The sequence below is a fragment of the Crotalus tigris genome, unplaced genomic scaffold (genome assembly GCF_016545835.1).
Source record: "Crotalus tigris isolate CLP2741 ecotype Arizona unplaced genomic scaffold, ASM1654583v1 scf7180000017753.6788120, whole genome shotgun sequence".
Classification (NCBI taxonomy): domain Eukaryota; kingdom Metazoa; phylum Chordata; class Lepidosauria; order Squamata; family Viperidae; genus Crotalus; species Crotalus tigris.
The window spans coordinates 6,039,298-6,111,386 of record NW_024096615.1 but is presented as its reverse complement, the minus strand read 5'-3'; the positions used below and the strand labels follow the sequence as shown (position 1 = coordinate 6,111,386).

The 72,089-nt window shown below is 41.2% G+C and overlaps 1 protein-coding gene across 1 annotated transcript; it reads right to left on the bottom strand.

The window, feature by feature from the left end:
• Positions 1-20,971: 20,971 nt before the first annotated feature.
• Positions 20,972-71,807, bottom strand: KCNMA1 (potassium calcium-activated channel subfamily M alpha 1). Its single transcript, XM_039340576.1, has 3 exons — positions 70,835-71,807; positions 21,736-21,857; positions 20,972-21,011 (listed from the first exon to the last, which is right to left on the bottom strand). Exons 1-3 carry the CDS (start codon positions 71,168-71,170, stop codon positions 20,972-20,974), a joined length of 498 nt encoding a protein of 165 aa, XP_039196510.1. The 5' UTR covers positions 71,171-71,807.
• Positions 71,808-72,089: the final 282 nt, after the last annotated feature.

Below are 72,089 nucleotides of genomic sequence, written 5' to 3'. Positions count from 1 at the left end.
GAGCTATGAGGCAGTATAAGATCTCAGAGTAATTTGCTGAATATTCAGATCTAACCACTGACACATCTCTAGGATCAGGACTGTCAGAAACATGACCTGGAACAACTAGAAGAAGCTACTAAAACAGTTGACTGCTGCTATCACCCAAAGAGAAAGAAAAGAGTTTTCAGCCGTGTGCGCCAGCAGTCAAAAAAGCTAATACAATCCTTGGTTGTATAAACAAAGGCATAGAATCAAAATCACGTAAAGTATTAGTACCGCTTTATAAAGTAAGACCACACCTGGAATCCTGCATCCAGTTTTGGTCACCACATTACAAAAAGGATGTTGAGACTTTGGGAAAAGTGCAAATAAGAGCAACTAAGAGGATTAAAGGCCTAGACACTAAAACACGAATGATCAGGAGTCAGGTATAGCCAGCCTAGAGAAAAGAAGGACTAGGGGGGACATGATAGTAGGATTCCAGTATTGAGGGGCTGCCACAAAGAGGAGGGAGTCAAATTATTCTCCAAAGCACAAACAGGCAAGACAAGAAATAACGGATGTAAACCAATCAAGGAAAGAAGCAACCTGGAATTCAGGAGAAACATCCTAACAGTGAGGACAATTAACCAGTGGAACAGAAGTTGCCTTCAGGAATCTAGGAGTTGAAGTCCACGAGTCATAAAAGAGCCAAAATTGCCAACCCTGAACTAGACTATATCCAATTCCTGCAACCATTCTTCGTATGTTTTACCCTCCAATCCCCTAATCATCTTTGTTGCTCTTCTTTGCACTTCTCAACATCTTTTTTATATCGTAGCAATCAAAACTGGATACAATATTCCAAAGGTAATCTGTCTGGATACATGTCTTTTAAATAGTCATTTTTTAAAATGTCAAATTATAAATGGGACCACCCTCTGCTCTATCATCAGACAAACTCAGAATGATGTCCCACGGAGTGCATGGTTTGCTATTCTTCTCATTCTCCTGCAGTTAGTGTTAATCCATAGTACTGTTTATGCTTATGGATTAGAAAAGAGTGTATTCACTAGATAAAGTGGGTCTTTTACTCCACATAAACAAGAACAAATGGCAGACAGGAAAGTCTCTCAGGAGGGGCTTAATTGGCAAACTGCTGAGATTTTGGATCCAATGATTCAACAGCCTCATTTTTTTTTTAAAAAAAAAAAGAAACTTCCCTTGAGCATAAAGAGGAGACAAAATCAAAGGGCCTTCTGCTCCTGTAGGTATTTTATGTAAAAAAAAATAAGCACAGATTGCAAGATGTCATCCTGAAACACTCTTAGAAATCCTTCAGATATCTCGCCGAAGTAGCTGAAAGTGAATTCAACCTTCAATGACATAAACAGAAGGTTAATCAACTTCTGGTCATTTCTGAAAATCAGCTCAGATGGAGATAAAATGAGATATTTTTTTTTTTAAAAAAGAAAGAAATGAAAAAACTTTTCTCCTGTTCAGACAAGACCAAGGACCTTCCACTGGAGTCTCCAACTTCTCAACAGGAGGGAGACATTTATCAGAGCAATTAGAGAAACTTGATAAACTGGGGATAGAAACAGAGTAGAAACACACACACACAGAGAGACACACACAATACAAAAGTGATCCTGTTGCTGCCAAATCCACAACCACACTTCATTTTACAAATGCATTTAATCAAATGAACAAACCAGCATCTTCTGTGGTTGTAATTTCTCTGTTATTCCCCACCAGGTAACCATCAATGTAATCCAGGGGTCTTCAAACTTGGCCCTTTTATGACTTGTGGACTTCAACTCCCAGAATTCCTCAACTTGTATGCCTGGCTGAGGAATTCTGAGAGTTGAAGTCCACAAGTCATAAACGGGCCAAGTTTGAAGACCTCTGATGTAATCCATGGAAAAAAATGTCCATTTCTAATGATTTCAACAATAGATTTAAAACAACGCTTTTCAAAAATTTGGTACCCGGGATTGTAGAAGAGTAAGAATATTCTTTGCAGCAGATGTCTTCTGAAATATTGTGTATATTACAGTGGTACCTCGGTACTCATAGTGAATTGGTTCCGGGAGGTACGATGAGTACAAAAAACACTGAGTACCAAACAATTTTTTCCCCTAAGGAATAATGTAGTTGAATCACAAGGCAGTCAACAATGACAAGTTCTTGTTGTGTGTTAAGTACCAAACAAACGATGAGTACCTGGACAAAATTTTCACATCAAAATGTGTGTTGAGAAGCAAGTGCAAGGAGTTTCAAGGCAGTTGAATACCAATATACCACTGGAAGGATGTTTCGATTCCCACCATGGACGCTGAATGGCTACAAAAGCTGATGGAGTTAGCAGAGATGGCTAAACTGACTGTTTTGATAAAAGAAAACAGAATAAGTCCTTTAGTTTCTACTTGGAAACCGCTTCTGGACTTTGTGCTTGAGGTGGGGGGAAAAAAGGATACTATGATTTGGGGTTTTACTAATTAGATTGATTTGATGATGTAGAAATGGCTAGTTCATACCACTATACAAATGTAAAAGGTTGAGATTCAATATTAATGCCTTACTCTACTGCAGGAGTCTTCAAACTTGGCCCTTTTATGACTTGTGGATTTCAGCTCCCGGAATTCCAGAATTCTGGGAGTTGAAATCCACAAATCATAAAAGGGCCAAGTTTGAAGACCCTTGTTCTATTGTAACAAAGGGAGTCGGAAGTCAACGGCTTTTTTTTCTCCCCTCCCTTTTACACACTTCTGTTTTTCACCTTCTCCTACTGTTGTTCCTTACTATTTGCTTCTGTATTTTCATATTTTATGTTGTAAGTGAATAAAAGCTTTTAAAGTGGAAGTACCAAGGTACCACTGTATTACTATTTTTTTCTTAAACCTATACCTACTGTATAACAAAAAGAAGCGTATGATCCCAAATTCATTGGCAACATACAGGATAAATGTTTTAGTTCAACAAGTGAGGCCCAACAGGAAGGGCAACATCCTGTAATAAACCTATAATCCTTTGCAATGTGGATTGGTTCCATGGTAAATATGCCCAGACGGTTCCATGGTAAATATGCACAGCTATGTCAAATAATTGTTCCAACGGCAAGACACGGAGAGATGGACGAACATATTGCACTCATCTAAAAACTTCCAGAGATGCCTGCTGGAAGGGTTTCTATTCCCTATTTTTAACTCCGGCTGGAAAGCCCAGTTAGATTCCTTTTGGCAATTTCCCCAGCTACTGACGTCTAGCAAATATCCCATCATTGCTACCTGACCTCGTCCTATCTATGACTCCATGCCAAAATAATAATTGTGATCATAAGATACCTTACTGTAGAGCTGCAATGCAGTTGCTAAAAGAGAGCCTTCTAAAATTGCTTCTTCCCCACCCCCCACGCGTCTCCCAATAGCTGATTTTCCAATAGGGAAATCTTATCCCACAGAACTACGTGCTAAGCGTATTTCTTCCAAGACTGCAGAGATATAGCTTGATAGGAGGCATATAAATCTGCCTGGTTTGGCTTATGTAATGGAATTCATCCTCATGTAGTCACTAGGACATCACTGTTTCCTCCATCATTTGCAAAGCAGCAACTTCTATAGGAGAATATAAAAGAGGCCTGCTAAATAAGGTGGAAGGGGGCATGGTGGCCAAGAGCAGGGGTCCCCAACCTGTGGGCCACAGCCCACTACCGGTCTGTGGCCTACTGGCCACCAGAATGGCTGGCCAGTGTGCACACATGTGTGCGCGCACTCCCCCCACTCATGCTAGCAGTCACGCAGGTGCTAGTGCCCCATTTGTGCATGCGTGTAGGCAGTAGCACCGCCGTATGGGCTAGTGGCCCCATTTTCACATGCGCACAGGAGCTAGTGGCCCGGTTTGCACATGTGCACTGTGCGAGTAGCCCCCATTCGCAAATGCGTGCAGGTGCTAGCGCCGCACGGGAGCACACAGCTCCATTTGCGCATGCATGTGGGTGTGGGGGCAAATTTGCCTGCTCCTCCCTTTCTGTCTGGGCCACCAAACTGGAAAAGTTGGAGGCCTCTGGCCTAGAGGTTAAGATGCTGGGCTTGTCAACTGGAAGATTGGCAGTTTGAGACCCAAGCATCACAAGGCAGGGTGAACTCCTGTTCTTGTCTCAGCTCCTGTCAACTTAGCAGTTTGAAAGCATGCAAATGCAAGTAGATAAATAGGTACCACTTCGGTGGGAAGGTAACAGTGTTCCGTGTGTCTCAGCGTATTAGTCATGCCAGCCACATGATCATGGAATTATCTTTGGACAACACTAGCTCCCTCCACTAGGAAATGGAGGTGAACACCAACCCCTAGAATCTGACATGACTGGACAAAAGAAACACCTACTGTTGTTTTTTTAAAATAAGGTGGAAGATTTTGCTCTTCTGTAACCTATTTTCAGTCATGGGTAGCCGGATAGATCAGCGATGGTCTGATATATCTACTCCAGTGCTACCAGAGCTACAATTTTTTGCCCCAGTACAGATCGAATAGCTTTACTAACTGGAAATTCTCAGCCTTCATGGCAAACTCTGCAAAGTCAGCAAAAAGAGACGGTCTGACAGTCCCCAAAATCGTAGTGATTTATCAATCACACCTTTAATGGACTGTCAGATTATAGCCTGGAAACAAACGGATTTCTTGCGGAAACCTGAAACATTTTTTTCAACCTCCGTAAACAGGTGAGCAGCATTCCATTCAGGAAGGCTGTCAGAAATTATTTTTTCAGTCCTTGTGTTTTTGTTCTGTTTGTCTCTGCTCTTCGCAAATAAAAACAGGATGTGAGAACTTGATGCGGATTATTTAAATTTCCATTCCCGGAAACAATGTACTTTGGGATTCAGCTCTGTTGCAGATTATTTTCAACCTTGTAAGAAAAAAGAATTTCATTCTTATTGTACAGTCTCCTCTGTGCAGTCTGGAAACATCCTAGTTAAGGCCCCAAAAATTAGGAATTGGAAGGGCTGGGGGCATTCAGGAAAACATATTTTACTCTGCAAGAAAGAAATAGCTGGAGGGAGAATTTTCAGTTTAAAATTGGTTGATAGGAAAAAACTTGTAAAACCCCTGCGGGAGAATCTCTTCTGTGTCTACAGTCAAGACATAGGACAACTGTATGTCATATTACATTACTGATATATTTAATTGTGAACATAAAAATCAGCGTTACAGGTAAATTCTTCTGTAGGAAGGATATATTTTGAATACTGTTGTCTCTGGGAAAGAAAACCACTGGAACACAACAATTAACAGCAAGAAGGTACCAACAATCCTTTACAAAAGAAACAAAGAAAAGTTAAGTTTAACACACAAATGATGGGGGAAATAATCAACAGGAAGGCAGTTAACTGAGCCACAACTAGCTTTTATTTGGAATAATTTTGGAAAACAGAGAAACGTCTAAGCCTGATCTGTTGCCATGTATTTTCTCCTGCATGGAAACAACGGAATCTCTTTCTGTGCTTTTGAAGATTTAATTCATACTCCATAGAGCCAAAAGGTGTGAGAGTATCAACTGGAAACAGTAGGAAGACATGGGGATTTGAAGGAGAAATATATAAAACACCGCTGTCTAAAATCTATCACCTCTAGTATTTGTTTGTTTCTTATTCTGTAAGGCTGCCTGACTTCATGGTAACTCTGGGTGCCATAAAATAGTGAAATGAAACCAAACCACCCCAAACATACCACATTCCCACTTGGAGGGAAAAATCCAATTTCAAGATAAGGGCAAGAATACGTGGGAGGAATCCTCATTCTCATAAGCAGTTCAGAAGATGGAATGGAATGGAATGGAATGGAATGGAATAGAATAGAATAGAATAGAATCTGGAAGGGACCTTGGAGGTCTTCTAGTCCAGCCCCCTGCTCAAGCAGGAGAACCTAAACCATCTCAGACAAGTGACTATCCAATCTCTTCTTAAAAACCTCCAGTGATGAAGCACCCAACACTTCTGAAGGCAACTTCTGTTCCACTGGTTAGTTGTCCTCACCGTTAGGAAGTTTCTCCTTAATTCCAGGTTGCTTCTCTCTGTGGTCAGTTTCCAACCATTGTTTCTCGTCCTGCCCTCTGGTGCTTTGGAGAATAATTTGATCCCCTCTTCTTTGTGGCAGCCCCTCAAACACTGGAATACTGCTATTACTATACTATAGTTCCAATGAAGGAGAATATTTGTAGTTCAGGATTGACATGAGAGGTCCTGGGTGCTCTCTGAGCTTGCTTGTTTTCTTGCAGACATTTTATTACCCTAACTAGTTAACATCATCAGTGCTAGTTACCTAGTCAAGGTAATGAAATGTACACAAGAAAACAAGCAAGCTCAGAGAGCACCAAGGATACTATAGTTGATGGCATTTGAAGTCATTCAGACATCAAGAGAAGATGAACACTCATACCACCTCCATTCAACCTTCACCAGAGGTCATCTGTAAGTACAACCAGTACAATCTCTATACTAGATCTATACTTTAACAGAGATCCAGTTAATCTGTTTCCTTCAAGTCCTTCAGAAGCAGTAGTCTGATGACTTCCTCAATAACCTTTCCCTAGAACAGAAGACACAAATTGTCCAGAACATTTAGAACTAGTGACAGCTTCTTAGTATCAACAAATCTGATACTGCTTATGGTTCCAACCTCACCCCACCTCACAAGCCAGGAAGGCCATGAATCTAATAAACAGATGCTCAGGTTAACTGTCCTAAGAATCCTCTCCACTTCCTCCGTCGTTACATGCTCAAATTCACTTCCAACAACTCAACAGCCTTGCCCAGTTAGAGTCCAAATGTCAGATGCACTGTATTCTTCACAGTAGTCCCGCAAATGGTCTTACGGTCTGCTTTTCCTCAACTCACTTCCAAGAGGGGTACTGGATGGCTATCAACAGATATGAGAAGAGTAGAAAAATAACTATGTTTTTCCACTCTTATCAGCACAAGTTATCTATAACACAGCTTCTAAGTCATGCTCATTTTGTCTTCTCTAATAGCGCTGTTGTGTCAGGCTCTGAAACCCAAGAAAGACTCATTGTGATTTTTCCAAGCAGATTTCTTTTTTGTTCCTCACCTGTAGACAGAATCTTGCCAAAGAAAAACAAAGTACCATTCCCAGTAAGCATATACTCTGGGAACTATTAAGGAGGAGCTGTCTTCATTCTCTTTCTCTCAGACAAACTATCTGAACTGAGTTGTCTCTTGTTTCTCTGGAATGCACTCTCTCCCTCCTGGGAATCTGGACTATATTCCATCATATCTAGATACTTATTCTGATGCCATGATCCCAAATCCTTAATCTCTACCCATACCGACACCAAACAACACCAGTTCGATTGGAGAAACACAAAAACCATCGGCCACGCTACCACCTACCATGCTTGTGAGTTCATCAAAGCCTGGCACTCCACAAGCAATTCCATCAACAGACACATTGACCTACAACCAGCCTACAAACCCCTCAGAATCCAAATCAACCACACAGCCAACCGGAGATGGCACCAGTCCTCTACCATCCCGCGCCATCCCCCCACTCCTACCAGCGGTTCACCTCCCCACGACCCTGACTTGAAGTAACCTCCCCATCACAAGACCCATCACAAGCCTCTCACTGCTGACTCACACCTGACCCATCAGAAGACCCTCATTTGACACACCCACACCTGAAGCCCTTATAATCAGAACAACACTGACATCCACTAAACTCCGCTGAAGATGTTACCTAGCCTGGTAACGAAACATTCGGAAACCAACCCACAAGCTCAGAGAACGGACCTTCACCCTCACTTATTCTGGCGTCTCATCTCCCAGAGCTTCTCAGTGAACCAAGGAGCCCAAATGAGATGGCATGCAGTGAGGGACTGCATAGGAGCAATCTGATCTAGGATCCTCATCACATGCCCATTCCAGGCAATGGACTAAGACAGTGATGGCGAACTTTTTAGAGACCCAGTGCCCAAACTGCAACCCAAAACCCACTTATTTACCACCGGGTGCCAGTGGGCGTGGTCACAGTGGTCATGGCAGATTGGGTGGGTGGGGCCAGGGTAGTGGGGGCCAGCCCCTCGCCATCTCCGGGGCATGGCACGCGTGCCCACAGAGAGGGCTCTGAGTGCCACCTCTGGCACGAGTGGTATGGTTCGCCCCCACTGGACTAAGACCTCAGCAATGCACAATAGGGAAAATCCCGTTCCTTCTGCAATTTGTCAGGATCCATTAATCACCTGAAGCAGATCTCTTTAATAGATCTTTCCTCCCTGCCAATAAGACAAAGCGTCCTTATAATTATGCTGGCATGCACATCTTTCAGTTGTCCTCCATGCATTTTTCTGACTCTTCTAAGAAATATGTGAGGAAGCTCTTCTTCCACTTATTCTTTTTGACTCAAGCTCTGGCTCTTCTACATGGCCACAAGTACTTTGTTTTATATATATAGGATTTCCTGCAGGCACCTCATTTAAATACTAACCTGACTTGACCATGCCTAGCAAAAGGCAATTCTATCCTTTTCTAAAACCAGAATTCCCTCTCTGATTAAATCTAGACTGAGAAGCTCTTGAATATCACGTGAAATTCTGCTGGGAAATCATGAGAGAAAATTAGGTTGGGTTTCAATTTAAGTTAATGCATTTTCTATTATTAGTAAAAAAAAAAAAAGATAAAAAAGGATCCATGGGATCCCCTAGGGAATTTTCCTAGGGATAAGGGAGAGGGAGGAACTGGGATGCAAGTCCAATTTGTGTATGAAGTGTACAGTATTCTAACACCCCTGTCCATTTTTTTTATTGTGTATGCTTTAGAAACAGTCCCTGATCCAAATACAAAACATCAGTCCAAAAGAGTATTCACCTTCTTGCTGATGATGGCAGTGACATCAAGCGATAGCACTTTTATAATATTTTTTTTATATCCTTTCATAGCTTGCCATATTTAGATGGCCTTTCCTTCCTTTTATCTTACGTGGTCCCAACTCTTCACACCTGACACAATTCCCATATGAATGTCCCAATGGTGTTCTCCCCCCCCCCAGGAAGCAACTGGACTTTCTTGTGTTTCTTTTGAAGATGTTTCGCTTCCCATCCATGAAGCTTCTTCCTTCCTTCCTTCCTTCCTTCCTTCCTTCCTTCCTTCCTTCCTTCCTTCCTGGGGTGCTTAATACTTTACAGGCCTTTCTTTTTCTTAGCTACTTTAATCTTTGATGTCATCACTACAATGTTTAACTTTTATTCTTTCAACTTGATGCATTCATTTTTAAAAAGTCACCTTGATGTGATTGATTTAGCCCAGATTAAACTCACACACATACACACATTGTACATCAAAAACCCTTTAAAACTGCACAAATATTTATTTAGACATATCTTTTAATTCCAATTCAGGCCACCAGCCAAGTCGGAAACAAAGTAAGCTGAAACTTCCTGAATGCTCACTGTTTGTTGTGCCAATCTACGTAGTTAAAGTTCTACTTGTCAGAAATGAGAATCAATAAAAGAAGGATGCGGAAGAAAAAATATGATTCTATAATTTAGCGTCTCAGTTGGTGGTAAGTTATCTGGTCTTGTTTGGGCTCAGAAGCTAAGCAGGAGAGGGTCCTGATTAGATGCTTTGATGTGAGACTATCAGGACCCCAGGCTGGAAGAGAACCAAGAAGTTGAAAAGTATCCAAGAAAAAAGCAATTAAAACCAGTTCTGTACTTTTGACAAAGTGAAGATCATCAATCAAAACTGCTTGAACCTGTCTATGAAATAACTGAGAAGTTAACTCAAAAGATTTCTCTTTTTTATTTGGTCTTTGCCTTCTTGGTTGTGACCCCTTGTGCTCTGGAGTAATATCCCCCCAGAGATCCTTATTGGTTCTCGCTCCGATTCCAAAGTCTTTGAAAACCTGGCTGTTCTCCCTGAGATTTGATAGGGAAAACAAATGTGTGTCTTTGAAGGAGAATTAATTGAGTCCTTGCCCAGTTTTAAATGTAGTTGTTCTCCTGGCTTGATTTGATATCAGGAATTCCAAGGCAAACTCTCATTTCCTAGATCAGTGTACCTCAACTTTGGCAACTTTTAAGATGTGTGGACTTCCACTTGCCTATAATTTGATCTAAAACTATACTTATCTTCAACTTCTTGAATCTGCATCTTACAAAACATAATCCTGCATATTCACAGACAACCAAAATTTGGGCGAAAATATCTTAGCAGGGCATCTGGCTGCTTAACCTACGCTGAAAGTGGTAATCAAGGAATATTTGCAATCTGACATTATCCTGCACAATCATCCAGCTTTGAAACAAAAATCCTTGAACATACCCTTCATCATGTAATTCCTAGGGATGTTAGTAACAGATTATTTCTGCCTCCTACTCAATTATTTTTTCAGAAAGTGGAAAGGGAATAACTTTATCCAATCATGCCTCTACTTCTCCATTGTATCTTCTCTATCCTTAGGTTTTTAGGACTACAGTGTAGTCCCTGGATATCTTATCTATTTCCAGTTTCTACAGGGAAAAGGAACAGATAATTTCTCTTCTAAAATGAATTCCTTTCAGATATGTGATTTCTAGGCGACCTCATTACCTAAACCCTAATGAGGACGCCTAAAAATTACATATATCTTTCCCCAGTGTTCCACTTTCTATTAATGCATTTGTAGATGTAGGAATGTTGCAGGCTACTGTCCTAGTCTAAAGGTATTTTTACAAACACCAAGGTCAATCACAGAAAGAAGATAAATTATTCACTGCAAAGTAATATTTTGGTTCGCCAATCAGGCCAGGAGGAATCTGCATCTCTCTTTAGTATGGAATTATTAGTCAGTTCAAAACACTTCAAAAGTTTGAAATCGCTTTACCAGTGCAGGAAGAATTGGGAAGACAGCCTGAGATCCGAAGCTGTGTCAATCAAAGCAATTCTGAGACTAACAAAAATAAGGCTTTGGAGCTGATGGAGCAATAGCCTCCAACAGAGCTAAAGTTTATGAAGTAGCTTCATAATAAAGACTAAATCGTATCCCAAGTCTAGAAGGGTCAGGAAGACGCTCATTATGTCTGCATTTCTGGAACTCCTCAAGATCTTTTTTGAGTATCTATCAGAGATCTTCTCTCTAACCACCACATTGTTCCTGGATCCATAATACTGTCCCAGGATCGTGAGATGCTTGGAGCTTTTTGAACTTGGTGGTTTCCTTGCAGACATTTCATTACCAAACTAGGTAACATCATCAGGACTAAGAAGAGTGTGGTTTGGTCTCTTTTTTATATACTAATGGCTTGCCCTGTCTACTGTTGGTAGTAATATTCTTGATTAAGCTGTTATTTACTGTTATTTACCATTTGTCTGAGTTTGTCAGGGCAATTTACTATTACAGTAGTGGTCAAAATTGTGGAAACCTTTTGGGAAAAGTGTATTTTTGAGGTTGGATGGCTAATAATAACACCACTTTTTTGGGGGGGAGTAGTACCATAAAATTATATATCAATGGAAAGATAATTTAATCAAGAATGTAATGCAACATAGTTTGTTCAAATATCTGTACTGTAGTCTATGAAAAGTTATAGCCAAATAACCAGAAAAAGGAAGCACAACTTGCTTAGGTTGATATCAGGTAGCTTTCCTTCATCCGATTGTAGCCAATGAGCGTGAGTGTTTAGAGAGCCAATCGGGTGTCATCTTGTTTTGGCTATGAGCCAATCAGATCACAGTAGGATTCAGTTATTGATGTCATGTGTGGAAGCTGAGAGGAGGACATTGGTCAGTGTGTTATGTGATGGCTATCAAGTTGGTTGGGTTTTTTTGTGTTCTTTCATTTAGTGAGCTTGTAAAATGTAATAAAATTAAAGTCATGGTGCAAAGAGTTGACTGCGTGCCCAGAAAGCAATGTAAAATAGTATTATGAAGTGAACAAGGCTACAGTTACAAAGAAATTAGAAGAAAAATGGGTGGAAACTTAACCAAAGGTGGCATTTCTACTGTACACTTTCCCAAAAGGCTTCCACAATTTTGGCCACTACTGTATATAAAAAAAGACCAAATCTCATTCCCTTCTAGCACTGATGATGTTAGCTACTTTGGTGATGAAACGTCTGCAAGAAAACAACCAAGCTCTGGAAGTGCCAAGGACTCTACAGTTCAGTCTTAAGCTTCCAATATTCCCTTCTATTTCCCAGTGTTCATCTGCCCTTAACAACAAGAGTTAAATGCTAATTAACTGGAACTTATTAACTGGTCCAGTTTCTTTCCCATAGCAGGCTACGCAACCATGCAATCTTCTGTGTGTCCCAAGAGAGAGGAATCAATCAGGTCAGGCGGAAATCACCACACTTGTGCGACACAAACTGCCAGACTTTGCCTTCCCTTTTGCACAACTTGTTTTTGTACTCTCCTTCCTATCAATCTCTCTATATGTGAAGTGATGGAGGACCCAACGGTGCTTTTTTTAGGAGGCAACTGGACTTCCTTGTTGGAGCTTCAACAGGGCAGGGACCCAGAAAACATCCTGCAGCCAAGAAGGCTCCACACCCCTTTGCACCACTCAGGTGACCCTGAGGACACAGGTAAACCTCCAAGTGGCCTCAACGACTCTATAAAAGAAGGCAAATGACCAGTTTTCTGCAAGGAGTATAAATCCTTCCATTTCCCCCCACCATCCAGTCAGAACTGAAGAAGCTTCTGGGATGAGAAGCAAAACATCTTCAAAGAAAAGCAACAAAGTCCAGTTGAAAAAGCACCACTGAGGACACAGATAAGCCTCCAAGTGGCCTCAATGACTCTCTAAAAGAATGCAAATGACCAGCCGTCTGCAAGGAGTATAAATTCTTCCCTTCCCCACCCTCCAGTCAGAGCTGAAGAAGCTTCTGGGATGAGAAGCAAAACGTCTTCAAAGGAAAAGCAAGAAAGTCCAATTTCTTCTTGAAAAAGCACCTTTGGGACAACTGTGACCTGGATAGTGGAGAATCTCCAGAGACATGTGATAAAGAAGATCCTCCAGGGCCGTGCCCGTGCCCGTGCCTAATTACACAACAAAGCATACAACATGGATTAGGAAGTTACAATGCAATTCGGGTTACCTCCATTTATTGGATCACACTATTACAAAAAATTAGCTACCGGTTCTGCTGAACTGGTGCTCACTGGCTGAATCCCACCACTGCTTATGGTGCTGATCATAATGCTACAAGCTAACCCATGATATCTTCCACTACAAAGGGTGCTGGAGCCGGGGGGGGGGGAATAGCCCATCAGCTTGACTGACATCTGATCATTGTTGCTGTTTAATTTTCCAGCACAAGACCTACATAAAATATTTTGATAGATTGTCTTGTGCTTATCACGTAATGGATGCCATCAATCCATAACGGCTACTTCATTCTCATTCATCAGAGACATTGGATTGTCTGTCAGGAAAGACTATGGCAGACCTAACTAGGGAAGAGTTTTATGTGGTGAGAATATGACAACATTGATGAAGTCTACTTGGAAATCTCTACTGGACTTGGTATCAGAAACAACCTGCAAAGGATAAGGGATCAGTCACAAACTTCAGAGCACCTGTCAAATTCTCCAACTAGCAAACCCAAGAAATGGAATCGTCAAGGCTTTTGAATGCCATAAAAGATAAGCTTTATTTGATATACATCTCGGAACTGAAGAAGAAAAAACCAACTCTGGTTTTCCCACGCAAAAAATTGCCTAGTTAAACAATAGCTTCCCTTACCCCACCCCCTCCCCACCGGATGTTCGCGTTGTTCCAAGTTGCTTCTGTCCTTGATTAGTTTACATCCATTGTTTCTTGTCTTGCCTTCTGGTACTTTGGAAAATAAGTTGACCCCCTCTCCTCTTTGTGGCAGCCCCTCAAATACTGAAAGACTGCTATCATGTCCCCCCCTAGTTCTTCTTTTCTCTAGGCTGGCTATACCTGATTCCTGGTCATTCATGTTTTTTGTCTCCAGGCCTTGGATCATCTTAGTTGCTCTTCTTTGCTCTTTTTTCCAAAGCCTCAATGTCTTTTTTTGTAACGTGGTGACCAACACTGGATGCAGTAGGAAAGTATAAATCTTCAGCATACAACCCAAATGAAAGCATCCAATATCATTGGCTATTTGGGGAGCAAGAAGGGTGGGTGGAATTTGGGGGCCACACGTGTGCCTTAAGCCCCCCTTTCACCCATTAAACACCTCCGATGGATTTTTTAAAAAAAAACCCACGGGTGCCTGAAAAGGCAAAACAAAACAGGAAGCTTAGGAAAAGACGTCGCTATGGCAGCGCGGCGCCTTCATTTCTGACTCCAATATGTCACTGTCTTCTAAAATGTTGGGGTTTCATCTTGAGCCAAATATTTAATCATATTTTTTTTTAATTTTAAAAAATGGCTTGGAGAGTGGGTGGGAGAGAAACGAGATGAGGATGGCTCCCTGGGATTGCCAAGGCACAGGCAGCAGAAAGTGCTATCTGCACAGGAATTGAAATGCACGCCACTCACAGGGATGTGCGAACATCTCTTAGCAACAAGAGCGTGTTAGGAAATGGAACATGAGTCCTAATTCAAGCCTCACAACTGCCCACATGAAGTTATAAAACAAAGTGCAAAAAGGGAGCAGTTCCATTAGAAACCTACTCCGCTGCAGCTGTTAAATGTTTCTGCTTGAGAGGGAAGTCACTTCCTATATATTGAGGCAGAAAAGAAAAGCTGGTCTCCAAAAGCTTGGTTGTTGCTGTCATTTTCCTGGACAGGAAATCCGGTAGCAGAAGGCTTCTGAACTACTGGGGACTTTACTCCAAATTCAAGGCCTTACTTACTAATGTACAGAAGGACGTACCTGTTCCATTCATTCCTACAACTGTCCACCAAGTGAAAGTTCCTGGTTAGATCAGGGCTCAAATAGAGAAAAGAAGGATGAGGGGGCATGTGATAGCAGTCTTCCAGTATCTCAGGGGTTGCCCCAAAGAAGAGGGGGTCAAGCTATTCTCCAAAGTGCCTGAAGGCAGGACAAGAAGCAACAGATGGAAACTGACCAAAGAGAGAAGCAACCTAGAACTAAGGAGAAATTTTCTAACGGTGAAGAAAATTAACCAGTTGGACAGAAGTTGCTTTTGGACGTTGTGAGTGCTCCATCACTGGAAGTTATTAAGAAAAGACTGGACAGTCACCTGTCTGGAATGGTATAGGGTCTCCTGCTTGAGCAAGGGATTGGATTAAAAGACCTCCAAAGTCCCTTCCAGCTGTATTCTGATTGATTGAAATCAATATTTCATGGCTGGCTTCTTATTTTTCTGGATCAAGTAGTCAATAATATTATCCAGTTTGAGGAGTCCTTGGCACTCTTTGAGCTTGCTTGTTATCTTGGAAACAGAGCATCTATAGAACATATTCCAATGAAATGGATATCCACACAACTTTATCAAAAAATCCCCTGACCGCTCAACCTAATACAGCACAATCAACACAAACCCTAAAAAGAATCACACTGCCGTACATCAAGAATATCTCAGAAACAGTTTCCTACAACCACATGGAATCAGCGCAGCACACAAGCCAACTAAAGCCCTTCAAAGCATCCTAAGTCCACCAAAAGACCCAGCAACCCCAGAAGAAGAAAAAAACAGGAGTCATCTACAACATGCAATGTAAGGACTGGAACAACCTTTGTGTAGGACGAACAGGCAGAGGACTGGCAGAAGGCATCCACGAGCACCAATGGGCAGTCAGAAGGCATGATGGAAATTCTTTGATTTCACAACATATAGATAGATTTAATCTTAGTTTCAATTGGGAACATGTGACCGTCCTAGACCAGGCCAAATCCAAAAAGGCCAGGGAGTTTCTAGAAGCCTGGCACTCTGGCAAATCAGCCATCAATAGACCCATAGCCATCAACAACATCTACAGACTAGGCAAAAGAGACAATCAACCAGCCCCAAAGAGAAAAAGACCCCAGCACCTTCCCACCTGCAATCAGCACTCAGATCAGCATAAATTAACTCCAAGGTCAACTTCAGACCAACAATCAAGTAAGCAAGGCCCCAATCAAGAAACTGCTCCTTAGTTTGGGTAATGAAACATCTGCAGGAAAACAAGCAAATTCAGAGAGCACCAAGGACCCCTCATTTCAACTCTGAACTACAAATATTTTCCTTTATTATTATCTAGTTTCTCCATTACATTTGTTCTTTCCAGTGTGAGCCTTTACCTTGAGAAACGTGACCTTAAAAGTTAGTCTAGAATGGATTTGGCCTTGACCACAAACCACGCTGTAGCCAGATCCCAATCAAAAATAACTAGATGGAGAAACAATTTGCTGAAAGAGCCATTTCATCACACAGAATGTTTGATCAGGAAACGGCTAAGTAGACTTGGGAAAGTAAGAATGTTGTGTGTGTCTTCAAATTTACCCATTTTTTTAAAAAAAATAAAGTCTAATAAAAAATGACTAAGAATCAAATGCCTGTTTATTTCAGCCACATCACTAGGTGCAAACTCAAGTTATTGGAAAGCTGGTACAACCTTGGAAAGCTTTGGAAGTGAGACACAGCCAGAAATTCAGGGTTATAGACCCAGATTCAAAATCAGCTCTCTTCTTTGCCCATTTTGTTTCTATAAGTATAAAATATGGGACAATTTGCAACTCTCTTTTTTCCCTTCTCTCTTCCTTGTCTCCCTTCAAAAAAATGTTCCAGATTTTCATTTGTTGTTCAGACAGCAGATGGGTTGTCGTTGGTACTTAAGAGACTGAAGCGTTAAAAAATTGACAAGCAAAATGTTAACAGTAACTTGAAACTTTTATGGTAATTTGCCTTATGTTGTGGACAGCTAAGAGTCAAACTTTTCTATTGATCTTGAAAAGCAAACCCTTCATCAAACATTAATTTCTCTAGGGAACTAAGTGTGTTTAGCCTAACGAAGAAGGCTTAGGGGAGATATAACTGTCTTCCAATACTTGAAGGGCTGTCACAGAGCAGAGGGCATTGGTTGATTCCCCAAAGCTCCTGAGGGCAGGACATGAAGCCATGGATGGAAGCTTGTCGGAAGGCGATTCAATCTGGAAATAAGCTGGAATTTCCTGACAGTGAGAATGATTAAAGAACAAAATAGCTTGTCCCCTGAAGTTGTGGGTGGTCCATCGCTGGAGGTTTTCAAGATCCCTCCCAGTCCTATGATTCCATGATTCTTCACAGAAGTCATTTTTTAAAGAAAAGATGGTTTGATTGATGCCTTCATGCTCACATACATCTGTTTCACTAATACTAACACCTTAAAGTGGAGTTCCCCAACATTATGGGATTGTTGGCCAAGAGGGGGGGAGGAAAAGAAGGGATTGTTTTGTGGGAGGGTGAATCCATGAGCACGCACAAACACCCGTTGCTCACACAAGTGGGGCCGTGAGCTCTCATGCAAGCGGGGTCATGAACATCCCTGATGCTCGTGCGAGTTGGGTCATGAATGCCCATGATACTCACAGTGGGTCTTGTGCAAGTGGGGCCACGAATGACCGCAACGCTTGTGGTGATGCTCACGCGAATGGGGCCATGAATACTCGCAGTGACACTTGTGCAAGTGGGGCCGCCAAAGCCCATCACACTTGCGGTGACGCTCACATGAATGGGGCCGTGAATGCTTGCACTGACACTTGTGTAAGTGGGGCCACAAGTGCCCACAACGCTTGCGGTGATGCTCATGCAAGTGGGGCTGCGAATGCCCACCACACTTGCCGTGACACTCGTGTGAGTGGAGCTGTGCAAACACAGAGATGCATGCACCAGCCAGAGGCTCACGCAGCCCAGTAGCCAATAGATCATGGCCTGGTGTGCACAGCAGCCCACAGATTGGGGACACCTGCCTTAGAGAAAGCATTAATCTCTTGCAATCCATCAGCAAAATAGCAAACATTTAGTGCGAAAGTGTATGAAGATTCATCTATGAATCTAATATGTATGGAGCGGTGAATGCTCCAACACTGGAGGTTTTTAAGAAGAGACTGGACAGCCATTTGTCCAAAATGGTATAGGGTTTCCTGTCTGAGCGGGGGGTTGGACTAGATGACCTCCAAGTTCCCTTCCAACTTTACTACTACTACTATTATTATGGATCATCGCATAGTCAGCCAGATGTTCAGACTGGATTTGGCATTTTGTCTACCTATCGAGTCCTTACCCAGGACCTGGGATAGGCAGATGTGGATGTTTGATGGTATTACAGATATCGTCGCAGGATGGAAGCAGTTCCTAGTAAGGCCGCCTTTTGCAATTGACTAATAGCGAATTTGTCAATGCCAATGGTGTTCAAGTGGTGCTCCAGTTGTTTTGGGATTGCACCCAAGGCGCCTATGACTATTGGTACTACCCTTGCTTGCTTTTGCCACAGTCTTTCTATTTCTATTTGTAGGTCTTTGTATTTTGTTATCTTCTCCAGTTCTTTCTCTTCTATTCTGCTGTCTCCAGGCACTGCCACGTCCACTATCCAGACTTTTTTGTCTTTCTTATCGACAATTGTTAAGTCTGGGGTGTTATGTTGCAGGTGCTTGTCTGTTTGAATTCTGAAGTCCCAGAACAGTTTATTATTATTATTATTATTATTATTATTATTATTATTATTATTATTATTATTATTATTATTATTATTATCATCATTATTATTATTATTATATTTTGCCTGTTATCTGATCTTTTCCTAGGCAGCGTCCCTCATCCCATCTCCCCACGTCTTTCCTATTTATCGTTACAAGAACTGTGGGTGCCCACTGTTTTAGTATTGGTTTATGACTGTACAATTTTAAAGGGTATACTATACTTTTCTATATCATTTAGTTTGAGGCAGTATATTAATATTTTCCAATAAATCAACTTGGCTTCTTTTGTATCAAACAAACCACTCATGTTACCTCTACTTTTGCTAACGTAAAAGTTAACAGATAGTTTTCTGTTTCAGCATTTTAATGAAATGTTTGTTTTTTGCCTAAGGTTAGTTCCGATTATATTGACATTTTCAGAATTGGAAGCTGCCAAAGAACCACTGTTTGTTTCTTCAGAAAAGCAATCCATGGATACAATCAGTCCCCCACAACAGAAGAATGGACGGAAAAAGTGATGGGGCAAGCAGAAATGGCAAAAAAAAAAAAAAAAAAAGGCTGTTTTAATTAGTGAGAAGAACATATCCAGCTTTGCTTCCACTTGGAAACTGCTTTTGGACTTTAAGCTCAAGAGAGAATAAAATGAACTTTTCGATGTTGAGAGCTAATACTTGCCAAGTTGGTCAAGTAAAAAATTGAGGCTGTAATTCTATTCTGAACTTTACTGCACTGAAAGCATTGAAATACAATAAATAAATCTTATATTTAAAAGGGGCTGCTTAACATACCACTCTTATTTGTAAGAAAAATTAGCTAAGGAGAAGGAACATGCCTGCCAAAGGATATGGCCAGTTGATTCTTCCTGCTTCTTCTTCTCACTGATCATGGGACTTCCTAATAAATTTCTTTCCCTTTTCAAAAAATGTGACAAATATATTTTGCCAGTCACAGTGGCTAGAAAAATGTACAGTGGTTCTAATATTCTATGAGGAAACATCGACCTGCAGAATAAGGACTCTTATGTAACAAACTGTACTGATGATATCCTTGGAGTATGCTTAAAAATATTGCAATCAGGTTTTATTTTACAATGCTCAAAGCAAGCATGCTATGAAAATATGCTATTCAATTTTGCCTTCTAAAGACTGAGAGAGGGGAAAAAGACTTTGCTGTCATGTTTCCTGCTATGTGCTCCTTAGGGATAACTGTGGCATTTGGTCAAACCCATCCCTTATTCATTATGCGGCCCCAGCCGGTCCCTCTATCATTCTAACAGTTCAATTTATTATGTAAGGCAACATTGCATAATTGAACTGAATGTTTAATCCTGATTCTCTTGTCTACCGTCCCTGGATGAGATCTGAAAGCTAGTGGAGCAGAATGACTAAGCAAGAAGAATATGCGAGACTCATCCTAAAATGAAAGAATGCTGGAGCTGCTTAATGAGGTTGTTGTAAATTTACTAAGATAATAAACAGGAACCTCCAGCCTGCTAAGTTATTATTACAAGCGCTTTATAGGGTGAGCTTACAATTGGAACGGTTGTTTCACAAAACCTCAATGTGATATTGCACTCATATTTCAAGAGACACGAACCCAGACAGTTCTACAGCTCAAAACTCTAGGTCTGCAACATATTCCACCAGCGATAGAGAAACAGGTGGAAAATCACAGTTAAATTGGTTAAATGGAAGCATCCTTAATGCTTCTAAAAAAAAATCAAATAGCTCTTTTTAGAAGGATTGGATCAGGAAGGTTAAATTTTGCTTTTGAACTTGTATAATTCTCCCAGCCTATTTGTGACCAAAGTTTCTGTCACAGGGGAATTAAGCTTTTATTAAAAGACACAGAGGTCCCGTACATCAGTTCTTCTATAAGACTGCTGATGGAGAACCATCATTAGGAAAAATAATAATAAATCACTGCATAACTCAAAGGTAAGATCATTACACAATAAATTATACCGTCCCAATTCTCCATACTTTCCATCACCACCTGCAGAATACTAGTGTGCAATTAACATTTCTCTCAAAAGCTTTCCAGATCATAAAACTGTTTTGAAAGAACAACATTTTATGAATGTCTACTCTTCTTTCCCTAAATTAGAAGAAGAATTAGATTTTTTTAAGCATTATGGAAAAACTCGCAACAACTTTTTCTGAAGTCTGATTATCCAAGCCAAACATAAAATACATTTAAACCAGGCATCTGAATGGTGGGCTGGTATTTAAAAGCACAGTGACAGTCAATATTTGTGACTTGTTAGCATCGCACCCATGAAACAGATGCATTTTATTTGTTAATGGGGATGCTTAAGGCTTGCCAATGAAGAAGACGTCAAGAATATTTATGCCCTGCTACTTTAACTGGGCACAATAAATTCATATTACTCTTTTCTATTTTGTCCTGCGCAGATACACCCCACTTTTAATCTTCTTTAAGATAATGCATTATCATTTGGGGATTTCTGAAAAGGAAACACAAGTTGGTATAACCTTGTTAGCCTAATGCCAATGCTGCAATTTAACAAAGAGGCCCATTAAGGCAAGGGGTCCATTTATGGGTTTTGAGCACAGTGGCCATTTTATCCTCTGCCCTTCTCTTTCTGCGACTGTTCTCTGTCACCTACAACAAATGACTCAGTTGTGTTGTTTATCATTGCTGACTCATTTGACAATGAAGGCGAGATTGACACAGCATTATTTATCCTAATTCAAATTTTATTCTCCCGGAACAAAACAACCAGAGATTCTATTGGTATCCCAAAGATGAATATTTATTTATAGCAGAATTAAAAAAGGATAAAGTAAACACTCGGTTTACACAAGCTCAGTCCCATCCTTCTAGTTTTCTCGGCAATAGCCCTCCTTGTCTATTCCTGGTGATATCTTATCTGCGTGCTAATTGGACCTAATTCTTCTTAGCTCTTCAACATTAGCCAAGATAATAATAATAATAATAATAATAATAATAATAATAATAATAATAATAATAATAATAATAATAATAATAATAATAAAGTTAGAAGGGACCTCGGAGGTCATCTAGTCCAACCCCCTGCTCAGGCAGGAAACCTTATACCATTTCGGACAAATGGCTGTCCAGTCTCTTCTTAAAAACTTCCAGTGTTGGAGCATTCACAATTTCTGGAGGCAGGTTGTTCCACTGGTTAATTGTTCTAGCTGTCAGCAAATTTCTCCTTAGTTCCATGTTGCCTCTCTCTTTGATGAGTTTCTATCCGTTGCTTCTTGTCCTGCCTTGAGGAGCTTTGGAGATGTGAATGATGTTGGGAGATGTTAATGATGCCATCTAGCTGTACATAAAACAGGAGAAGGAACAACAGATGGAAACTACCCAAAGAGAGATCCAATCTAGAATGAAGGACAAATTTTCTGACAGTGAGAACAATTAATCAGTGGAACAACTTTACTCCAGAAGTGTGAATGCTTCAACACCAGAGGTTTTTAAAAAGAGCTTGGCCAACCATTTGTCTGAAATGGTACAGGGTTTCCTGCCTGAGCAAGGGGTTGGACTAGAAGACCTCCGAGGTCCCTTCCATTCTGTTCTAAATGAGGTCAGACTAAAACCTGGGAACTTCCTGATGCCATCCCAACACCTTCATCACCAGACTACAATCGTGCAGCATAGTTTCCTAGCCTTTTTTTTCATAGACTCGTCATACTTGTTTATGAGCAACTGCTTTCATTAAAAAGCACACAACTGCATTTTGTCAACGTCCAAACCAGCTTACTGTATGCTAATCGGGAAACAAGCAAAAAATGGCATCCTTTCCCAGAGAAAGAAAAGACTAATAAGGAAAGGGATGCTTAATTACTCCGAAAAGCTAGTTCAGGAACACACCCATTGGACCGCATGAGAATATTCAGCCCTACATCAACAAATAATTGCCCGTCGCATTCAGATTATCTGGTTCGTTTGTCTTAGATTTGATAGATGAGCGCCTCTCCAGAGTATATCTATTACCTAACTCTGCTTTACAAATGGCAGAAGAACGCTGGAACCCTCCAGCTCCGCTAAGCCATTTGCAATTACCAGCTAATTATTTAACACAATTTTCAATTAGACCAGTTCACTTTGTCGTTATTCCATTTCAGAATCAGATCTTCCCGACTAAAACATATCGATCTCCGCAAAACAGCATGAGCGTCTTTTTAAAAAAGAGAGAGAGAGAATCAGAATGCACGCAGAATTTTATCTCAAGATCACATCTTTGGAAACAGTTTGGCACCTTCCGAGGTGAACCGCAGGATACGAGATTCAGCAGATGCCGTTTAATTAATTCATTGCAAAGAAAGGAAAAAACAAAAAGGGAAGCCTTTAAAGGCATAAATGGCAGAGCTGGCTGGAAAAGGTGAGCTGTTTTATCCCCGTGGCGCCTGCAATGAGGGGGAAGAAGGCCTAGATGACCCCAAATGGCTCCACACCAACTTACAGAAGACAACTCTGCTCTTGCAACATGAAAACCAAACGGGAACCTGTTTATTTATTAAATATATATGCTGCCTATCTCTCTATCGAGTGAAACTATAGCCCTCAGAAAGGATCTGTGTTTTCTGCAAAAAAAAAAAAGAAGCCTTGCTCTCTCCAGATATCTGAAAAACAACAACAACAACAACAATAATAATAATAATAATAATAATTGGAAGGGACCTTGGAGGTCTTCTAGTCCAACCCCCTGCTGAGGCAGGAAACCCTGTACCATTTCAGACAAATGGCTATCCAGTCTCTTCTTAAAAACCACCAGTGATTGAGCATTCACAACTTTTGGAAACATTACTTTTGTGTAAGTATGATGAGATCCAATGCATATACATAAGGAGTAGAGTTGTGTTGCGACGTTGTGACACCATCTAATCCTGCAGATCCTGCTCTAATGTACCTGCCCAGAGTCACTGAGAGTTTGGCAACATATGCATTAAGTTAATAATTATTAATTATTATTATTATTATTACCAACCTCCCATGTGCGCCCTCAACTGTTCTATTCACGCTCGCGGCTATAAACTTGACAGCCTCTTAAGTCCGACAGTCATTTGGTACTTAGTTAAACTTGGATGCAACCTGATCTTAACAGATTTCAGAATTCTCTGTGGGAACTAGCCCGATACGTCACACGGTCCCGAGAGAAGCAGTCAAAAAGCACAAATTGTTGCTTATTTACTTTCCCGTTCCTTACATTTTCTTACCATTTCTAATTCTCTCTTCCTTCTCTACATTTAGCAATTGGAACTGAAAGGAACTTCATTTCCATTGTTGCTGTCTATGGGTCAACGATCCCTAATTACGAGGGATACGCCTCTTCTGAATGGTTGTAGGAAAGTCTGAGGTCAGCTACCTGTTAAATGGGATTCACACATATGTTCCTAATGTGAGCAGAACAGAGCTTCTCGTGTTACAACTTAGCTTAGGACTTAGGAGACGCTCAGACTCAACTGCGGTTCTAGAATAAAAGTAGAAGTATTTTAATTCAATGAGTCTGAGTGGGTGGCCTACATCGGATTACTTAAAAGCTGATCCACTGTTAATCTGAAGTAAACCAGACATTTAAACCACCGTACACGCTTAGGCTGAATATAAAGAAAGATTTCTTCTTCCTAAGGTTGATCAGAGAAGCAATTTTTTTTTCATTTTAGAAATAAGAGATTCTCTGGGTGGATTTCAGAGCTCTGATTTAGAAGGAGGCCTTGATCTTAGTTCATAATCTATAATTCCCAAACCTAGAACAAAGTACTGTCATTGTCCCAGGCACTGTAATTATGTAAAAGATGGCGCCAACAGATGCTTCTATTGTGTTCTTTTGTGGTTTGCCAAGTTCTATTTGTATAAATTCAACCTTGCCAACTCTTTACAGTATTTCAGTGTTGCCATCTTTAGCACGAGTTGACCTGAAGGGGCAAGAGATGTTTCCAGTTTCCAAAATGTCAATTGTTATTTTATTTTTATTGTTGGTAATTATGTTATTCTGTTAGAATGCCATGTTTGTGAATTCTGTTTAATAAATAACAGTAAATATCTCTCAGCTCTTGCAAATAGCCTTCTAATAACTGGAGGTTTTTAGGAAGAGAGTGGACAGTCCCTGACCTGAGATGGTATAGATTATCTACAACTAAGCCTTGCCTTGATTAGAAAGAAACCTGGTTAGACCTACTGCATTAATGTTCTCTGATCCCTCCCAAACTCGCCCACGTGTACAAATTATATAGGCAGTAATGATACATCCGTGTCTCATGTTCAAACGTTGGCTATTATCGAAGCATGATCTTTTGACTGGGAGGTTCAAAAATGCTGCCCAAAATCCACCGAGCTGGAAAATTAAGACTTGCAGAAGCCCACAATTCTACAACGTGTGTTTTCAATTTGGGGTATCTTTCCACACTGACTCATCAACTGAGTAACACTACACCATAGAGAATTGTACATTCGGTTGCAGTGGGATTCCAGCTGGGTGTGTATGGACCTTGAAAGCTGTAATGAACCAAAAAAGAGTTGACTGTAAAAAAAAAAGGACATTTTCTCTTGAGGAAATGTGGGTGAAACTGCTTAAACCATCCCTATGACCCAGCATTACTTGTGCTTGTAAATGCTAACTTTAAAGAATTGCATGAAGGAAAACCTAACTGTATAAACAGAAACGGGAAAGGTCTGCACCAGCAATCTCCTAAGACTACCCCTGCAGGAAGGGAAAGATTGGGAAATTATGGGAAGTTAAATCCAGCTCATCACTTTTGAAGAAAAATGTGTTATTGCCTACTTTGATCTTTGGGGTCATTTGAAACACTATAGTTTGAATCTTCCAGCTTCCAAGAACCTTCTATGTCCATTTGCCAGCTAAGCAAACTTCTATAGAAGTTTGGTGTTCTGGTGACAATTAAAGCTGGGTCTTAACAACTGAAGGTCATGATTTACAGGCTGGATGACATGCTTTTCTATCGGGAAAAGATAAGAAAACTCATGCATATTTCCTCCAACATCAGATAAGGGATGCATTAATTTGGATATGGAAAAAAGTTTCTAAAAAAAACTTCTGCTCTTTCTCCAGCCAGGCCTTTGCATAAATTGAGAAAATCAAAGACCTAGCTGGAGAAAGAGCAGAAGTCTGAAATGCGTTGAAAGAAAATATATGGATAGTTGAGAAGGATATTGTGCGATGGACTCTCTAACAGGTAACACCATCCTAATAGGGACAAAAGAGTGCCTCTGACAGAGAGTTTGTAGACACTAAGACCTTGCTAATTCTGTATGGTCTAGCTAGCTGGATCTTTTAATTTTCCACCACAGTTCTCAAGATCATCTGTTTGCCTGCAATGTGCAAAGTTATCATGTGTATTGTTTGAACCTAGAGCCCAGGTATAACTTATGAATAAAAAGGCTTTGGTTAATCTTAGGGGGAATAAAACAATGGCTTAATGTGATACTGGAATCTAGTCCGTGTTCTAGACATTCTGAGAAAATGAAGAGACTTTCACCAAGTTAGCTGACTTCTCAATTCAATAGCTAGTCCTAACTTAAGAGAAATATTCTAGGAGTTACTCAGTTCATTTTGAGAATGATCCAATTATTCTTTCCGTTGTTCCATAAGAACGAGACCCCTAAATCTTTGTGGGTGATACATTCCAGAAAGTTATAATGTCATGTAATCAGGAAAGTTTATCTGACTTTACTAATTGCTGGAGAATGAGTGGAAGAACCTGGGGGTGGAGCTAAAAGAGGAATCAGTCTAGAATCCCTATGTAGCCACAAACAGACTAAGCCCAATCTCCCTTGAATTCCATTGATGCTTACAAATGCTAACCATTGGTTGAGAAGATTTCTATGTATTGGTGTTTTAGCACTAAATCAGCGGACCTGGTTTTCCACATCTAACACCAGTCTTTTCAGTCAGAAAATCCTGGTTTTGCATCACCTGCATGTGACAGAAACGTTGGGGTATAAATGCAGTAAATAAATAAATGTATAGACCTATATGGGTGCTATCATGTATGTAGGCATAAAGCTGTTGCACAGATCTTGAAATACTGTAGAGATCAATTGCTTCCTGCAGTTTGTGTTAAATCTCAGGAGATTTCTTTTCACTTGGTGTAAACAGCCCTTTGCATAATTTGATAGTTTGCATAAGTTGATAGTTTGTTATTCTGTTCACATTCTCCTGTTATGAATAATAATACCAGCCAGCAACAAAGGGAGGTACAGAGAATGTATTAATCAGTAAAAAGATGCCTCTGAAACAAACGAACAAAACTGACAACATTTTTTCATTGGGGAAAAAAAAACCATGTATGAGTCCCAAAACAGAATGGGGAAAAGAAAACTCAAAAGTCCTATGTCCCTGTCAGATCTGAGGACAAGACTAGCTTTGATTTCTCATCAGGAACAATTTTGGAACTAGAGATGAGTAGAGAATTGGAACAGCCTCCTACAATTTCTGATACCAGCTCCCTTTAACAGCTCTCCTATCACCATTCTTTGGGCAGCATCCTGTGTTATTATTTCCTATATTTGAATGCTTGAATTCAACCCCAGTCCTTTTTATCTAACAACTACTTTTTCTCAATAATTTACTAAATTATTGGGATGAGATAGCATTAAATCAACCGCACTGCTGCACAGTAAAATGCTAAGAGCTAAAGCTGAAGTCTAGCAGTAACTTTTCCTATATTCGCTCAGTTGAAGTAAGTCACCAGAGTCTGCTCTTCCTTTTTATATGCATACACACAGGGACATCTATTTGAAAAATATTCCCACACAGTTCATCTTTACCAATAGAAGATAATGTTTGTAGTTCAGCTTTGAACTGTGAGGTCCTTGATTGTTTTCTTACCGATTTTCATTTCAAAACTAGGTGAGATCACCAGGGCTGGTGCTGTTAGCTAGTTTGGTAATGGAACATTTGCAAACTTGTTTTCTTGCAGATGTTTGCAAGGAAACAACTCATCTCCGAGAGCACCAAGGACCCCACAGTGCATCTTTGTTTACTAAACTTACTTTTAATATGACTCAAATATTTTTGGACAATCACTGAATGTTAAAGATGCCTTAGTTCATCTTGGCTATATTTGATAATTGATTTAGTCTTACAACCATATCAAAGAAAATAAAATGAGTGTAAAATACAAGGTCTACTTTTAGGATAAAATAGGAAAAAGAAATCACAATAATAAAACAGATGTGTCCTAAATAGAAAGGAGCAATGTTCACATAAATGTACCGCCTTTATTTGACACTTAATCTGTTCAGTATAACGAATTCTTAGCGGAACTGTCTTGTCTATAAATTTGGTAATTCAGCTAACAATATATATTGTTAACGCCCAAGAGGAAATAGGTCCAGCCCAGGTCCCAGTGGGCTATCCTTTCAAGTAGGGATTTTTAATATTTAATTTTAAAAGGGATACACAGCTGACAATCAAACAAAATGAGCAATATTCTCAATATTGGGACACTGTGTAGACATATCCCCTACTGATATGGCAAGTAATGGAAGCCTATATTGTTTTATGCTTACAGGACACACTCTAAGAGCCACTTTGGTACAATGGTCAAGACTCCTACAAACCAGGAGATTAGGAGTTCTAGTCCTGCCTTAGGCACAAAACCAGCTGCGTGACCTTGGACCAGTCACAATCACAGCCCTAGAAAGGAGGCAATGGAAAACCACTTGGGAAAAACCTAGCCAAGAAAATTGCAAGGACTTATCCAGCTCTTTCTGAGAAATGGACATGACTGAATAGAAAGTGGAAAAAAACATAGGCCACTCCAGTCAAACGTATCTGAGGAGTTTACAGCTTCCAAAATAATCTAGGCTAACATCAACACATTCTCAATCAGAATATTGTGTAAAATAATCACATTTATAATGCATGATAATAAATTATGGCTCGGAAAACAGTCATATAAACTTCAATTCAACTGGAAGGTCAATTTTACAGCTGATTTGCAGCAATATATTATTCATATTCTATTCTCTCTCTCTGTTTGCATACAACAAACAAAATGCTAGGAAGAAAACTTTTGAGGATTACGGATCCAAGTTTTAGGATAGTTTCCTTTATAAAATAATTTCAAAGGCTTTTTGTCTGTTTTGTTCTTGTTGGTACTGTGCTGAGTATTAAAAAGTTTCATAAATATTGGGGCTTTTCTTTTGTTGAATAATTTAGCAAAATAAAATAAAGTATTGCAAAAACCACTATACTGAGGAGGACAAAGAGTGAAGGCTAGAGAAAAGAAGCATTTTTTTTTCCTTTAGGAAATATGCATTCACCTCTTTCTTCTTTTTAAAAAGTTGCCATTCCATTGTAAAAGGGAACTCAACTTCCTGTTTTTCTGCTGCTAACATCGGATGTTTTTGCTTTGACAACAGATGGAGATATAGCCATTTTCTTCTTTTCACTTTTAGAGTTAGATGATGCTGGGAAGGGGGGGAGAATGTACATGAGAGTCCAGCTAGACATAACAATACTGAACCTAGCGTGAGAATCAAGGTTGTTGAAATAAGAGATGATAAGAATTGGTGGGCTGGAATGCTGGAGGGAAAGCCCACACTTTAAACTAATTGGGGAATGTGATTTATGACTGTTAATTGGAGGAGGGAATTGTGCTTTGATACTTATGTGCTCAAAGGCGTGGGGGATTCAGTTTTTGGCTTCGATTATGTAAGTGCTGACCTTTTGCTTCTCGAATAAAGATTCTTTAAGGTAAACAATGCCTCAAAGTTCTTTGAAGAGTTTCATCTGTCGGAACCATGACATGGAGATTCTCATCTTCAGAAAACCTTTAAGTAGGGTTAAAAAAAATGACTAATTTGGAATAGTGGAAATTCCCAGTTTAAAATGATGGGGCCTCTACAGAAGCGTGAGTTGTTATCCAGGATATTGAATCATCTTATTTTTATATAGGGTACAATTATTGGGGGAAATGACCTCATTTGAACATTTTAGATTTGTGTCTTCATTCTTGAGCTTCCTTGTTTTAAATGAAGGAATATTTACCTATTTCTGAATAAGTAAAATTCTGTCATTGGTATGTTCCTGAGATACTAGGCTACACAATGTTTTTTTTTTCCTAACCCAGAAGATTGTCAAGCGCTTTGTATGGCTATGGCTTGGTTCAGACCTGATGTTAAGCCTCCGTGACTGAATCTCTACAGCTTGCTAAGCCAAATGCAAACAGTCCCTTTCAATAGAGTTTGGGCAACAGAAGTTTCCCACTGTATTGCAGCTTTTAAGTTGATAATTGGGAATGGTGACTTTGCACCTTATATCGTTCCTCAAACCATGTCCAATAAAAACTATAAAACTTTCACGGCTGGTTCTCTTTCCCACCCAGTCAGGCTGGTTGAATTATCCGGCTTGCTGCAAAGTGTTGCAATATTGGCATGGATAATTAAAACTGCTTGTATTATTACCAGCAATATGACCGTTCCACACCATTCAGTCCAAATCATCATAGGTTTATTATATCTCTCTGCAATAAATCTGACATAAACCACCCTACGATGGCCATCCGTATCCATCTTCTCCACTACCTCTAACTTCTGTCATTGATTTTTAAATAAAGGCATGTTAAACTTTTAAAATATTATGAGTCCTAAAGACATTCCTGGTAGACATAGACACAATCAATCTTGATTAATTTATGGAGAGTGCTAAAAATGTTTCATGAGAACTCAATTTCCAGAATGAAAATGTTATTTATGAATTCTTATGGACATTGATAGATGACCGTTGACATGACTTATTATCCATGTTATTTTATCTCCAAGATAGGTTTTAAGGGGTCTGAATAAATTCTTAAGTCGTTTGTAAATACTTCTATGTACCAATCACCAGAAGTCATGTTAAGGTAAAAATGGTGACCGTAGTTTGATAGTTTTGCTTCTTATTGAGCAAGTGATCAAAAGAACATAAACATAACCTTATTATTAGGAACATCACCATAACTAAGGACCATTTTAATGCAGCATTTCCCACGCTGGCCAATCAGTCGCCTTTGGGATGCTCAGGAGCAGAAGATGTATTACCTTGATTGAACTTAAGACTAATGATAGTAATAACCCTTACAGAGCTGTCTTTCAGGAAATCATTACAAATTGTAACGTAAACCACATTCACGTCATGATTAAGCCTGGTGGCTATGAATTCTACAGACTAATTATACACAACAGCAAGCTGTCAGGGCCAGCAAGACTTTATACATCCAAAAAGCAACCCATATGCTGATCTACGTGACCGTGTGGATATAGAAAAAAGTAGAAAAGCAACTGGCATTGTGGCTTTCTAATCTTGGAACAGCTCCATCTCCACAGAAACCCTTGACTCTTGCAGATGTTGCCTGGCTGCAACAGGATCCAAAATGAAAGCTCTCTCATTCATGGCATAACAGCTCACTGACTCCATTTCACTTATTTACAAAATTCACTGGTCTAGAAAACGTCTACGGTACTCTATTTTGTCATTTAAGACAATTCCAAAGCAGGAACTGGTCCAGTTTAGTCCTTTGGGAAACTGGAAGTCAGATCTGTCACTGTTATTGCTCTTCCCTCTCTCTCTCCTCGGCAACCTGTGGTTAAATAAAACACAGGACCTCGCATCCTCTTGTTTTGAATTTTCATGTTTCCTTTTGCTGGATGCCATTCTTAAGGGACCAGAAAACCTCAGTCTCAAAACAAACCTTGCTAGGCACCCAGGGGGGAAACTATCAGATACTTCTGCCTAGCGAGTGAATGTCTGCTTTAATTCGTTGTGGCTAAATCAATTGCCAGGAGTAACCAGAAAGGGGGGGGGAGGTTTGGGGGAAAAAAGCACTGTAGTCTTCCTATACTTACTAATATTTCTAAATCTAGAAATTTCCTGACAGGGAGAACAATTAATCAATGGAACAGCTTGCTTCCTGGAGTTGTGGCTGCTCCATCACTGGAGGTTTTCAAGAAACAATTGGACAACCATTTGTCCTGGATGGTGTAAAGACTCATGCCTAACACAGCTAACCAAACCATCCAAAACCAGAAGCAACAGAACAAACAACACTAACATTAATTTGCATTGCACAGACGGTACTCAACAACAAAGACTGTGGCCCAGCAAAAACAATCATCCAATCAAACAGCCCGAAACCAAACCATGACTCAGAAATATCCAATACCAATTTGCATTCACATAAAATTCATACCAATTTGCATCACATAAAAAGGTATTTAAAGGCCAGTGCTCTGACAGATGAGCACAATTCAAAACACACTGACAATGTTTCCTTGGATGGTGACGAAACCTTTGCAACCAAATTGCCAAGCTTGGAGCTGAAACCAACAGCCCAACTCATGCCTTGGATATGGGATTGGATTAGAAAACCTCCAAGGTCCCTTCCAGTGCTTTGAATCTATGCTTCTGACTGCTCTTTGCCACAGGACCATCTTATCATAATCTTTCCAGGTGACCAATGTTTAATCTATAAAGGATTGATATGAATTAAGCACACACTGAAGGAGGGATGGCAGAATCTGGAGGTGGAGTCAAAAGAGGAATCAGCCTAGAATCCCTACATAGCCACAAGCAAACTGAATCTAACCAGCCTTGAATTCCATGGACCCTTATCTAATTCCAAACAGGTACTAACCGTTGGCTGAGAAGATTTCCTGCACATAGGCTTTTCAGCAATAAATCAGTTTAATTTGACCTTCACATGTGGATCTGATCTTTTGTGCCTCTACTGCCACAAGAAAATATTAAGGCTATTCCATAAAGCCATCTTCAGCTGTACTTAAATATCCATTTATCACAATTCCAAAGGTTTTTAGCCAACAGCTAAAAGCATAAAATGTGGTTCCCTAGTGAAACAGCCAGTGCTTCAATGAAGATAAAAGTTCCCCATAGAGTAAAATTCCCACTGGAGTCAACACCTATTCAGGCAAGTCCTTACAGAACTCTATATGGAGAAGGCATTTCCTATGCTCAACGCTAGTACGAGAGTCTGTGAACATAGGGAACTTTGCGTCTGGCCCTCATTTGCTCTCCACACTTGTCCACAACTGTTACCACGTTTCGTTAGTCCAGCATTAGTGATCCTTCTGCCAAGGACTTGGTTTTAAGCTTCTCCAGACAGCTGATCTTTGCATAATATATCATTTGAAGCTTTGATATTATACATCTAATCCATTGATACTTCTTTCATTATATAGGTAGCTTCAACCCCATCTATCTATTGAGAGGTTTTATGGTAGCCATAATTGTCTACCTGCTATTTATGCATCTTGATGTTTCACCACTGTGTTTATTGGTTTATTTTTTTGGAAAATTGCTCTTACTTTGGAACTTACATTTGTTGCTCTTTTTTTGTTTGTTTGTTTCAGACTGTAAATAAACCTCAAGTCAATCAATCACCATGGAAATAACCAGCTCTTCTGTGACCCTGCGTATCCACCTCTGTGCTAATCAGAACCACTTGTCATTTAATGAACTGCTAGATCCATCTGCTTTCTATCTTTTCTCTCTATTAACGGGCCAACTGGAAACAGCTGTCACTAATCAGAAAGATCACACCACCTAAACAACAATGTTTGCTTCCATGTTGATGGGGCATCCACTGGTCTGTCAAGTTGCAGAGAATTGTAGCTTAGCAACTGTCAAAAGCTTGGAAATCATGGTTTCTCATTACAGTCGTTTAGCCTACCCAGTATGCTTTGACAGTGGATTATTTAAACATCTGAGTTGTAAAGTTTGCAAATTTTGTCCCAATTTCTGCACATCAAACAGAGATGGGAGCAATGGGGGCTGAAAACCAGCATCATTGCCAAGGTGACTCATGGCTTAAAGGTCAACGGCTTCAGAATTATAGTTCTAGCACTAAAACCCAAGCAGGGGATAACAAGTGAGTTTAATTACAGTAGTAATATTTAAGGTCCTAGAAGAGTTGAATGTTTGTCTCCCAATAGAAATGTCCAGATTTGGTGTCAATTACAATATTTATTTATTTATTTTATTTATTTTTAAAATTGATAAGCCGCCCCACTCCCGAAGGACTCTGGGCGGCTAACAATAAAAAACACATAAAACATAACAAAACAACAGTACAAAGACAATCATCCAGGGGTTAGGTTTTTTAAACCCCAGGCCTGCCGGAAAAGCCAGGTCTTAAGTAGCTTACGGAAGACCAACAGGGTGGGAGCGGTCCTAATCAGTGTTGGAGCACCCACAACTTCTGGAGACAAGTTATTCCACTGATTAATTGTTCAGGAACTGTAAGGTAATTTCTCTTCAGTTCTAGGTTGCTTCTCTCCTTGATTACTTTTCACCCATTGTTTCTTCCCCTTTACATGAAGGGGCAGAATGAGGCAATTTAATATTTTTGGCAGCAGCTACATGAGGTCCAGTCCCACCTTAACAACCTAGAACTTAGAAGAAACTTCCTAACAGTGAGAACAATTAACCAGTGGAACAGAAGTTGCCTTCAGAAGTTGTAGGTGCTCCATCCCTGGAGGTTTTTAAGAAGAGGCTGGACAGCCACCTGTCTGAAATGGTATAGAGTCTCCTGCATGAGCAGCAGGTTGGACTAGAAGACCTCCAAGGTCCATTCCAGCTCTATTTTGATTGAAACTAATCAAGGAGAGAAGCAACCTAGAACTGAGGAGAAAGTTCCTGACAGTGAGAACAATCAGCCAGTGGAACAGAAGTTGCCTTCAGATGTTATAGGTGCTCCATTACTGGAGGCTTTTAAGAAGAGACTAGACAGCCAGGTTGGACTAGAAGACCTTCAAGATCCCTTCTGACTCTATTATTCTGCCTACAAAGCTCAGAAAGTGATCAGTGGAAACACAGGATGGAGAAAAACGTGCTTCTGTCTTCCTGGTTAAAACTACAGGCCTGTGTTTTTTCCCTACGAACTAAATTAATGGAGTGGAAAAGAAGAAGGAGGGCAACTGTTCCAATGCCAGTCAACCTATTTATAACCACCCATAGTAAGGATATAATTAGTAAGGCTACAATCTGAATAGTGCTATATAAACCTGCAAGTGTTAGAGGGGAAATAAAACATCCTTTAAAAAAAAAAAGCATGACATCAGAAAATACCCTTATAAATTAACTGGGATCTAAAAATAGTTTAAATTTGCATATGATCCAGAAAGCCTGCCTTCATAGATTTCCTGCACAAGACGCCTCCCAGCTAGACATAGGTTTGGGATGCTGTCCCCAGTTTGCAAAACAAACCCAAGTTAGCGATCCTTGAAGTCCCAAAGATGCTTTTTTTTTTTTTAAACGAGGGAACTGGACTTTCTTGTTTTTCTTGGAAGACGTTTCGCTTCTCATCCAAGGAGCTTCTTCAGCTCTGAAGAGGATGAAAAACTTCAAGAACAAGCAAAGGAGAAAGGAATTGGTTCCCAAACGGAAAGAGCCACTGAAGTACGAAGGAAAATCAAAATCAAAAGGAAAAGAGAGCAGCTTGGCCAGGGGGAGGCAACCTTGGCTCTTTTATGACATGCTGGCTCAGGAATTCTGGGAGTTGAAGTCCACGAGTCATAAAAGAGCCAAGGTTGCCTACCCCTGGGCTTGGCAAAGCAAAAGAAAGAAGTCAATGGAGGATGGTTGAAGTAAAGTCTGAGAAGACAACTTAGGACAGACACTTCTCTGAACAGTTGCTCTTTGCATCACTAGCACATAAAATAGAGCCAACTTACTCAACGTTGCTAATCATATCATAATAGAGTGGGGGGGGGAATGACCCTAATGAGAATAAAGCAATTTAAAAAAAAACTATCCATTTCAGTAAGATCATTAAAAGGTTTGTCCTCTGAAACATTTTTTTTTAATTGCTATCAAGCTTCTTATATGAGCTGAAATCAGCAAGGACAGCTAAAGTGGGATGATTGGAAATTAAAATTAATGTGTCGTTTCTCTTTTCGGGGTGCATAAAAGTGTGGGTTTTTTTTTTCATAGTTCTTTTGGTCTTCCATACATAACCTTACAAAGCCTCCAACTATTTTTTATGTAATACCAAGGAGTGAATCTTGGTTTGGTTAATATTAGTCCTGGATTGAACTGAACAAATAATTCACTGTGCCTGGATATCCTGGATAGGTGACTAAGCAGAATGAGGAGAAGACGTTTACAGGAAAAGGTGATCTTGCCAACTGGATTTAGCAGAACATCGCAGGAAGCTAATATTCTACAGATTTTCTTGTACTGTGGCCATTTGCATATCTCCCGCGTATAAATTGGCTGGAAATGGAGGTGCCTAAGAAATCCTTTCCTGGATCTTAAGACCTTCATCCACTTTGGCCACAGTGGTAGAGACCATGGTTAACACAACACCTCTGATTAGTGGGTTCCTTTGCCTCCTTTCTCCTCACCCCCTTGCACTATTGGAGGCGTATCTTTTGAGGAAAAATCAAGCAAGAAGACTTGTGCATTTTTTCCTATCATTTGGGCTACAAGGGGAAAGCGACAGAAATCTGGTGAATTTTACCACTTAATAACTGCCCCCCCCCCCCAAAAAAAAATAATGCTAGCACGTTACTGAATTTTACAGAAATATTTGCAGTGGAATTTGTACTTCTAATTCTGTCACCCCTGTGGCATCTTTGACTTTTAACTTTACATCAGGGGTCTTCAAACTTGGCCCTTTTATGACTTGTGGACTTCAATTCCCAGAATTCCTCAGCCAGCCAGGGCTAGCTGAGGAATTCTGGGAGTTGAAGTCCACAAGTCATAAAAGGGCCAGGTTTGAAGACCCCTGCTTTACATGAAGTATGCCTGTTCTAAAAACAGCTGTGAAAAGTCTCAGTCCACATTATAGCCCTGTAACAAAAATTCTGGCACCAACACACAATTCTGGCAGGCCTCTTCTCTCTTCCTGTCTCCAGAGGCTTCTTAAATATTTACTGTCAAATTTATACCCACGTGCTCTTGGCGAGTCAGACCTGATTTACACTGCAACAATAAATACCACTAAATAATACCGTGCAAGACAGCATAAAGAAAACAGTAAATAGTACCAGTAAAAACAAACATAAATTCCAAAGCAGCAGTCATACAGTATCAAAGAAAAATATGCAAAATTAAGAATAGAACCCAACGGAGGAAGAGTTAATTAAAAAAAAATTAGATTGTGCAGAAATGGAGAGATTGACATGTGTGTGTGGGTGTGTGTGGATGTGTGTGTGTGTCACATTTCTTAGACCAGGGGTCTTCAAACTTGGCCCTTTTATAACTTGTGGACTTCAACTCCCAGAATTCCTCAGCCAGGCATGCAGGCTGAGGAATTCTGGGAATTGAAGTCCACAAGTCATAAAAGGGCCAAGTTTGAAGACCCCTGTCTTAGACTGACCATCTCCCTCAGGGGAGGGGGTATATATTCAAAATGGGTTTTGTCACTTCCTGTCCAGCTTCAGATTCTCTGTTCTTCTTCTGCAGATCCATCTCTTGATACCCCATGGATATGAGCCTGTAAATTTATAAAATAGGCACTAAGTGGCTTTTGAAGTGGCTTTCTTCTAAATGTGTCATCTGCTGAAATGAGAGCTAATCAGCAAAGAATGCACACTTCCGTGAAATTATAGGCAAATGGGGCGGGCAGGATATATCATTATTCATTAACAAAGAAAGGTTATTGGCACAGGGGAAGCTATCAAAATAAGATGAAATTGGTAATATTTTCATCCACTAATAGTGAGGACAGCTATGTTACAAATGATGGTTATAATAACACACTCAGCACTGTCCTATTCAGAAACGACATTTCTCTATGAATATATAAATAAGAGATGGGGCTGCCTCAATTCTTCATTTCAGTAGGAGAGAAAAATCACGATGCGCGGTCAGGCTTTCAAAATCGGAGTGCATGTGTCTCATCCATTTTACAAGCTGAGTTTTGGCCTAGAGCTCTGTGCATCTGCCTGCTACAGTCTGGGCGAAATAGTTTTTTGCTTCTTGCATTTCAGATTAAATGTATGTCCCATTTATCCAGAGGCAATCTGAATTATAGAAAGGAAAGGACATTTTCTAGAGATACAAAACAGTCCAGTCGTTGTTTAAATCTTTCTTTAAAACAAAATTGCTTGGATGTTAGCTATAGGACTTAGACTTCTATACCGCTGCACCGTGCTTTACAGCCCTCTCTAAGAGGTTTACAGAGTCAGTCTATTTGCCCCCAACAATCTGGGTCCTCATTTTCCCGACCTCGGAAGGATGGAAGGCAGAGTCAACCTTGAGCTGGTCAGGATCAAACTGCTGGCAGTGGGCAGAATTAGCCTACAATACTGTGTTCCAAATACTGCACCACAGTGTTGTTGTTATAATCATCATTATTACTTCCAAGAACAGTCAGAAAAAAGTGAATTATTTTCAAAAACAGTCAGAAAAAAAGGGAAAGCAGAGAGAGAAAGAGGAATAAGAGAGGCAAAGTGGTAAATTAATAATTTATAAACACTGTCATATTGAATAGATTAAATAAAACAAATAAATGATTCAACTCTGATTCAATTCTACACACACACACACACATACATACATACATACTGGTATATATATATATATATATATATATATATATATATATATATATATATACACACACACACGCTGGTATGTGTGTATATGTATATATGAATGCATATTAGAATATATCAGTTTAATCTGAAATCACTATTCATCTCAAACAATATAAAAACTAATGACAATAGGCATATAATATGTATCCTCTACTAATGACAAGAGTGTAATATAAATAACCAATCAAAAGACAAGACAAAACATTGCAATTATTTCTGTCTGGCCTAAAAATGTTATCCTTAATTAACAAACCATGACCAACTTAAATTGTATTATTCTATGTACCGAAGCAACTCAGATTCTGGATGTGGCTTGAATGCCAAATTAAATTCAGTATCTGATTTATTTTTCAAACGTGAAGCTAATTCTGACACTGAAGCATAATTCCATCATTTAATTAGTCATTTTTCTACAAAAGGGATTCTGTGTAATTCCCACTGAGAGGCACAGAATATCTTAGCAGTTGTTAACATTTGAGAATTCAATATTCAGATCCCAATGAAAAAAGTGGGGCACAGATTCAAGCTCCTTCAATCTAGTGGAACTGATTAACCATCACGATGTCGGTCGATATTTTATAATTCTGACTGCAATTGCTTTAAGAAAAGTGAGACATTTGATCTAACTATTTGGAAACAAAGTGTTTCCTGATTCTCAGCTGTAAACAATCGGGGCCAATCTTTCCTTACAACTGAAGAAAGAAACTCTGTTGCTCCTGAAACCCCCAACACTTTTTATCATCAAAAATGCAAGAAAACCAACTTTGTTTAGACTGCAGCTGCATGGCTGATGAAAAGCAGCAACACAAATAGGAGGACACCGGACTAAAAGCGATATTGATTTTTTTTTCCAGTCGAAATGGCTTTCTTTAAATGAAAGAGGGTAAAAAAGTGGCTGAACACACTAAAGCCTCACTCCGTTCTGAAAAAGCTAAATGCAGGATGCCTCTTGATTTCAAGCCGACTGTGTTTAACGTTGCTCTCTGCAGATGCTGCTTTTTTAAAAGGAGAAACATAAATTTAAGGAATCCATCAATCAATCATAGAAAAAGAAGGAAAACAGAATTACAACCAGGGACTAAGTGACGAGGTCATGAAATTGCAAACGAAGGGAAATCTCACAGGCTTAAAAACTATGTCCTAACTCTGCTTGTCATGAAAAGGAGCAAGTCAGCCTTTCAGAAAGTCTTTTTGTATGAAAGTTGATTTAATGTTTCACGACCAACCATGTTTATGTACGTGATTCTGCCTTCCTTTTATAGAAAAGAGCGATATACAATAAAGCATTTTTTTCTTATTCTTAATTACTTTGTTATTTTTGCCTTGGTCCCAAGGCAAAAGTGGATTTGTAATCTGCAGACCACTTTAAAGTGTTGTTGTTAATTGCGAAGTCGTGTCGTACCCATCGCGACCCCATGGACAACGTTCCTCCAGGTCTTCCTGTCCTCTACCATCTTCTGGAGTCCATTTAAGTTCACACCTACTGCTTCAGTGACTCCATCCAGCCATCTCATTCTCTGTCGTCCCCTTCTTCTATTGCCCTCAATCTTTCCCAGCATTAGGCCCTTCTCCAGTGAGTCCTTCCTTCTCATTAGGTGGCCAAAGTATTTGAGTTTCAACTTCAGGATCTGGCCTTCTAAAGAGCAGTCGGGGTTGATCTCTTCTAGGACTGACCGGTTTGAACGCCTTGCAGTCCACGGGACTCGCAGGAGTCTTCTCCAGCACCATAATTCAAAGGCCTCAATTCTTTTGCGCTCAGCCTTTCTTATGGTCCAACTTTCACAGCCATACATTGCAACTGGGAAAACCATGGCCTGGACTATACGTACTTTTGTAAGTCCTCAACTTACAATCACAATTGAGCCCAAAAGATTTGTTAAGTGAGTTTTGCCCCATTTTATGACCTTTTCTGCCACAGTTGTTAAGAGAATCACTGCACTTAAGTTAGTGACTGGTTTGTTAAGTAAATCCGGCTTTGACTTTGCTTGTCAGAAGATTGCAAAAGGGGATCACGTGATCCCGGGGGACACTGCGACCGTCATAAATGTGAGTCATTTGCCAAACGTCCAACTTTTGATCATGTGACCATCGAGGGGATGCCGCAAAAGTCATAAGTGTGAAAAATAGTCGTAAATCATTTTTTACAGCGCCGTTGTAATTTTGAACGGTCATGAAATAAACTGTAAGTTGAGAACTACCTGTAGGCAGGTTTTTTGGCAACTGTTCTGCACAAGGTTTATTTTTCTAAGCCAGAACACTCTAAGCAAAAATTCAACAGGTCTTTCATTTCCTTCTTCTAATTTATTTTACTACTCTTACTCTTTTCCTGCTACTGTTTTTGTTCTTTTAAACTTTGCTGGCCATTGACTGGATAAATATTATTGGTTGGCCTCCTACTTCCTTTATTCCAAGAATTTAAGAAAGTGGAAGCTATTGGTTGTCATGCTCTCACAGGAAAGCCTGTGACCTCAGAAAAATCAGCAAAAATCAGCAAGTTTTTATGCAACTCTACTGGGAGATCTGCAAGGCATCACAGTCCCTAGAATATTGAATTGGGACTGAAGGATTGTGAGCAAAAATGCTCGTTTTTGATAAGAAGCTTTTTGAGTGATCTTGAATCAATTGCACACTGTTCGCTTGCAATGATAAACCAGATCGAAGTAACATAAGGCATTTAACATCACAACAGCAGAAACGATGGACAAGTGGGGAAGGGATTCTAACTTTTACAATGATAAACTACACTTTAGATAGCAGGTTACCTCTTTTAAACATCTGTGTTCACCTGAGCCAACTGCAGATGAGTTTTCAAGTAGCAATTAAGCTCAAACTATTCATCTTACAAATGGAAGATCTCAGAAAAAAGGAGAAACTGGAAAAATCAGCAAAAGTTTTTGTCATATCTCACAAGGAAAAATGTTTAGCTTTATTAAATGCCCACTACACCCAAGTAAAGTAAGAAGTAATTGTCAACATCCAGCTCAAGAATCCAAATAAAACTCCAGGTTTATTCCATTTCCAAAAATCTTACTGTTTATTGAATGCACAGCAAGGATTTGTCAAAGCAAAACTAATTCTGAGGTTCCAACACCAATTTGTAGACTTAACAATAATTTTACCAGCCAAAACCCCAACATCTTACGCAATTCATATCAACAAGTTCACTTTGTTATGGGAACCGTCTGCTTCAAATCCACACCCATTTTGGTGTCCTTGACTAGGCTTCAGACTCTCGCAGTCTTCAGCTGAATTGAAGAGATTTCATTTCTCCATTTAACCCACTTGAAAGTAACATCTCCCCCCCTCCCTTAATCTAAAGGCAAGATGAAACACAGAGGCATGTAGCTTCATTCTCAACAATATCAGAAAAAGTATCTTTAAGAAGTATCTTCACCCCGCACACAGACATACATACATACAACGTCCGATCCATAACTGGAATGATTCATATTTGAGGTCAGAATACTTCAGTAAAACTGAAACATCATCAGAAGGCATCTGTGTACAGTTGAAATGGACACTTCTGGATTAGAATGTTTTGATCTGAAATGTTTTGTCCACAACTAGTCCAATCATGTTACAGCTTTCCCCATCCGCAGTGATTTGATATCTACAAAATCATCTTCCCCTCAATTTAATCCATAATCAATATAATCCATAAAACTTTCAAGAACTCGCTCAGTTCCTGAAAGTCTCAGACATAAGAAGTCATCTCAATACCAGAGGCCCCCAACCTTTCAGGCACCAGGGACCAGTTCTGTGGAGAAAGAGTTTTCCGTGGACCAGAGGGGACTGCAACCCGTGCTGGTATGCCATGGTCTGGTGCCGGTCCATGGACCAGGGGTTGGGGATCTCTGATCTAAACCAATGGGTGTGTTTATTGTGCCCCACTAATCAGGTCTGCTTCCTGAGCCTATGCAAGAGTGAAACCCCCCTTTAAAACTTTTATCATAAAGGCTCCACCTATTTGTATTCACAATGTACAATATTCTCAGCACCTGGAGCATTATCGACAGGACCATCTTTTTTCCAAAATGGTCCAAGATCATCAGCTGATATATTGAGAGTGATGAAAGCAAGACGGTCTATCAGTGTTTGCACACTATTTATGGGGATAAGTGTGACCCTCCTTTGCCTGAATCCTGCGGATGGTTTCATTGCCAAGTAGAGGACTTTGATCCCCTTTGCAACTCTAGCTGTGGGCAATTTCTCAAAGACTGCTTGGAGCAGAATGGGAATGAGAGGACGTCCTTGCGTTTCTGCTTCCGAAGGTTACAAGATATGGTTGAAGATCTCCCTTAAGCTTAAGCTGCTGTTTTTGCAATTCCAAACTCCCCGTCAATGCAACACTGAGCGTACAGTACATTTCTGATGTTAAAAATTCCTTTAAAATGGACTCCTTCCAGCATGTAAGTGTTGAACTTGTTAAGGTACGCCCGAGGCTTACGGTGTTTATTTTGTTCTTTAAACTCCGTAAATCTCCCTATACATTCTGCAAGCTACTGAGTGCCACAAAGGTAAAGATAAACCATATAGCCTGACTGTAAGGACCCACCCCACTTTGCATCTTAAGAAGACAGAACTCTTGGAATAATTCTTCCAACAGGGATCCTTTATTAAGAGAAAATGGTTGCAGGCGTTCTAGACAGGACTTGGGGTTCAAGCTCTCCCATTCGAGGTTTTAAGGGGTCCCCCAGTAGTCCCACCCAATCACCCCCCTCTTCCAGTGACAGTTTCAGGCATCACAATCCCACCCCTTTTTTCCTTTCTTCCGTCTGGATGGAGACTTCAGATAAACTAGATGAAAGGTAAATAGCCTCCTTTGTTATGATAAGGCCTTTTGGTGCTAACCACATTCAAACCCTTTGAAGTTGTACCAAAGGAAGTGAGGGCCATAAAGCCCCTTTGTTCACCCCCCTCTCTTTCTTTATGGCAGAATCCAGAGAGGGCAGAAATGGGGTTTTCCATAATTGATAACTGGAGATGAAGTATAATTGGATTCTGACACTGACAACCAATTATTTTTTAAAAAAAAATAAATAAATGGGTTACTTTAAGTCCCCTGGTCAAACTGGGGATAGATTGTTTACTTCAAAACAAAGATCAATGTTTGAGAATGGAGCAAGCAAAGCTACAAGGGAACTGACGGGTGAAACAAAAGACTTTTCACGCATTTAGTTCTGGGTGAAGATAGGTGGTGATTTTCAGGAACAAGCAAGAACTTTTCTCTGCTTGAAAAAAGCTCCAGCGCTTAGTTGGGGTTCTTGCAAACAAGGATCATCTTTACTGGAAGAGACTCAAGTTCATCTTAGCAGAACACTTCATCCAAACATTACTACTTATAATGCTGCTCTTTGTACCTGGCCGGTTCGGCAGAATGGAATTTTCCTACAAGGAAGAGAGTTTAGTCAACCAGCCCACTGAGGAATGAGCTCAACATTTTTTAACCAAAATAATTTTCAAGGCAGTAAACGCCCTTCGAATTTGAGACAGCTACAGAAATGCCCATTTCCTGGACGAAGTTTTGGATTCTCTTTTGGATAAAAATCTAGGTCCAAGAGAGATTGCAATGGCTGATCAGGTGAGGCAGGACGATGAACGGCATGAAGAATTCCCACTGAGTTCACAACACCATTCATGGTGGGTTCTGCATAACCTTGGCACAAGAACAGGCTTAAAGAAGGTCAGTGGCTAAGGTGTTCCTGTCTGGAAGGAATGTTGGGGATGCTGTGCTAATGTGGCCAGCTTTTTCTTTCCAAAATAAGGAATCTGTAATCTTCCATGAGAAAAGACTGAAAATCTATATTCTTTTATAGCAGGGGTCTTCAAACTTGGTCCTTCTAGGACTTGTGGACTTCAGCTCCCAGAATTCCTCAGCCAGGAATTCTGGGAGTTGAAGTTCACAAGTTATAAAAGGGCCAAGTTTGAAGATCCATTTTATAGTAAGGACTCAAAAGCTAATGGCCCTCATCTTCCCCTGGTCTCCCCACCAAGGTATATCTCCAAGCCCAAACAAAATTCTTTCCTACCATCCAGGATGAAAACTGAACTACAACCCCAATCAATATATGAAATTAAAATGGTAGAATCATTCTTCTAGTCCAATCTCTCTGCCCAAGGCAGCAATCCTAGACAAAGGGTTGTCCACTCTCTTCTTGAAAGTCTCCAGTGATGGAGCAGCCACAACTTCTGGAGGCAACTTCTGTTCCACTGATTCCTTGTTCTCACTGTCAGGAAATTTCTCCTTGGTTCCATGTTGGAACTCCCTCTGACAATTTTCCACTCCTTGTTTTTTGTACTCTGGAGAACAAATCGACCCCCTCTTCTCTGGGATAGCCTTTCAAGTATTGGAAGATGGAGATCACATCTTCCCTTCGTTAAGCTAAACATAGCTAGTACCTTTAAATATGCAAATAATGAGTCCCTGCCTCACTTACACTTTTGAGAAGTTATAATCCCATAAAGCAGTGGTTCTCAACCTTTTTAATGCCGCGACCCCCAACCGGTCATAAGTCGAGGACTACTCAACCGGTCGTAAGTTGAGGACTACTCAACTGGTGCAGCACCGTTTGCAGAATGGGGCTTTTGGTGGGCTCAGCAGGGCAGAGGCAGCCTGGACAATTCCTATTGGCTTTTGAAAGCCAATAGAATTAGACTCTACTCAAGAGAGTCTATTCTATTGGCTTTCAAAAGCCAATAGAATAAAAGGGAGTAGCACAGCTAAGGAAAAGGGGGAAAAAATGGTGGACTGCGTTGTTTGGCGGCCCCTGTGAAATGGTCGTTTGACCCCAAATGGGGTCCCGACCCACAGGTTGAGAACCACTGCCATAAAGCTAAGCACCGGCCTCAAGCATAACCTACATTTATAGCAATGCCTCTGAGCCCCTGTATTTTATTTATGGACCATAAAATGGTGGGTGGCCACACCCTCCTGATTTGCCTGCCTTCTCACAAAGAAATAATTATTCAAGTGAATACTACGTTGGTGGTCAACGGTGCCTCCAAATTGGTTTCTGTAATAATGCATTAATTTACTTTTTTCTGATGCCTTTGCTCTGGAAATCAAACCCTATGTTTAAATTAACCTTCTCCTCTTTCACTCCTTCCAAAATTTCCAGGCCAGGAAAATGTAAATCTGGAGATCCAAAATACTGTTGCTGGCTATTTTGTGGCCGCCACCCCCCTAAACCCTTATGGCCACAGGAATTTGTGGTCCACAACGTAACCCTATAGCAAAAATAATTCTCGTTCCAGTACTATAATAAGTAGGCATGCATACAGAGGGTTAACTCCAAGATGCTGAATTAAAAAAGCAGAAGGCTAACATCCTATAATGCTTCTTGCTACTCTCCAGGTTCCTTCGGTCTCTAAAAATAAAACGGTACGTTTTCGCAGTAATGTGGAGCAGGCCGGCCTTTTCAAAGCATGTGTCAATTCCTGTATTGTGATGTTGTTCCTCTCTAAATGTTTAATTGAGGGAATATGATTCCTCAGTTTTCTAGTTGCTAACACAGGAGCTTTTCACCTACATCTCTGCTTTTGAAAGGGGGTGGGGGGGGTGTCTAATCCCAAAAGGAAATTATTAAACCTCCTTTCTCTGTTGTTATGAGGCATGCAATTCTTGGCAGAACACAAGATGATCCCCTGTTCTGGAAACTCGCTGTAATACAAGACTTAGAATGGGGCAGATCTGAGTTTGTGCTTGGAACAATGGCTGGAAGCCAGAATGTAACAGGGCTTTTGGTAACTTATATCAGTAACAAGAGGTGGACCTTAAATGCAAAGTATGTTCCCGATGGGATCGGAGTCTCTTTGACCCATTTCTGACAGCTCTGCAGCCCGGTGTTTCGCATCTGTTGTTCTTTAGTTGGATGGAACAAAGAAAGACGGTTTTAAGAATAAAGGAGAAAACGTGGGCTTCAGCGCAAAGACTCTGGAGCAAAGACAGACCAGCAAACAACTCCAAAATAGGGATGCTTTGAATACTGAGGGTCAAATGTTTGCCAAGTTGAGATGGCCAGTGCTACATAGAGCGCTTAGCCTTTGTTTAGAAACACTATGTTTAGATTAAGGCATCAGGATAAACCACGCACACATCCATGATAAATATATCCCCTTGGCTACAGATTTTCTCCCCTATAAACATTCTGTTTCTGAAATAATTTTGTCTAAGCACGCTGTTTGCAATGCAGTTGCCTACTCAACTTTCATCTGTTTTAAATATACAGAGTATAGATGACAGACTCATGCAGAGAGTGGATTGCCCGGCCACGGTTAAAATGAGATATGCATCTTGTTGAAAGCCCAGGTTTAGGAAACTCTGTGGCATCTCCAACTCTTTCAATAGTTTTGTTGCGTGCGGCTTTAAAATCTCCTGCCATCTGTGATAGAAATGTCTGATGAGGAAACAAAAAAGTCAGCAAAAACCAACTCACTTTCCCAAGCTCTAAGACAGTGGTTCTCAACCTTTTTAATGCCGCGACCCCCAACCGGTCGTAAGTCGAGGACTATTCAATCGGTCGTAAGTCGAGGACTACCCAACTGGTACAGCACCGTTTGCAGAATGGGACTTTTGGCGGGCTCAGCAGGGCAGAGACAGCCTGGACAATTCCTATTGGCTTTGGAAAGCCAATAGAATGAGACTCTATTCAAGAGAGTCTATTCTATTGGCTTTCAAAAGCCAATAGAATAAAAGGGAGTAGCACAGCTAAGGAACAGGGGGAAAAAATGGCAGACTGCGTTGTTTGGCGACCCCCGTGAAATGGTCGTTCGACCCCAAATGGGGTCCCGACCCACAGGTTGAGAACCACTGCTCTAAAATGATGATGAAAATCTACTGTTGATCCTTACAGTTAAATTTTTCACATGGAATCCTGCATCCAGTTTTGGTCACCACGATGTAAAAAAGATGTTGAGACTCAAGAAAGAGTGCAGAGAACAGCAACAAAGATGACACATAAAGAACAGTTAGTTATGTCTAGTATAACAAAGAGAAGGACTTGGGGAGGGGACATGATAGCAGTCTTCCAATATCTCAGGGGCTGCCCCAAAGAAGAGGGAGTCAAGCTCTTCTCCAAAGCCCCTGAAGGCAGGACAAGAAGCAATGGATGGAAACTAATCAAGGAGAGAAGCAACCTGGAATTAAGGAGAAACTTCCTAACAGAGAGAGGACAATTAATTAGTGGAACTGTCTGCCACCAGAACTCAACTCAACTCAACTCTCCACTCCACTCCACTCCACTCTACTCTATTCTTATTCTTTCCTAATCTTATTTTTCTGTTCTGTTCCGTTCCTATTCCTATTCCCATTCCATCTAATGGGAAAACCAGCACTAAGTTACCTACTGATGCTAACATTTAAGCTCAGCCCCAACTACAATTATTCAGAAGTAAGCTTCACCAATTCAGTTGACCTTACATCTAAGTTAACAGGCTTCAGCTTGTTACGCCTGGCAAGCAAGCCTTTCAGCCTTGGCTAAAATGATCCCCTTTTCTATCTGGCAGACTGAAAGCAGAGTTGACTTTTTATCTGCCTGATTCCCACTGCTTTTTAACGGCACTCGTGCATTAAAGAACTCCATGTGATATGTTTTCTAATGGAAGCACTTTACTTTAAAAAAGAAAAAGAAAGCAGGAGGAAAGCAGAAGCACCCTGAATTTAAAAAAAAACCCACAAGAATACAAAAGGCCACTCTCTTTGTAAAAATACAGCTAGTACAGATGTCATACAGTGAAAAAAATCATTTTTTAGAAACAGAGACGGTAAGTATTTTTACCTAAAGCCATATGTTTACAGCATTAGGTTTTAAAATATACCCTACAAATAAGCCTTATCTAGATCCAAAAAAAAACAGGTGCAAATTATATTAACACTATCCTAAAAACAACATCCTCAAGCATGCTACAAATGCAGCAAAGGAACCTTCCAATCACCATCATCAAGGTCTCAAACTGTTGTTTGTTTTTAAGCACCAGAAGGCAGGACAAGCAGCAATGAATAGAAACGAAAGGAGAAAACCAACCTAGAAAAAAGGAGAAATTTCCTATCAGGGAGAACAATTAACCAGTGGAACTCCTTGCCTCCAGAGGTGGTGGCTGGTTCAACACTGGAGGCTTTTAAGAAAAGACTGGACAGCCACCTGTCTGAAATGGTGTAGGGTCTCCTGCTTGAGCAGGGGGTTGGACTAGAAGACCTCCAAGGTCCCTTCCAACTCTGTCATTCGGTTAATTCGCTACACTGCGTTGAATTATAATGAGAAAGCAAGGGAGATAAGAGTTACATAAAAGACAGTGTTAAGCAGAACAACCCAACAAGAAGACAAAGAAAAATGACAGCTTTCTATCTTCCTACACTTTTCTGCTCTTCCAAGCAAATGCATCCTCGCCAGCAGGCAGCTGAACAGAATATTTGCTGCTTGCCATGTGATGTTTGAAGCTTTGGCTGCGCAGCCTATAAAAATAGCTTGCATAAAAATTATCCGTTGCTTCCAGACGTTAGTATTAAGGCTGTCCATTCCTACGGGAGCGTGAAGAGGAATAGGGGGTACTGTTTCTATTCAAGTAAGAGGACTGGGGGAAAACACTAAAGCAGGGGTCTTCAAACTTGGCCCTTTGATGACTTGTGGACTTCAACTCCCAGAATTCCTCAGCCAGGCACGCGTGCCTGGCTGAGGAATTCTGGGAGTTGAAGTCCACAAGTCATCAAAGGGCCAAGTTCGAAGACCCCTGGCTTAGAATCACAAAGCTGGCTTGTCTTGAGCTCATGTGAAAGGAATCCCCATCATGGCCAAAGGCGGTTTCAGTCCAGACCGGACATTAATACGCTAGTCAGCAGAACAAGACCCGGAGAGCTCAATCTGATCTGGAAGATAAAAACACACACAATGTTGTTTCTTTTTCACAAGAAGATAACCCGAAAAGACTAAACGTGACTTTCTGTCTTTTCCTAGCCAGAATGTTCCTAAGGCACCTCAGACAAGTACAGTTGCAATGAGTCATACATTGCCAGCAGCCCAGCATTGGCTCATATAAAATACTCTTATGCTAAATCAAGTAAGTTGGTAGTTGAAAGTTTCCTTGCTTTTTGCTCTTTTTTGTTCTGGCTGATTGCCCTTGGAAGAATCAAGGGATCTTACCTTAAGAGAGAGCTTCCTTACCCTGCATTGGGTTTACTATTACCGTATATTCCGGCATATAGGGCGACCTGGCGTATAAGACGACCCCTGAGTTCGCAAGACGACCCCTGAGTCACAAGACGATCGACGCCGAGTCGCATGCCTAGAAAGTCGTCTTATACGCCGGAAACTACGTTATTTCTGGTGTATAAGACGACTCGGCGTATAAGACGACCCCCGAGTTCAGCGCCTGTTTCAACACTCTCAAAAGTCGTCTTATACGTTGGAATATACGGTAGTTTATCTTGCGTAAAGTTATTACAAAGCAGAGATGGGTTCATATACTAGGCCAGATTTACTATTCGTTTATCTTGCATACCGTTATTACCCAGCAGAGATGGGTTCGTACGTGATTTGATTACGTGATTTGATTACCACCGTTTTATAACATAACGCACAACCCCTGCGGTTAGGATATCGTGGTATATAGTGCAGTGATAAGTACACCATTGTGGTCAGTTTAATCAGCAAGCCGTGATTACGCAGTGTGATGTATGAGCCCAGCAGAATATCTGCAAGATTTCACGCAAGGAAATCTGCACCCCTCATTGGTGTGTGCGTGCGGTGGTGGGATTCAGCCGGTTCGCACCACTTCAGCAGAACCGGTAGCTAATATTTTCTTGGCCAGGCCCAGAACGGATCTCCGGAAGTGGCATCCACAAAGAGAACCGGTTGTTCACATATTTGAATCTCACTGCTGGCTGAGATATTCTGGGAGTTGAAGTCCACAAGTCATAAAAGGGCCAATTTTGAAGACCCCTGTTCTAAGCTCTAGGAGAGCCTTCCTGGATCATTTCCCATGTTGCACAGCTTGCCCTCATGATAGGTTCAGAGATTTTTGGATGTTAGATCAGGGGTCTCCAACCCCCGGTCCGTGGACCAGTACCGGGCTGCAGCATGTCAACAACCGGTCTACACAAACAAGCAAAGCCCCATCCACGAGATATAGGCAGCACACAAAACCACGCACCCTCCAGTCCACGGAAAAACCTCTCTCCACGGAATCGGTCCTTGGTCCTCAAAAGATTGGGGACCTCTGTGTTAGATCATACGTGATGCATGGAAGAGATCATGACAGCATCAGGGTGTGTCACAAGTGGTCCTCTTTTAACATGAACGGAGGCCCGAGGGCAGCTTTTGTGTGATGAGAAACCTGCTTTAAAAACCATTAGTGGCCTCTCACAAAGTACAGGTAAGTCCTCCACTTACAACAGTTCATTTAGTGACCGTTCAAAGTTACAACGGCATGGAAAAAAGTGACTTACACTTCTCGCACTTACAGCCATTGCAGCCTCCCAGTGTTAAACAAGACGTTAAGGGAGTTTTGCCCCATTTTATGACTTTTTTTGTCACAGTTGTCCACAGAATCACTGCAGTTGTTAAGTTAGCAACTCGGTTGTTAAGTGAATCCAGCTTCCCCATGGACTTTGCTTGTGAGACAGTCACAAAAGGGGATCAGATGACCCCAGGACACAGCAGCCGTCATAAATATGGGTCAGTTGCCAAATGTCCGAATTTTGATCACGTGACCCTGGGGACGCTGCCACAGTCATAAATATGAAAAAGGTCATATGTCACTTTTTAAACTTTGAACAGTCACTGTTGTGAGCCGAGGACCACCTTTACACATCCCTTTGAAAAAGCCAAGGATTTCACACTGTGACTCTGAGCGGAGAAAGCAAAGCATTGTATGAGCTGAACTCCGTGCTACCTTTCCCGAATCCGACAACTGGAAACCATTCACATTGCTAAGATTACGCTTTAAATCAGGGGTAGTCAACCTTGGCTCTTTTATGACTCATGGACTTCAACTAAGCTGGCTCAGGAATTCTGGGAGTTGAAGTCCACGAGTCATAAAAGAGCCAAGGTTGACTACCCCTGCTTTAAATTTAAAATCAATGCCCATTCATGATATTCATTTCCTGAATCCATCTAGAAGAACAATGACACATTAAAATATAACTTCGTCTGAAAAGAGCCGTTGTGGAGAAAGGCTAAGTTGAAATAAGTCAGCCAGAATCAATGACAAAGCAAGGCAGAAATATAAAATGGGCTATTTGCTCCTTCACTAAGACAGGTTGTCTAATAACACAACCCCACAAACCGCTTGTACAATCATCCTAAGAAAACTGATCAAAGAGAGAAGCAACCTGGAATTAAGGAGAAACTTCCTGACAGTGAGGACAATGAACCAGTGGAACAGCTTGCCACCAGAAACCGTGGGCGCTCCATCACTAGCCAGTCACTTGTCTGAAATGGTATGTTCTCCTGCTTGAGCAGGGGGCTGGACTAGAAGATCTCCAAGGTCCCTTCCAGCTCTATTCTATTCTAATAGCTGGAACAGATAATACTGGGAAAAATTTCTACCAGTCCTGACACTATGTTCTATTGTTAATATCTAAGAGCCATTCAGTAAATATGCAAGACGGGGCTGGATAGTAGTTATTGGAACATTAACATAGCATCAGAGTCACCTCAAACCACAAGATGGGTGGTAAATAAATTTGATGATGATAATAATAACAATAGAAACAACTGAAGCACCACTTGAACACCATTGGCATTGACAAAATCACCATCAGTCAATTGCAAAAGGCAGCTTGGATCACAACAGCTTACACTCTGTGATGATACTCTTGTTTTCCCCAAAATAAGACCGGGTTTTATATTAAATTTTGCTCCAAAAGACACATGAGGGTTTATTTTCTGGTTAGGGCTTATATTCAGGAAAATATATTACTCAATATGTCCGTCTGGTTGACGATCTTAACTGGAGCTTATTTCTGGGGTGGGGCTTATATTCCAAGCATCCTGAAAAAATCACACTAGGCATATTTTCCAGTTGGGTCTTATTTTGGGGAAAATATGGTACCTATAACGCCATCAAACACCCATACCTGCCTATTCCAAGTCCTTGGGAAGGACCCAACAGGTAGACAAAAAAGCTACATCCAGTCTGAACATCTGGCTGACTCTGTCACAAACCATAATACAGGTAGTCCTTGACTTAAAACGGTGACCGTTTAAAGGTACAACAGCACTGAAAAAGTGACGTGACTACTTACAACTGTTGCACCTTCCCCAGGGTCACATGATCAAAATCCAGACGCTTGGCAACTGACTCGTACTTATGACTGTTGCAGTGTCCTGGGATCCCCTTTTGTGACCTTCTCGCAATCAAAGTCAATGGGGAAGTCAAATTCACTTAACACCCCGTCTTGCTATTTTAACAACTGCAGTGATTTAATTAACAACTTGTGGAAAGAAAAGTCATCAAATGGGACAAAAGTCACTTAACATTGTCTCACTTAACCGCCTAAATTTTGGGCTCCGTTTTGATTGTAAGTTGTAATAGCATCAGCCCATCTCAGAAAACATTTTCCCCGCATTACACCAAGCCCAAATCTTTGTTAAAGGTTACACGTTTTCACACAATTTGTCAGTTTGTTATTTTGCTTGCTTTCGCCAGATCAGAGTTCATCAGCTACACAACACAGATTGGTTAAATAAATGGGATTAAGTATATAAAGTCCAAGCCATCTATCTATCCACCAAAAGGGTCACCTGAAAAGTGGGTCCTAGTCAACCAAAGCTGGATTGTTTTTTAAGATGTTGCATAACTGATTCAATACTTCAGGCTGTTAGAAACAAATCCTGACCAGGCAATCATTTTTGATGGAAATTAACTAATGACAAGTTAGATCTTCTGGCCATTACAGCTAAATTTCTTCTGATGGAGGACATCATACCCCTAAGCTACTTTTTGTTGCTGTTGTTGTTGTTGCATCATCCTGGATGGATAGGATCCTTTTCAAATTGACCCACTTGGGAACCAGTTTGCAAAATATTCAGGCCAGGCAATAGAGAATCACAACTCCACACTGGGCGAGATTCGAACTACTCCCACCTTGCCGGCCTTTAAGAAAGCCATTAAAACTCTCCTGTTCCGGCAGGCCTGGGGCTGATGTCCCCGGGGGATACGATCGGACATGCTGTATGAATGTACTTATTTTACTGTTTTATCGTTATATTATTGTTTTAATTTTGTACGCCGCCCTGAGTCCCTTGGGATTGGGCGGCATATAAATTTTAGAAATAAATAAATAAATACTTCCACTATGTTACCAGTGGTGGGATCCACCCAGTTCATACCAGTTTGGCAGAACTGGTAGCTAATATTTTGTTGCCCAGGCCCAGAATGGACCTCCGGAAACGGCATCCACACAGAGAACCAGCTGTTCACATATTTGAATCCCACCACTGCATGTTATGCTATATTATGTTTGTTACTCCATCAAACGTAGAGGAAATATTTAAAGAGAAAGTGAGAGAAGCGGTTAGAGGGTGGATGCGGTTTGGGGAAAAATGGGTGAGCAATACCGAAAGTTGTGTGCATAAGTTTATTTTATTTTTTATCTGAAGTACTTTTTATGAATGTAATGAAAAAATGAAAATAAAACTTTTTACAAGAAGAAAACGTAGAGGAAATATTTTAAAAGACAATATAATATGTAGGCAGCTTTTACGGATAGCTTGCAGGTTACATCAAGAGTAGGGAATCACATCTGCTATACACAAGTTGTTGCTTTTATACACTCGTTATAGTCTTACTCACAAGTAACACAACACATTACAACTCATAACACAATAAAGATGGGAGAAATGTGCTTCTCCACCTTTCTGTTCCAAGAAAACAACTGTCTTTTCTTTCTCAAGGGAGGAAGATGTCTTTCTGGACAACTGTAATGTTATTTACAAATGTTATTTACAGGTGTGTAATGCTATTTACAGAAGGCACCAGGCTAGAAACAGGAAATTGCTAGTTCTAGTCCCGCCTTAGTCCTGAAAGCCAGCTGGGTGACTTTGAAAATGAGGCACAACTCTTTTAGCCCAACCCACCTCACAGGGCCGTTGTTCCTGTGGGGAAAATAGGAGGAGGAAGTTGTGTTGGACACGTTTGCCGCCTTGCGTCATTTAAAATCCCAGAACATTTCTCTTATTCTGGAGAGAAGCTGATGTACAGTAGATACATTAGCAATAGATCTGGGGGTGCGGTTTGTGTGAAATAATCCCAGAAAGAAGAAGGAGTGTGCTGCTCAAAAGCTTATTTGGTTAGAAACAGAGCATAAAAATAATTTCATATAGGGGAAATTCTTCAGATGATCTTGAAGAAGTTTCAGAACTTCAGCAGGCGCTAATGAATCTAGAGCTGGAAGAACAGTGAGCCTGTCTTTTCCCAACCAGCTATCATGACCTCTGTTTTAGGGGAATCAGGCCCCAAATCGGCCCCTGGTTATGCTCTCTAAGGAATGAGGGGCAGTTTATGCCAAGTACATTTGCAGGCTGGATTATGGCTTCGCTTAATGCAATGATCTGTTGCATGTTCCATTTGCATCAGCGATAAAAGAATAATAATTTAATTCCCTTTCAACCTGAGTCATTTCTTTGGGAGCAGAAACACAGCCTTATTGTCTCCCGCTCATTGTGTTTGTGGAACAAAAATGTTCAGTTCAAAGAGTAAGCTGTCATTGTGTGGAATAGCTCGGGAACTGAAGAGGGATGGAAGCAACGAGCTAAATCCAAAGTCAACGTGCAGATGGAAGGGAGCAAGAGAGGGTTGTGATAGGTACACAATGGATGTGTTTGAGATATTCAAGTTCTAATCCTGTTCTGATTAAAACCAACATCCTCTTTCTAACACTGCATCCCAGCTAATTCTCTGTTCTACATCATGCTTACCTTGCTTGCATTATAATTCTGAAAAGGAGCAGTAGATATCCCCAGAGTCCCTAATTCAGTTAGCATAATTTGTGCACATGTAGATATTGTAACAGCTATTTCAACAGATAAACCCTGGAAAATTCCTAAGAGGAAAGCCTAGCGAGAATCCGAATGGGCCTCTGAAATGACATTGGCATAAAACAACTCCATAATCCACCAGAGTTGTGTCTGTGCATTCAGACATAATACTTTATTCATGATGGAAAGGTTGCAAAACAAGGTTACTGATGCAATCCATTGACTCATCCAGTGCTAAACATTGGATGTTCTTGCTTTGACAACTCTCTCTTCTGGAATTTTGTGGTCATGAAGGTTGGTTTCCAGCAGACAAGGACGCTAAACATCCCCAGAGTAAAGCAAAAAATAGTTCTTTATAAGAAATAAATTAAGAACGGTGGTGGAACAGTGGTTAGTATGCGGTATTGCAGGCTAATTCTGCCGACTGCCAGGAGTTCGATCCTAACCAGCTCAAGTTTGACTCAGCCTTCCATCCTTCCGAAGTCGGTAAAATGAGGACCCGGATTGTTGGGGGCAATATTAAACTAAGATTTCACCTAACCTAGCTAGGTATTTCTTGTAAGCTGTTGGGAAGGCAGAGTGGATGTGGGTTTCACGTTTGCAACTGATGTTGTAAGTCACCTGCTTGAGCTTCCCAGCAGCTCACACCAACAAGAGCCGATACTAAAATAGAGGGTCTCAAATGCCATTTTTCTACTTTGAGGGCAATTCAGGTTGAGGATGGTTGACCTAAATTCTCTGTGCCTTTATACATGGTAGAAGCCCTAACTCAGCATCTGCTTTCCTACCCTAATCCCTTGTTGATACATGATCAGGTTTCCTTATGCAACACATAAAACTGCAGACATGGACCCTAAAATTATCATGTGTTCACATCCGTATCTTACTCCAACTTTATGCCAAAGAGGAAGGGTGATTCTTGATTGCCCAGAGTGGGGAAAAGCCAGGGGTATCTTTTCACCCTCGCCTATGTTTCCTTTGGTTAATTACAAACTTTAGGAGAATATCAACAGCCGGGCCAAAATGCCTTCGGAGAGTCTGTGTAAGCAACCATGTTTGCCTTTATGGATGTTGCTCAGACACGCTTAACAAAAGCGATCCACCATCTGTCACCTAAGTACATTTAAGGAAAGCCAGCAGATTTCATGTTTACTTTGGCTCCCCACATCACACCTGTTCTCTCTCACCCATCTAGGCCTGAAATATCTAGCCTGGACCCAAAGCCCCAAGTCAAAGATGCATCTTAACAAATGATTCATTTTGATTAACGGCTACAGACTCAAATCCGCTCCTCCTGATGCTTGCCTTTCTTGGTTACGACAAGAGAGCTAAGCCGACACTAAAAAAGATTTTTTTTCCTTTTAAGAACACAATACTGCGTTCACAAGGAGAGCTGGAGGAAGCTCAAACAAGCTAAGAATAGCTCAGCTAACAAAATCTTAGCTGATCAGCCTGGAACTCTTAATGCCAGCTTGCTCGTTTGATTTCTAATGTTTGTTCTACAAGTCAGGCTTCTAAAATCTAACTTATTTATATGCCTGCATCCCTCTGCGGGATGCTATGATCTAGAGGAGTAAGAGTTGTGGGAATACAGGCACCACAGTTCATTCAGTGACCATCCAAAGTTGCAACAGCACTGAAAAAAGTGACTTATGACCGTTCTTCACACTTATGACCGTTGCAGCAGCATCATGGTCACGTGATCAGAATTCAGATGCGTGGCAACTGACTTGTATGTATGACAGTTGTAGTGTCCTGGGATCATGTGATCCCCTCTTGCAACTTTCTGATAAACAAAGATCAATGGGGAAGCCAGATTCACTTAACAACCGTGTTACTAACTGAACAACTTAACAGCGGTGGCAAGAAAGATCATAAAATGGAATAAAGAGCACTTAAGAACTGTCTCGCTTAGCAACAGAAACTTTGGGCTCACTTGTAGTTGTAAATTGAGGACTACCTTGAGAAACATAAAAATGAAAATTTGACTTTAAGGTTTGATCATGAGAGGTCTTATAATGATAAAAATATAGTGTATTATTGCAAGATAGGTGTATCCTATATTTGTAATATGTTTAGAATTCAGAATAAGACATTTTATAATATAATCATAGTGTTAACTTTGTTTAATTGGCATTGCTTTATGTAAGGTTTTCATTTCAACTTAGTGTAATGGGCTATTTTATTATATATATATCTGTATCTGTACTGAAGAAACAATTTTGCATTTTTTTTCTATTTTGTTATTGTTGTTGCCACTTTTGAATTTCCCTTTCCTTTTGATCGCCTCCCTTCCCAACCTTTTTTTGTTATTTTGTATTTTCTCTCTTTTTGAAACTTAGTAAAGTTGGTTCAAAAATAAACCCAGCATCATCCAAATCATACAATATTTTGTAATTTGTTACCACTTGTGGAAAGGAACCCCTCAAAATCAAAACATTGTAAACGAAAAGGAATCAAGAGATCCTTCAGACATGTGAAATGCATCTTTTTTGGGCCAGTCTAAATTGCTAAAGACATTTCATAAAGAGACCCATGCACGCCATATTAAATATTCTAGGTCAAGGGAAAGTAATTATTATGAGAGACACAAATCCCACTTTTATATAATTTTCAGCACGCTATGAGGTCATTTCCAGTTATGTGAATTGTGGGATAGGCAAAACATATCATACATTATGTTGCATAATATCTATGCTTCTTGCAGGACCTACTTCTCCCAATTTATATTGGCTAATTCACTTACTTATTTCCAGTTTGTTACTTCAGGTAACAACCCTCCCCCCCAAAAAAATCTTTCTCACCTCTCTTAACAACTGGATAATCCTTCAACAGCAGTAAGAAGAATCAAACATGAACCATGGATATAATTCAGATATTCTTTCCTGGATGCAATTTAATGAAGAATCTGTCAGCAAACTTCATTCCTGACTCAAGGAGAATTGTACAGGGAATCGTACAGGTGGTTCTTGACTTACAACAGTTCATTTAGTGACCGTTCAAACTTACAAGGGCGCTGAAAAGAATGACTTACGACTGTTTTTCACACTTACGATCGTTGCAGCATCCCCAGGGTCACGTGATCAAAATTCGGACACTTGGCAACTGGTTCACACTTACAACCATTGCTGTGTCTCAAAGTCACGTGATCCCCTTTTGCAAGCAAAGCCGGGGGGGGGGGGAAGCCGAGCTTCCCTTAACAACCAAGTTACTAATTCAACAACTGCAGCGGTTCGCTTAACAAACGTGGTGAGAAAAGTCGTACAATGGGATGAAACTCACCTAACCCATTTATCCTGTTTAGCAACATAAATTCTGGGCTGAATTGTGATTGTAGGTTGAGGGCTACTACCTGAGAATTGCAACAGGCAGCAGTGAGAAGCAGAAATGCAGTTGCTTCCATTCCTTGCCAACCAGCTGCTCAGAGCCGCTTGCTCGCTTGAAAGATCGGAGGACAATTATCGGATTACAGCAGAAGGGAAAAACAATCACCCTTCAACTCGGAGCGAGCGACTCAGCCTTAAAAATATTTTGCTAGTCCAAAAAGGCCATCAAATCCCCCGCCAAGAAAATCTCCCATTCATCACAGCCTGAGCCCCACCCGCCTGGTGCATGATTTGCACGACCTTCAGATCTGTCTACTTAACAGGCGATCAATGGAATGATTCATTCATAAATCCTGGGGCTGAAAAACCTCAAAGCCAGGCGACATCTTCAAAGTGTGAATGTAACGCTGCAGAGGAAATGCCAGGGAAATACCACATCAACAACGCAGGTGAGCTAATGTGTGATTGTTTTCCTGGCAGAAGCAATCCTTGGCATCTAGGCCAGGCTACAGAAAAAGAGTCACTCAAAACATGTGCATGCGGCACCAATTAGCTGGAGGTTTGTGCTTTCAACCCACAAATGCATAGGTATGGTATAGGGTCTCCTGCTTCAGCAGGGGGTTGGACTAGATGACCCATAAGGTCCCTTCTATTCTACATGGTTTGCCATTGCCTCCTTCCTAGGGCTGAGAGAGAAGGACTGGCCCAAGGTTGCTGGCTTCCTACTAAGTCTAGACCAGGGGTGGGGAACCTTGGCTCTTTTATGACTTGTGGACTTCAACTCCCAGAATTCCTGAGCCAGCAAAATCTACAATTTGACGCAAGCACACACAAATGGTGCAAAGGAAGTAGACAGCGTTGTATAGCAGTTAAAGGAGTTGTATTAGCAGGGCGGATACTAAGATCGTTTGGTACCATCACTTGGTCCAATCAATCCCACACAGGGTGGGGAACCTTGGCTCTTTTATGACTTGTGGACTTCAACTCCCAGAATTCCCAGCATGGCTGGCTCGGGAATTCTGGGAGTTGACGTCCACAAGTCATAAAAGAGCCAAGGTTCCCCACCCTTGGTCTACTAGACCTTACAGCCTCCACTTTCTAGACTGTTGCTTTAACTGATATACTTTCCTGACACATTTACATACATGGAGCTTCACTTATATACATATTCAGTTTTTTTATTTTATTTTCCTTTATTCTATTCCCCACTTTTTTCCTGTTTTGCCCATGCAAGCAGTTCTCCATATAAGTCCCTTTAATGGGATATCCTCATTTAAGACATTTAACTTGTCTTCTCATTTAGTTCTGCCCCTGGGAAGCAGATCCTAATCAACCTGGAAATGTGTCCTGAAAATATTCAGACCTTTTACTGAAAATTACCACTAAATAAGCAGGTTAGTTTACTCTTCTGAAGTGGCTCTGCCTTTCTGGGTTGGGAATATTTCAGCCTAAGTCTATCTGCAATTTAGATCAAAGGGAAAGTCAGTCTGACTCCTCAAAACATCTGTTTTCAGCCAAGCAGCTGCAATTGGCCTAAACTCTTGTGTTTAGTAAACGTGGAAGATGTCAGCTTGATCTCGGAGAAGTTTGATGTTCAGCCACTCTGGAGCCCCACGAGACAAATTGCTATAAGACTCTGAATAGGACTGATTTTTAGCCTCTCTCCCCATCTGAATTTCCAGCTGTCTTTCTCGTCTTGTGGATAAAAGCAACTTAAAACTTTGATGCAAAGAACGAAGTGGGTATTTTAACATACACTCAAATACATTAAGCTACTGCCCGCCTGATATCTTGTGAATAATATAAACAATTCATTCTGGCCCCAAAAAAAGGGAACATCAAAGGCCATATATGACTATAGCTCAGTCTAATTTAAAGTCTTCTGCGATGCCATCCAGATCAATCTTGGACAACATAGCCGATTCCAATATATTTACTTGGTAGATTGAGGCAGAAAACATTCCCACTGCAATTTTTCCTGATGGATTTGTCTCTAAAGCCAATTAGTTTAATTAACCTGGACCTCTGTTTGACTTTATTGGGCGTTATCATTTGATAACACTTCTTTATGTCCAACTTACATTTTCAGAAGAGGAGAAAAACAGAATAATAGAGTTGGAAGGTCTTGTTGGAGGTCATCTAGTCTAACCTACAGCTCAAGCAGGAGACCCCATACCATTTGGACAAAGGACTGTCCAATCTCTTCTTTCCCCCAGCCACCTTCTTTCCCCTGGCCACCCCACCCCCCATTTAGGTCAACAGTAGAAGAAGTATCAAGCAGACCATTGTGAGCGTCGAATATTGCTTATTTGCCTGTGGTGGCCCTGAATTGATCTGGGATAGTGGGTTTAGCATCACAGCATCTTCTAATGCAGGATTCTCATTTGTGTCCCCTGTGTTTCCTACCTTCCCTCTGGTGTTAATCAGTTTACCTTGGTCTCCAAGAGACCTTCTTTCATTTGCAGGAAAAATGAAGCTGTCTGTTTTTCTCTTTCTAGGAGGGAAGCAGCTGAAAACACTTCAGCCTGGCATCAGAAACTAGCAATCATTAACTTCTGCCAAGAATAAGGAGCGGCTCTGGGCACCCCCTTATGCAAACTAGAGAATGTCTGTGCATCTCTGCATCTGCAAATATCTCCAGGCCCTTCTTCGTGGCTATCTTAAAATACATTTCTCAAATCAGCAGAAAAGTAAGCGGCATGGTTCTGACAACTGATTTTTATTCTGCCTGGATAACCAAGCTAGCAATCCCGGAAGGAAATCAGCCACCAATTGTGGGCTTTAATGCAGGGGTCTCCAAACCCAGAAACTCAAAAGACTGGTGGACTTCGACTCCCAGAATTCCTTAATTGGTGGTAAAGCAGGCTCAGGCAATGTGGGAGTGGATCCCTGGGATGTTGTAGCTACTTTTCACAATGTCTGAGACAGGTCACCCATCCCTCAGGCTGTTTCTGCGTATGAGTCTAGCCCAGTGGTTCTCAATCTTTTTAATGCCGCAACCTCCAATCGGTCGTAAGTCGAGGACTACTCAACCAGTCGTAAGTCGAGGACTACTCAACTGGTGCAGCACCGTTTGCAGAATGGGACTTTTGGCGGGCTCAGCAGGGCAGAGACAGCCTGGACAATTCCTATTGGCTTTTGAAAGCAATAGAATTAGACTCTATTCAAGAGAGTCTATTCTATTGGCTTTCAAAAACCAATAGAATAAAAGGGAGTAGCACAGCTAAGGAAAAGGGGGGGAAATGGCAGACTGCGTTGTTTGGCAACCCCTGTGAAATGGTCGTTCGACCCCAAATGGAGTCCCGACCCACAGGTTGAGAACCACTGCTCTAGCCCTTTTCTGACAGAGAGCTACTACAGCCATTTGCTAAAGGATGCGTGTCTGTAGTGTTCTTCTCGGAGGCTTATTAAACCCACATCAAAACATAGCACAGCTAACAGAAGAAGTGCAGTGTGAGTCATTCCAGGAACTCTCTCCAGCTAATCCCACTCTGTGCACAGTGTGGCAGGAAAATGTCAATTGTCAGTAAATGGCCAGCATCATTGATTTTAACCTTGACTGTCTGTAGCAAGGGTTTCTAAGCTTTCTGGGCCACAGGCTCCTTTGAGAATCTGATAAAACCAACAGATCCCTTCTCAGGGGAAAAAAATGTATTTCAATGCATCAAACAAACTGTGAAAATAACCCAATTTTTCCTCCGCCCAAGTTTACACGTCTCCTGACATCTTTACAGTCCAAATTAAGAGCCCCATTCTAAAAAAGGAAAAGAGGAAAAGTAGTTCCACGCCGATTCTCATATATCCCAAATCAGTCAGTGGTGCCATGAAACGATAACTTTCAGCATCAAAAAACAGCCCGTAAAGTCTACACAGGGAGGTCAAATTAAACTGATGTATTGCACTCAATGTCTATGCACAGGAATATTCTTAAATTAGCCCCTGCTTGGAGTTGGATAAGGGTCAAGGGACTTCAAGGGAGATTGGACTTAGTTCGCTTGTGGCTATGTAGGGATTCTAGACTGAGCCCTCTTTTGACTCCACCCCCAGGTTCTCCTACAATATTTGAAGTACTGTCTTTTCCCAGTTATATCTACCCAGCCCACTAGGGTGGGGAGGCAGAGTAGGTTATGGGTTCCCCCCCCCCTCTTAAGGAGGTCCCTCTAATAGGATCAAGAAGAAAGGTCTTCTCCATAGTGCCTCCCTCCCTGTGAAGCATCATCTCTGCGGTAATAAAATTAGTCCCTACATTGACACTCTTTCACAGGGCCTTGAATACGTGGTTTTGACAATGGTCCTGGGAACCCCAGGGAGATATGGAGCCCATCAAAAGCTTGGTGTGATTGTTGTCATCAGCAGAGTGGGGATTTACTGGGCTTTGTGTTGGGATTTTATTTTTGCAAATTGCCTGGAGTCATTGTGAGTGTTCTTAATAAATAAATATCCAATCTTCCATATTATAGTCTCTTCCTGCCTGGCCTTAAAGCTTAATTTGTTTGCATAACGTCATTCCTCTGAAGAGCCTTCATGCAGAAGAGCTGAAGGCAAGGCACATCAGCTGATGTGCTTTGTTACCTATTTGTTATCCTTTCCACATACTGCAGGGAATGAGACCCCATGAATCTAGTCATTTCCTCCTTGTGCCATTCATTCCTGGAAATACACCATTTTCTCCCTCCCTCCCTCCCTCCCTCTGTCTTTCTTCTTCTTCTTCTTCTTCTTTCATGACATCAGAGCAAGAAAAAAAGAGCAGATGGGACCATGAGGAAGGAGAAAGGAGAGAAAAATGGTGTATCAAACATGCAATTTTGACATAGGTCAGAAACTAGCATGGCTCAGCAGCAGAAAAAAAAATTAAAGGAATTAATAAGGCTCAGTTCAGTGACAACAGATCTATCATGGTTAAGCAACTAGCCAGCCAAGGGATCACTTTAATTGCTGTCCATGTTATGCTGAAAGCAAACAAACAAACAAAAGTAAACAACATCTATGCAATGCGTAAAACTGAGTTACTGAATGAATTGGGCTTTGCTGAATTATAAACTAAGCCAAGCTAGCTGAGTTTAGCCAACATTGCAGGCTACCAAAACAGGCGGGTCAACCAAGGTTACCCCTAAATTGAGCATCTTTAGCAGCACTACGATTTTGGTGCACAAATCTGGTACATTCATCTTATGAATGTAGCCAATTGGTGTGAATACGGTTTTCATTTATACTATCTGGGAAATATCTAGCAGGAATTCCTGTTCTACATAACTCTCTGGATCAGACCGTTTTCTCCAACAAAAGGCATTAACATATTACAACACTGATCAAATGAAATCTGTGCTCTTTATCATGGAAGAGGCAGGATGTTTCATTTCACATTTATTCAGAGATAATTTATGACACACTCCAGAAACAGTCATAGCAAAATTGAAACCTTTGAGAGAAGTGGATAGATTTGGTTGTTTCTACCTTTTTATAGACTGCTCCAATCTTTGTAGACCCTGAGAGATACACCACAAACATAACAACATGAACGTAGCAATCAATAATAAGCTCAGTGACTTCCCACCACGTTACTAAGGGACAAAGGCTTACCAACAAGTTTATTTGGGGTCTGTCAGCATGAAAGAAACGCCAGGGTCAAACAATCCTCCAGAGAAAGGCGTTCTAGCGAGTGGAGTTCCACCTTTGCCAAGTATCTCCTAATGTGCTCTGGGTCTAGAACAGCTATCAGGAACATTGTTCTCAGAAAGACCAGAGAGATATGAATGAACCACAGCTCCATCTGATAGAATTATATCTGATCTCGCTTCTCCCTGTCTATTCTCAGACTTCCTTCCGATTAAGCCAGTCCACAGACCGGGGGTTAGGAACCCCTGCTATAGATCACCTTAAGAATCTCCCTTTGGTTGGCACATCACCCCAACCACCTTGTATTATTGTTGGCATAGAGGAAAAAGTATGAATTTAATAAGGATTTCCCCAGAAGAATTCTTCACAATTTTATGCTAGCTATCTTTCCAGTTTCCCAAAGGGAAATGTTGCTTTAAAATGCCTCTAGAACAATGGTTCTCAAACCTTTTTAATGCCGCGACCCCCAACCGATCATAAGTCGAGGACTACTCAACTGGTGCAGCACCGTTTGCAGAATGGGACTTTTGGCGGGCTCAGCAGGGCAGAGACAGCCTGGACAATTCCTATTGGCTTTTGAAAGCCAATAGAATTAGACTCTACTCAAGAGAGTCTATTCTATTGGCTTTTGAAAGCCAATAGAATAAAAGGAAAAGGGGGAAAAAATGGCGGACTGCGTTGTTTGGCGACCCCCGTGAAATGGTCGTTCGACCCCAAATGGGGTCCCGACCCCACAGGTTGAGAACCAGTGCTATAGAAGCATGCCATGTTAATGCTGGCTTCCTCTCAGCTAGCCACCCTAAGATGAGAATGGGAACAAATACTCAAATGCAATCTGTATAGCTGAAATGAAACGATGCCCAGTTATTTCAACGTGGTTTAGCGTTCTTTCTTCAGAGGTCTCATTATTTGGGGAAAATATTTCATTGCTGTGTTGTTTCTATCATCTTTCCCTTTTACTTCCAAATTATTTTCAAAGAAATCCACATTGTAAGCTAGGTGATGGCATATCTGCGAGGAAGCAAGAGATCCAATAGCTGAATGTCATATCTTGACAGCAGCCTAGCAACCATATATATTTAAAAGGCTGGTGTGTGTTTTATGTGTATCTGTGTGCCAGGAATAGCTGGAACAGACCTGGTCTTTCCATTCACAAACTAGAAAAGGTAAAAAAAGGCAAATGGAGAATATCCAGCGGCTGGCCTCTTTTGGAGAGTCCTCGGTTGCCTATCAAGGTGCCACACCAAAGAGCCTTAACACTCGGCTTTGCTTTGCCAGAAAAGCATTCTTGGAAATAAAAAAATAAACAAAGTATTCAGCACTCTAAGACTGCAAAGCTGAATGGCAGGTCAGCCACAATCCTACCCTTCCTAATGTGGACAAATCTGCGCCAAGCAATGACAACCGACAGACTTGTAGACTTGTAGCACTGTTAAACTGAAGTAAGGAGCATTCGGGGGAGAGGAAATGGCCAGCGACATCCATGGCCCTCCTTGAGAATCCAAAATGAACAAAGAAGCCATTTCTGTGTAAGGTCCAGCTGAACGTCTTCAGAATGCTTCATCAAGTTGGATGTGAAGAAGACAAGATAAAAGGAGTCGTATTAAAACATAAGGACTCCCCAGAAGGGCTGAGCTGTTTCTCTTCCTGAGCCACATAATTTTTCTTACAGTGTGTCTTTTTGATCTCTCGGTGTACTTGGATTAAACCAACATGTTCCAGGACTGAAATGGAGGCTAATGAACACTGAGTTCTCAGTCCCTTTTCACCACACTCCATCCCACCTACAGAAACGCATAGGAGGAATTGTACTCCTTAGCCGCAGTGACACATCCAGGTTAATCCTTAACAAGCAGTCACGAACAAAAGGTTCATTTCACACCCCAAGCAGCGATCTTAAATGTGCACACCTGCTCTCTAAGCAAAATAGATGCCAGAATTCAGGAACCATTTGAAGAGTATAGTCAATGGCTAAGGAACATGATCAGCAAAACCAACAGAAACCCAGCAACTGAGTATCTTAAGAAACAAGTTATGCTTTCTTTTTCAAGGATCATCCCAGTTACATCTTTCTGGGAAAACAAGAAACACAGCCCAAACATTTGTTTCTATACTTTTTTTTAACTAAACCAGAAGTGATACACTTCAACTATTTGTAAGTTGATAGGATAGGATAGGATAGGATAGGATAGGATAGGATAGGATAGGATAGGATAGGATAGGATAGGATAGGATTGGAATTAGAATTAGAATTAGAATTAGAGTTAGAATTAGAGTTAGAGTAAGAGTTAGAGTTAGAGTTAGAATTAAAATAAAGGATTGAAGAATAGAATAGAATAGAAAAATAGAATAGAATAGAATAGAATAGAAAATAGAATAGAATAGAATAGAATAGAATAGAATAGAAAAGAAAATAGAATAGAATAGAAAATAGAATAGAATAGAATAGAAAATAGAATAGAATAGAAAATAGAATAGAATAGAAAATAGAACAGAAAATAGAACAGAAAATAGAATAGAGTAGAATAGAATAGAATAGAAAATAGAATAGAAAATAGAATAGAAAATAGAATAGAATAGAATAGAAAATAGAATAGAGCAGAGCAGAGCAGAACAGAATAGACCATTTTGCACTCTCACAACCGTTGCAGCATCCCCATGGACACGTGATCTAGATTCAGAGGCTCATATTTATGATGGTTTGCAGTGTCCTGGTGGTTCACGTGCTCCCCTTTGGTGACTTTCTGACAATCAAAGTCAAGGGGGGGGGGAGCCAGGTTCACTTTACAACCAGATTACTAACTTAACAATTTCAGGGATTCCCTTAAACAATTGAGGCAAGAAACGTCGTAAAATGGGGCAAGACTCACTTAACAAATGTCTCACTTAACAACAGAAATGTTGGGCTTTCCATTGTGGTCCTATATTGAGGAATACCTGGAATTATATCCTCTCTCAATTGTCCTCTAAAAATTAAAGAGCCCCAGGCATTCCAGCCTTCAAACCCCCTCATCATTCCAGCTGCATTTTCCTGATCTTTCCCTAACTCTTCTGGTTCCTTTTTAAAATATTGCAAAAAGAAAGAAAGAAAGAAAGAAAGAAAGAAAGGAAGGAAGGAAGGAAGGAAGGAAGGAAGGAAGGAAGGAAGGAAGGAAGAAAGAAAGAAAGACGGAAGGAAGGAAGGAAAGAAGGAAAGAAGGAAGGAAGGAAGAAAGAAAGAAAAAAAGACGGAAAAAGAAAGAAAGAAAGAAAGAAAGAAAGAAAGAGAGAGAGAGAGAGAGAGAAAGAAAGAAAGAAAGAAAGAAAGAAAGAAAGAAAGAAAGAAAGAAAGAAAGAAAGAAAGAAAGAACTGGACAGTATTTCAGATATAAAATGCACCATAATAACCACCAATGAAAGTGATGACCAGGCTGATAAATTAAGCATGCGAAGAGTCAGCATCTTCAAAATTTAAGTCAGTTAATGCGGATGCTCAAATTCCAAATCCCAACGAAGTCCTCAACACCCTTCCTGTTTTGCTTCCATGGGGCTTCTGTTGGAAGGCCACCTCATGTTAATTCTGCCCAGGAAGTATTTTCAGAAGACTACAAATCCAGATGAAGGTTATGGATTGAGTGGATGAAACGTAGAAGAAGCTTGAAAAGCTCAAAATGTTGGCCTCCACAGTGGTCTATTTCCTTTTCTCTTTTCCCTGTCACTTTTCAACAGGCACCTGAACAAGACTTATCAACGCAACACTTTGGTCAGTCGAAACATTGCTTGCTTTCCCAACACTTTTGAAAACTTTCCACAATCAAAGTCTCAACTGGAGCTGATTAGAGGCAGGAAAGAGAGAGATCCCTCCAAATGCTTCAAATCTGAAGTCTTGATCAATGGAAACAAGATTTTTATTCTTCTTTGGAATGAAAAGGGAACTGGATCAGAATGAGGAAGATAAATTCATCAACTGAAGAATTCACCATTTCTGCGAAAAGTGAACCAAGTTGAATTTTACACCTGAAGGACACCCAAATATTAAAGAGAGAGAAATCCCAGGCCACGTTTGAAATACTAGCTGGGATTGTTTTTGTACGTTGTATCTTTCAAGTATCTCTTTCACACATGCCCTAGAAACTGTTGCAAATGGTAGCATTTGCACCTCTCCGTTTCCTTCCAAATTATATTCAACCCTTTTAATTCTATGGTGGTCTAAGTGAACTAGGAAACCCTTATTTGGAGCCTGTATTGATTGGGGAAAGGGGTTGTTGCTGAGAGTATTTGTTTATTTTATTATTTTGTTATTCATTCACCTGTTGCTGGCAATGGCTAAATCAAGTAAAACTTGACACGGACAGGTCAAAATTTTAAACTTTGCCAGACAGCTGAACCCATACATGGACAAGAAAGATTTGGCATGGTAAAAGCAAAAAAAAAAAAAAAAAAAAAAAAACCCAACCAAATTAATTGGGGAGTCCTAATATTTATTAGAAGCCGTATTTCTTTCTGTTTGTGGGTTTTCAGCAGATGGGGGAAGGCACTGTTGGACAAGACAGAAGATTCGCTGTGCTTATTCCTCACTCCCAACATTTATGTCCTTACACAACTGTCATTTCACACAACGTCCCTTGGAATCTGGCTTTTCAAGATCTCGGTGTCCTTAAATTGGCAGCGACAAACAAGGAAAGGAAAAGAGTGATTGAACAGATGGTTGTAAGGCTCCTTTCAGGGGGTCACCTACAATCAGCTTAATTCAGGCAGACAAATTTGTTCCTTAATACAGTGCCAAAGAATGCTTAAACTTTTCTAGTAAAAGAAGAACAGCATCCCATGGAAGGGAGAAAAGAGATGAACCACAGTAATTTGGGGGGGGGGAAGCTGAAAAAATGATCAGCAAGAAGAAAACTTTGTCTCAGTCCATTTTATTGGGGACTAAAGCTATAATTCTAAGCTTCACGGAACTCAGTAGGATTTTGACTTTGGGTGACATGGCATGTTGAATCCTTCAAACTATCAACGCCCAAATATACACGGAGATGGCCCAGCCTCCCTCTCGGTCCAGCTTATTTTTGACCAAATATTAGCATGTTCAGGATCAGCTATGCAACTGCCCCTCTAGCCATGTTTCCTTCCAAGCTGAACTGCGTTCAGGGTCATCCCAAGTGACAAGCTGGGACATATGTCCCATCTCCAAGTTTCTCGCCTGTCTGCAAAAGGGAAACAGGTTCGGTCTTGCCGTTTGGTGACCCCACTTTCAAATTCTGCCCCATCCTTCTCCACCAGCAAGCGCAGAATGATGAGGCACTCAGCCCCAACCTATCTCCCAGGGCTATACTCTGCCTGAAAAGAGGGGAGAGAATCCCCCAGGAAGATGCCCCAAGAAAATATAAAGGCACTAAAAGCGGAATGGATAAGAAGTCCATTAGTAACTCTGATTGGTTATATCACCAGTAGTTTGGGAAGGGAACTGGAGAGCTGGCCAGGGAACCAAGCCTTATAAAACTTCTGTCTACTTTCCAGGATAGCATATTGCAAATAAAAGGTTTATAGCAATTGTGGTTTTTAAAAGAAACAAACAAAAACAAGCGATTAGCAGTAACATGCTTTTGTTTCCCTTTTGATTTCTAGCAATGAAAGTGCATTTCCAAGATGCTTAAACTCTTCTATTTTTCTGCATCACGAAACGTTATAGAAAAATATAAGTGTGTTGGTTGGTTTAATTAATGGGTAGAAACCCCTTAGTAACTCTGATTGGTTATTCTCCAATAGTTTGTCAAGGAGACTTGGAGAGCTGGCGGGTGGCGGGGGGGGGGGGGAGAGAACCAAGCCACCTCACCTTTCCGTCTAAAACTTTTGTCTACTTTCCCGGATGGCATGTTGCAATTAAAAAGGTTTACAGCAATTGTGATTTAAAAAAAACAACAACAAAAAAACATGATTTTTTTTAAAAAAAAACGATGATCAGTAACATGCTTTTCTTTCCCTTTGGAAGCATCAACATTACATTTAAAAAAAAAAAAAACTAAAATAGATTCCTGGCTCCGAAAATGAACTATTTCCAAGATACCATGAAATGCAATGGGAAGAAACGTAATAATAATAATAATAATAATAATAATAATAATAATAATAATAATAATAATAATAATAATAATAATATGACAATAATGATGATGATGATGACAATAATGATGACAATGACAATGATAATGATGATAATGAGTGATAGTGTAATGATAGTGATAGTGATAGTGATGATGATGATGATGATGATAATAATAATAATAATGATGATGATGATAATGAGTGATAGTGATAGTGATGATGATGATGATAACAACAACAACAACAATAATAATAATATAATGACAATAATGATGACAATGACAATGATAATAATGTGATAGTCATAATGATAATAATAATGATAATGAGTGATAGTGATAGTGATAATGATGATGATGATGATAATGATGATGATGATGAGTGATAGTGATAGTGATAGTGATAGTGATAATAATAATAATAATAATAATAATAATAATAATAATAATAATAATAAAGTTAAGCGCATTCGCTTGCTTTAACTAAGTCCCTTAGTAACTCCGATCGGTGGTCCAATATTTGGGAGGGGCTTGGTCGACTAATAACGGACCCCCCCCGCCCCCTGCCCCCCCTCCCGCACGTGTCTTTGATCTTAAGGTTGGATTTTAACTTTTCCCCGCTTAGGGTCCCGTTCAGAGGGAGCCGCCCCGAGGGCAAGAGCCGGGGACATGACGAAGGCCACGGGGGAGGGGGGGAAGCCCGTGGGGCGGGGCGGGGGTGGCTGCCGCTCGGGCCCTCACCTTCTCCTTGGCCCCGCAGTGGCAGCAGACGGTCCACAGGTACTTGAGGGTCCTCCAGAGCAGGATGATGAAGAGGCCCCCGAAGAAGGTGACCATGGAGGAAGCCAGGAAGGCCCACCACATGCGCTGCCCGCTGTCGCAGGGCACCTCCATGGTGAGCGGGATGATGAGCGCGTTGGAGGCGCGGGCGGGCGCCGAGGACGAAGCCGCGTTCAGGCTGCTGCCGCCGCCGCCGCCGCCGGCCGGGCTGCTCATCCTAAGGCTGCCGCTGCCGCCGCCCGCGTAGTAGCTGGAGCCGCTGGAGCCGCCGCCGCCGCCGCCGCTGCCATTGGCCATGGCTAGCAGCGGGCAGGGGGGAGAAGCCGCTGGTGCCGCCGCTGCCGCCGCCGCCGCCGCCGGCCCCTGCCCCGCAGCCCGTCCCCGGCCATGGTGCCGCTCAGCCCAGGGCAGCCGCCGCCGCGGCGTCCTGCCTCGCCCCCTCCCGCCCCGGGGAAACGGGGAGGGGCCGAGGAGACGCGCCCGCCTCAGCCGGCCCGCAGAGCGGGTCTCTCTCTCTCTCCCCCCCCCCGCCTCAGTCAGTCCTGTCCAGTCCGCGGGCGAGGATGGACCGGCGCGCGCGCTGCTCTCCGCCGCTTCGCCTCAAGCAGCCGCCGCCGCCGCCGCCTGGGAGAGTCTCCTGCCTCGGCTCCCCCCGCCCACCTGGCAGAAGCGGGGAGGGGCCAAAAGAGCGACTGTGCCCCCACCCCCCGCCGCCGCCTCCGCCGCTCTCCTCAGCCGGCGTCTTTGTCAGTCCGTCCAGTCGGTCAGCGGGCGAGGACGCCGCTCGCCGCCGCTTCGCCTGAAGCAGCCCCGAGGCGTCCCTGCCTCCCCTACGCGCTCTCTCTCCCCGCCAGCGGCCCCTCCCGCCCGAGAGAAACGGGGAGGGGCCCCAAAAGCGCGACCGCCGAGCCCCCCCCTCAGCCAAGAGATCCCGTATATCCCCCCCCCGCAGCCAAAACCCAAAAAAACCGCCGGACTCTCGTCCGTCAGTCAGTCAGTGGGCGAGGCGGCCAGGCGTCCGCTCCGCCTAAGGCTGCCTTATTGCTCTGGTTATTGTGATGGTTTTCCCTTCAGGAGGGCGGAGGAGGAGACGGACGCGCCGCCACCGCCCAGCTCCGGCCGGGCTGCCTGTCCAGGGCTGAGGGCGGGGGGGGGCTCCGTCGGCCGCACGCGCCGCTTAACGCAGGTGGCCCCGGGGGCGGCGGAGGCGGCGGCG

What these genes read in the sequence shown, in the direction of transcription:
- KCNMA1 (XM_039340576.1), bottom strand. Translation starts at nt 71,170, where the DNA reads ATGGCCAATGGCAGCGGCGGCGGCGGCGGCGGCTCCAGCGGCTCCAGC. An exon ending in ACTGCGGGGCCAAGGAGAAG is followed by an intron (nt 21,858 to 70,834) that starts GTGAGGGCCCGA and finishes TTTTATGTACAG; the next exon opens with CTAGATGGCATCATTAACAT. An exon ending in CATGGAACTAAGGAGAAATT is followed by an intron (nt 21,012 to 21,735) that starts TGCTGACAGCTA and finishes TTTCCTTTTCAG; the next exon opens with AAATCCCCAAATGATAATGC.